At 32.9% G+C, this 64,259-nt stretch overlaps 5 protein-coding genes across 5 annotated transcripts; 3 read left to right on the top strand and 2 right to left on the bottom strand.

Moving 5' to 3' along the window:
- Window positions 1-17,532: 17,532 nt before the first annotated feature.
- Window positions 17,533-18,788, bottom strand: BDR25DRAFT_314715 (uncharacterized protein; the record flags this gene model as incomplete). The annotated part of the gene is made up of 5 exons (XM_033691475.1): window positions 17,533-17,846; window positions 17,906-17,973; window positions 18,029-18,351; window positions 18,450-18,548; window positions 18,594-18,788. 5 exons carry the CDS (start codon window positions 18,786-18,788, stop codon window positions 17,533-17,535), a joined length of 999 nt encoding a protein of 332 aa, XP_033547385.1.
- A 1,417-nt stretch (window positions 18,789-20,205) lies between these two features.
- On the bottom strand, window positions 20,206-21,120 carry BDR25DRAFT_226064 (UbiA prenyltransferase; the record flags this gene model as incomplete). The annotated part of the gene is made up of 1 exon (XM_033685192.1): window positions 20,206-21,120. The coding sequence occupies one exon, from the start codon at window positions 21,118-21,120 to the stop codon at window positions 20,206-20,208; it is 915 nt and encodes a 304-aa protein (XP_033547384.1).
- A 124-nt stretch (window positions 21,121-21,244) lies between these two features.
- Window positions 21,245-22,165, top strand: BDR25DRAFT_355644 (uncharacterized protein; the record flags this gene model as incomplete). The annotated part of the gene is made up of 8 exons (XM_033695492.1): window positions 21,245-21,345; window positions 21,381-21,460; window positions 21,490-21,580; window positions 21,604-21,689; window positions 21,718-21,785; window positions 21,830-21,903; window positions 21,971-22,025; window positions 22,133-22,165. The coding sequence occupies 8 exons, from the start codon at window positions 21,245-21,247 to the stop codon at window positions 22,163-22,165; spliced, it is 588 nt and encodes a 195-aa protein (XP_033547383.1).
- Window positions 22,166-22,820: 655 nt separating this feature from the next.
- Window positions 22,821-24,809, top strand: BDR25DRAFT_334522 (benzoate 4-monooxygenase cytochrome-like protein P450; the record flags this gene model as incomplete). The annotated part of the gene is made up of 5 exons (XM_033692940.1): window positions 22,821-23,110; window positions 23,158-23,308; window positions 23,361-23,809; window positions 23,859-24,485; window positions 24,546-24,809. Exons 1-5 carry the CDS (start codon window positions 22,961-22,963, stop codon window positions 24,807-24,809), a joined length of 1,641 nt encoding a protein of 546 aa, XP_033547382.1. The 5' UTR covers window positions 22,821-22,960.
- A 185-nt stretch (window positions 24,810-24,994) lies between these two features.
- Window positions 24,995-25,301, top strand: BDR25DRAFT_35525 (uncharacterized protein). The gene has a single exon (XM_033695428.1). The coding sequence runs from the start codon at window positions 25,033-25,035 to the stop codon at window positions 25,267-25,269; it is 237 nt and encodes a 78-aa protein (XP_033547381.1). The 5' UTR covers window positions 24,995-25,032; the 3' UTR covers window positions 25,270-25,301.
- The last annotated feature ends 38,958 nt before the right edge of the window (window positions 25,302-64,259 follow it).

Raw genomic sequence — 64,259 nt, 5'->3', positions numbered from 1 at the left:
GAGGTACTTTGTTTAGTTACCTATCCCTTAGGATAGCAGATTAATCCTTTGCATTGTACAGCAAGCTCTGCTACCGTACGAAGTAAAGAGGAGATAGTGCGAGACGCACACCAAAACTACCAAAGCTGCACGACCTAGCAGCTAGACAACAGCAGTACCCGCGCGATCTACTGCACAAGTGATTGACCTTACGCCCTGTAAGGCACTTTGTTTTGTTACCTATCCCTTAGGAAGAGTGACAACAAAGCACCTACGCCCTGCGAGGTACTTTGTTTAGTTACCTATCCCTTAGGATAGCAGATTAATCCTTTGCATCGCACAGCAAGCTCTGCTACCGTACGAAGTAAAGAGGAGATAGTGCAAGGCGCACACTAAAGCCATCAAAGCTGCACAACCTAGCAGCTAGACAACAGCAGTACCCGCGCGATCTACTGGAAAAGCGATCAACTATACTATCACAATAGAATCCTACTAGCAACTAACAACTCCGCGCGATAACAGGAAGAATAAGGAACAATTCCTATTATATAAACAACTTGCAAAGGACATAGGGATATTAGAGGCAACACTACAGAACAAGACTAGCCTAGAGTACTAGAATAACAAGATTAACATGTTAGAGGCTCTAACAAGCCTGTAGACTTAATTATACGCAGGTTACGCAATTGCTAATCTACGCACAACAACTTAGAAGAGCGCTACCCTTCTAAGTGCGTACATAGAGGATTTTAAAGGATAGACACTACAAGACTTCTTAGCACTTAGCTACGCGTTTAAAAGGGAGCTTATACAAGTGCTAGAGGACAAGGGAATTACACTACAGCTAGGCACTAAAGGTACCTAAGCCTAGAAGCTGTATAATATAGCACAAGGGAAGGCAATTGCACTAGAAAGGCTTTGTACGCAACCCCTATTGCTGTATAAGGCTCTGCACGGAAGCAGACTAAACACAATGCTGCTATTAACACTAAACGTACTAGCATCACCTGCTCCTACACCTCAGCCAGCACTACACCGATCACCGTACGAACAATACATGCCACCCTACCCAACGCCTGCTCCACACCCTCAATCGTACACACCACCGCCTGCAGTAGTGTATGCACCACTGATACCACCTGCACAATCCATACCACATCACAGCCTGTATAAACTTCCACCCTAGAGGGAAACTGCTAAAGAAAAACTTCTAGCAGACAAGATTATATAATTCTAAAAGGCATAGAAAAAGGACAACAACTACATAGGTTAACTGTACAACATCCTTACAGATAAAATAAGGATCTTTATTAATCTATATTAATAGCTAGATATCTAGGAAACTTAGTACGTAGACATCTTTCTAGATATCCTAAAAGGTTAGGTAAATATGTACTATATGCACAACATAGGCCCTAGACATAACTAGAAGCATTTGTATAACACCTTAAGCAGTCACTTTAACACTAATGTAAACTATAGCTAGTACTAGACAGACTAGACAATAATAACTTTTACATAATGCTAATAAAAGAACTCTAACAAGAGTTTACATAAAGTCCTTAAAATAATAATTAACAAGCTTACGCTTATATAAAGGGCACTAGGAACAGAATTCTAAGGGGATGTTCTACTGCACACTGCTGTTGTACAAGCCTGTTAAGGACAACTAGAACTAGAACATGCTATGTTTACTATTAAGCCCTTATGCAAAGCCTTATTTAGTGACCTACAGGCATCACTTTAAGTTACTATAGACTAAAGGGCAAACTAATACCTCTAAGAACCGCCTAATGCATACTACACAGACTACTAATACAACTCTGCATAACAAGAGTCTGCACAACAAGAAGAAAGCTTCCCTCTGCGTAAAAAAGGATAACATAGAAGATCTCTATTTAGGTTTAGGCCACAATCTAGAGATAACTGCACGTAGACAAAGAAGTGCTTTGTCTGCTATAAGGAAGAATGTTAGTTATTAAACTACCCTTATAATAACTGTACGCAAGCAAAGAACTAGTACGTTGCCTTGTACAAAGATTTCTATAATAAGACCCTATTATATAAAGCTATTACCTTATACATCTAAGACTTTAAAGGTTACCCTAAGGAAGAAAATAATTCACACAATGCAGAGAAAATAGAATAAGAGGGTAAGAATGCTAAGAAAGCTGTTAACTACCTTACCTCTGCTGCCTATCTACACTGTGCAACAGGAGAGGACATCTACAGCATTAAACCTAAGGAATATGCTAAGCAGTTTATCCTTAATAACTAATACTGTATAGTATACTAAGGCAAACTATAGGACACAAGCGCAGTAAAGATCTCTACTATTAGCAAGTCCTAACTTAAGGCGTATGTATAAGAGAACTTATGTATAGAAATTAATTAGACACTTAGCTAAACAGATATTAGCTTTAGAGGCTAGACACTAAAGGGATTAATTAGTACTGTACAAATCTAGAACCTAATTAGTCTAGTTACATACTACATCCTAGAGACTCTAACACTATTCCTGCTATTGCTAGCAGATGCTAACTAACTTAGGGCATACTTTAACAATGTTCTAAATGTTATTGTACACAAAGATAAAACTACTATACCTATTATACAAAAATAAGAACACCTTTTTTTTAATGTTAGTAAGGAAGAATCTATGTCTTTTTTTACTAAATTAGAACTCTGCTGCCTCTACTACTAATTTAGACACCCCCGCACAGAGAGACTCTAGAAGATGCTAACTAGCGCTAGCTATAACATTAATGCTGCAGTGCTAGAAGAGATTAAGAAGTTCTGCTACCTCTGCTAATTATATAACTAGGCCCTGTAAAGATTTAAGTTTATAATTAAAGATAACACCTACTTTAACTATAAAGTTGTTATTAATGTTGTATAAATTAATAATAAAGATGTCCTATATATTATTAATGCAAACACATTATTTTAGGCTGCTACATTCTTAAAATCTATGTCTGCACAAGATACCTAGGATGCACTATGCAAATGCTAGATTAACACCTATTAAGGACCTCTAGACTACATTATGCATAACCCTAGTATAAACTTTGCTTTAAAGGATTTTTAAGCTTGTGCAAAGATTATAGGAGCTACATGCAGGCAGATGCCTGTAGAAGCACATTAGGCAGTTAGAAAGGTTAAGCGCGCGCACACACCTCTCTAACAAGCGTTTAACATCCTAAAGACTAAGCTAGGTGACTGTACAGATAATAAGGCCATCCTGCAGATAGCAGTTAAGGCTCTAAACAACACAGCTGGCCCACACAGTCTAGTACCCACGCTGCTAGTCTTTAGGGCATACCTAAGAATTAACCTAGACTCTCTGCTATTGCTAGACATTATTACATAAGCAAGCGCTGTATAAAAAGCAATAAAGATACTTTAAAAAGACTATGTAAGAGTAAACATTAATTATGTAATTAACACTTATAATAGCCTTATAACACATAAAGTTCTTAACCTCTCCCTTAGCTTAGAGATTATAGCATAGAGAGAGAAGAAAGGCTAGACTAGCCTGTATAAGATTAAGAGCATTAAAAGGAGAGATGTTATTATTAAGAGAGAAAATAGCCTACTAAAGCTTTAATGTACGCAGGTTAAACTGTACTATAGAGAAAAAAAAAAAGACAACCTACCTGCAACAGATAACCTAGATAAACTAATCCCTATACAAAGGGATCTCCTAAAGAAGAGGAAGAGAGAACAGCTCTGCAAGAATGTTACAGAGGCAGAACTAGAGCCCACCACAGACTAAGCCCCTTAGGATAGCAATGCCGCACTAGTGCAAAGGGAAGATATAGATACTAGAAGAAGTAAAAGGCAAAGGAAACCTGCACAAAGTCTAGACTAGGTATTTCTAACCTAGAAGGAGAAAGATAATTAGGCCTTGTCTATTAAGCTCTGTACAGACAGTGTGATTACTACACCTAGAGAACTATTTAAGAAATTAGACTACATAGAGATAGACACTCTAATTACTAATAGCACTTTTAAGGTTATAGCGTATAACCTAATAAGGCACAAAGGTTAGATTTTTAACCTCTGCCTTGTATAAGAAGTAAAAGGCAAAACAACCTAACTATATAAGAAATTCTGCCTAGTGTTTACTAGCTACTTAGATAAAAAGAAGGGAGAAATCCTCACCTAGTTACTAACTATCTAGAGGATAAGCTAAAGACTACTCCTAGCTATAGGAGTAAGCCTAAGAGCTACGTACAGAATGCATTTTAAACTGCGTGATATTACATAAGCATACATCTAATTAACAGATAAGCTTATGCGCACGCTGTACATAAAGCTACTAAAGGAGATGCACTAGAGCTTTCTACTAAATACAATACTCTAGGTTGTACAACCCTTGTATAGAGCTGCTAAATTAGGACTGTATTAGTTTAAGACATACTATAACTACTATAAAAAAAAGCTGCGTATGCACATCTCTTTGTACAACCCCTACCTTTTAATTACTAATAAAGGAGAGCACACTTTTAGTATTACTAGCCTACAGACAGATAACACCTTAAGCATTATAACAAAGGATTTTGCGCAAAGAGAAGAGGAGAAACTGCAGAAGGCAAAGTTCTATGCAAAGGGTAAAACTATTCTAGCAGAGAAGCAGCCTATTAAGTTTAACAGCAGAAAAATTAAGCTTACGCACAACACAGTAGTCCTTACTTAGAAGGGACAAGTAAGCTACCTTTATATAATTAACCTAAAGAATAAGGATGCTGCACAACAATATGTTAAGCAATATGCAAGAAGGGTATACATTGCATTTATGTGTTAACTAGAGGCAGCATTTAACCTCTCTATTACTGCATAAACTACAGACCCTTTACATAATAACATTAACACACTTAACACATAAATCTAATAGCAGATAGATAACAGTAAGCGTAGTCTTACCTTCCTACTATTACAGCTTAATTGTGCAAAGCTGTTTATCTTTATAGATAGATTATTTACTAATAATAAGAACCTTAGCTTATAGCTAGGATTCTTAATTGTATTAAGTAATAAGGACTATATAGAGCAAAGCAACTGCTTTAAAATACTAGGCAACATTATACACTAGAATTCTACTAAGTGTAAAAGAGTAACTAGGAGTGTCTTTGCTAGCAAACTGTATAAAATAGTTAGAGGGTTTAATAATATAATTACACTTAGTATAACTCTACAGTAAATTATATAAACGCTTAAACTACTACTAATCCTAGTAGTAATCTGCACAGATTTAAGGTCTCTGTATAATTACCTTATTAAGCTAGGCACTACTAGCAAAAAGTAACTTATAATTAACATTATGTTACTCTATAAATTATACAAGAAGAGGGAAATTGCTAAGATAAGGTAAATTAATAGTAAAAACAACTTAGTAGATGCATGTATAAAGAAAACACTAAACTAGGCTCTTTAATTATTAGTCCTAACTAACTGCCTCTCTGTCTAGATAGAAGCATCTGTAGACTGGCTAGATCCTGTGCGCAAAGATGCCTTAGACTAACTAGACTAACAACGCCTTTGTATAAGGCCTATTTCCCTTTATTTTGTTTTTTTTGTATTGTACACACTTATCTTTCTTATTATAAGGATCTGTTACTGTCAGCACTGTACAAAAAGAGAAAAGAGCTAGGGGATTGTACAGTAAGGCTTAGAAAGCGAAAGATAAAGAAGAGAAGAGCTATTTACATAGCGCAACTAGCCTATCCTAACGCACAGCATTACTAAGGCAAGTCCTAACAAATAGGGTAGAGTAAAGGTAGAACGTAATTAGATAGACCTACATAGACAGAAGGGAGGTAACGCGTACAGAAGGCAACTCTTTAGACAAAAAGAAAAGTTGCCAGTGTCTGTACGCAGCAGCAGCGTCACAGTCTGGATACGAGCGATCGCGCACGAGCAGGACCACGTATCTCTGTCACATGATGCTTGTGCGCGAACCTCCGTGCGCGAACATCTAGATATCCCCCTTTTCCTCTATACAGAGGAAAGACAAGAGCAATAGAACTAGAAACATGTTGCCCTTACCTTACCTACCTTGTACGCTGTGCACACTGTACACCACTCTTACTCTTGCTACTTAAGTGCTCATACCATAAGCAGCTAGCTGTCAGAGCCCATTCAACAAATTAAAAGTTTACTAATACTTTAGTTTTACATTTATTATCTAATAGTAAAACTTACTTGTCTTTAATTAAATACTTAATTTTATAAATAAAAGTTAAAAAAACTTATTTTTTTTATATTAAAATAAAAAGCATTTACTAAAATAAAGGTAATAGTAAAAAAATAAATATTTTTTAGACTTATTCTAGACATCTTAATAAATAGGCAGATTAATGATTTAAGTGTCTTTAGACTAAAAGGAATAAAAGAGCAGTAAAATTTTAGTAGCCTTAGTAAACCCTTAATGCAGTTAATTATTAGGCTGTATAACTACTAAATATAGTCTTTTTTTATAGTGTGTTGTGTTATCTAATATCTAACTCTACTTTTTTATTATGTGTAGGCTAGTTTAATTATATAAGTAAAAGTAGTAAAAGTTTATAAGTAGTAAAATACTTACTAGGCTATATAAATTTTTTTTTTATTTAGTTAAAGTTTAAAACAACGTAACGTACTTTACAGGCAAGTTGCTTACACACCTAAGTTGCTTACTTTTGCGAAGACCCTACTAAACTACTTTTCCTACACTAATGCATTCCCTACAACACTACTTAGACGCGCTAAAAGAACATTAGATACAGCTTACGCTCTAAGCTATTAAACAAGACATAAAACTTTTAAAGAAATATACTACAGCTATGTGCAAAGTTTTATAAAAAACAACAAATAACTATAGCGCTAAATAACCTTTATAAGCTAATTCTACAGCTAAATTATAAAGGCTAGGCAATAAAAAGAAGCAGGTGATTATTAAGACTATACTTTAGCTATATGCGCAAGGAATTTCCTCTTAAATAGCATTTATAGCTTATATAGCTAATTCTTTGCGCGCTAAGCATAATCTAGGCTATATTTGCATAAACTAGCCTAGTATATTTCTAAAGCGCTATTTAGAGCTTAAAGTAACATTTAAGTGTAAGTATAACTATAAAAAAGCTTTTTATAAGAGTCCTAGAGTAATTTAGAGCAGGTATAGCCTTATAGAGAATATTAAAGCTAAGTATAGCATCTAGAATAATAACATGTATAACTTAAGTAAGATAAGGTTTATAATTAGCTAAATATCTTTTAACTATACTTATGCTTAAAACTTTACTTTAAGCTTTAAATAACACTTTACAAACATACTAGGCTAATTTATGCAAACATAGCCTATGTAACGATTCTACGAATCGTTCCATCTCGGGTCGCTCGGATCCTATCCGAAGGGTCCCTGTATCGGCCCCGACCATGACTTGACCTAGTCCCCTGCTGTTACCCCTATTCCCTTATGTATTTAGTCGCACCTCGCCCCTGTAGCTAGCTTAGTAGTTTTCTAATATCCTACGTACAAGGCCTATAGGTGTTATTAGTATTCCTAGGTCTCTAAGTCCCTACGCACTTCTATATGCCTCTAAGTAGATTTATACTGCATTTAGACCTATTGTCTTGCCTGCGCTGTTACATTATATTAGAAAACTTACTTTTACTAGTAACAGCCTTATTAATAATATTACATTAATTATTTATTTAACTATGTTTAAGTTTTAAAAAGCATTTAATTTAGTTTAAGTTGTAATTTCTTACACACTATTACATTAAATTATTTAGTTAGTATAAATAAAATTTTAAAAACCTTTTATTAACTAAAGCCTTTAAGTTTAGAACTTTTTATTTTTTATAATTAAAATTACCTTTAGAAAAGTTATAAAGAGTGCGCTAAAGTAAAAACTTAAAGACTACTAATAACTTATTAAAATTAGAAACAACTACTAATGCCTAACTTTTAACTACTATTAAATCTTATTATAAAGACTACAACTTATTTTAGCTACAGCTAAGGCAAGATGCTTACCTCTAAAACTAAATAACTACTTACTTTAATAGCTAAACTTTTTTTTATAGAATCTAAAGCTAAAGACTTACTAGATTTAAAGTTAAACTAGAGTAATATAGCCCTTAAAAACTAAGTTGCTTAATTAAAAGCATAAATTAAATAGCTAACTAGATTAAAAACTATTAGTTCTAATTAACCTCTACTAACTACTAAATTACTTATAATAATGCCTTAAATTACCTCTACTACTCTAATAGTAAGAGACTTTTTAGGCACCCCTAAGCTCTTTTAAAGCTACCTTACTAAATACACGCCTAAGATTAAGAACTTTATAAATAGTAAAAAACTTATGTTTAAATAATAGTAAGCCTTTATTATAAATAGACTTAACATTAATGCAGATTACTATTAGAGTAAGCGCGCACGCATAGCGCTAGTATAGGGACACACTGCTAGTATTGCAAAGAAATACCTAGAGCCTAGATACCTAGCTAAATTAAATTACTTTTAGTTTAAGAACATAAAAAAAATAATTAAGCTTTTATAAACTTACTTTATTACTAGTAATAAAAAGATAAAGGTGTAATAGGCTTTTTAAACTTTAAAAATAAGCAAAGAAAAAGTGTTTTCTACCTTTAAAGCTTACTTTATTAGTGCTACTATTAAAGAGTTTATATTAAAGGCAGAATAGTTTTTCTACTTATAAAAAAAATACTACTTAGCCTAAGAGTACTAAACTTAGGTTTTAAGCACACTTAGAAAAGCTTTTTTAAGACTATAGTAGCCTACCTAACAGCCTATAATATAGAAAAAAGGAATACTCTTACTATTTTAAAGTAAACTGTTAATCTTACCTAACAGTCTACTATTAGACCTAGTATAGATTAGTCTTAAAAGGTTTCTAGTAATACATCTAAGGTAGTATACTATTCTAGTGCACTCTAACCTGCACCTCTATTAGTACTCTAGTCTACCTTAGTTACCTATAGATAATCTAGCTAGACACCTGCCCTAGAAAGACAGATAACTTTTAGCAACTATTATAATTATAAAAAACTAAAATATTTTACTAGCAACTGCCCTATCTCTAGAGTATAAGAAATAAAGGTAGAGTAGTAAGATTCTAAAAAAGAATTTATAAACATAAATAATTTTAATTTAGATGCCTTCTAGATAAGAAATAGTAATACCTAAAAAAACTTTTTATTTTAGGCTTAAGTAAGTATAATTTATTAAACATTAATTTATTACACTTATTTAAAGAAAAACACTTTTAAGTCCCTACTGTTTTATATTTAAAAAGCATTAAAGTCTGTTTAAATTTTTTAGTTAATACTAGCACTTATAGTTTTTTATTTATTAACTTACTAACTACTAAGTTATTATCTTAATGCTTTTATATTCTTATTTAACACTTACTATTTAAAGTTATAGTTAAGAGCTTTTAAGATTAAATCTAAGTCCTTATCTACTAGTATATCTGCCTGCATATGCAAATTAATAAAAGAAGCATCTAAAACTGCCTCTTTATTATTATAAACCTTAGCTCCTAGGATTACATTATTAGTATTAAATAGTTATGTTGTTTTAATCTTTATCTAGATATAAAAAGGAATTAGATTATATAGTCTAGTAAATATCTACCTACTTATAAACTTTTACTACCCTTACTTATGCAATTAACTTAGCCTACACACAACAAAGAAGTAGAGCTAGATATTAAATAACATAACATACTATAAAAAAAACCTAATTTTAGTAGTTATACAGCCTAATAATCTACTGCATTAAGGGTTTACTAAGGCTACTAAAATTATATAGATCTCTTATTATCTACAGTTTAAAGACACTTAAATTATTCTTCTGCTTATTTATTAAAAAGTCTAGAACAGGCCTAAAGGAGGTCTATTTAGCTACTATTACCTTAATTTTAGTAAATGCTTTTTATTTTAACATAAAAAGAAAAAAAAAATAAGTTCTTTTTAACTTTTATTTATAAAATTAAGTAGTTAATTAAAGACAAGTAAGCTTTATAGTTAAACGCTAAATATAAAACTAAAGCATTAGTAAACCTCTAATTGCTATCTAAATACTATTAGTACTAAGATGTATTTAGCTACACTACAGCTTACTAGCTACTAGTACATTATCTATATAACTATAAGATTGTCCTTACAGAGCCTCTCCCTAACAGTTACAGTCTGTTGTACAAACAGAACCTTAAGGAGCTAGAGGCAATAAAGAAATATGTTATAAATAATCTAAAATATAGCTTTATTAAGCAGAGTTAGAGCCCTTTTACATCTTCTATTCTTTATATATAGAAACTAAATAGTAACTTATGTATCTATGTTAATTACTACAAACTTAACACTCTTACTTATAAAGATGTGTATCTACTACTGCGTATAAATAAACTTCTGTTAAGACTTACTAAGGTAGTAATCTTTACTAAGTTTAATATTTACATAGCCTTTAATAAGATTAGAATAGATCTAAGCTCTAAAGAGTGTACTACCTTTTAGACATAATATAGAACCTATAAGTGTAAAGTTTTACCTTTTAGATTATGCAATAGTCTAGCAACTTACTAGCGCTATATAAACAATATATTAATTAACTATCTAAATAATTTTTATATTGCCTATCTTAATAACATTCTTATTTACTTTAAAGACAAAGCAACTTATATTTTTTATATTAAAAAAGTCTTAAAAAGGCTCTAGTAAGCAGAATTATAAGTAAAGATTAGAAAAAGTAAATTTTATATTACTTAAATAAGGTATCTTAGCTATATACTTTTAAACAAAGGACTAGAGGTTAACTTAAAGAAAGTAGAGGTGCTACGCAACTAGTAGGCGCCTACTACTGTAACAGGTGTAAAATCCTTTCTAGGCTTTACTAAATTTTATTAGCAATTTATTTTAAAATTTTCTTATGTAGTAAAACTAATTATTATGCTTTAAAGCTTTACTACCCCTTTTATATAAACTTTAGAGTGTAATGTAGCTTTTAAAAAGCTAAAGTTTAAGCTATTAAGAATACCTACCCTTTACTATTTTAACTTTGTGTTGTAAACTAAAATTAAAACTAACGCTTTTAATAAAGTAGTAGTAAGAGTCCTTTCTTAGAAATAAGCAGATAGAAATTAGTGCCCTATATTATTCTATAGTAAGGTCCTATCTAGTTTAGAGCTTAACTAAAAGATACATAATAAGAAGCTATTTATAATTATTACTATATTTAAATAATAATAAGCTAAGCTTACATCTATAGCAATAAACACTCTAGTATATACTAATTATTATTTATTAAAGTACTTTATAATAATAAAAGTGCTAAATGCTTATTAGGTCTGTTAAGCTAAAAAGTTAGCTTAGTATTACTTCTAAATTAAGTACACCCCTAGTAAAAACAACACTAGGGCAGACATTTTTAGTTATTGTAAATAAGACATAAAAAATTTAAAAGCAGCTTAAACTAATAATAAGTTAAGAGTCTTACTAGGGCTGCACTAACTTTACTCTTAAATTAACTTTAAACTAGCCTAGTACTATATTACTTAAACAACAACTTAAGTAGCTACACTAAACATTATAGAAGAACTAAACTAGGTTATGTCTTTAAATTCTTTAAAATTAATTAACATATTACTCTAAAAAAATTAAGCTTTTTTTACATAAAAGCAAAAACTCTTACTCTGCTATTATTAAATAGGAAATAGACTACTCTTCTATGCTAACTACTTATGTGTGCTAGTAGACTTGTTGCTATGTACCTAACTTATTTAAGAAGTTTATAACTAAGTATCTTTAGCACATCTTAGTGCTACTAAGACTTATTAGTTACTAGCCTAAAAGTACTACTAGAAGGGTATAAAAGCTACTTATAAATAATATGTATAAAATTACCTTCTTTGTTATAAGGCTTATCTAAAATAGACCTAAACCCTAGGTTTTATCTACCCCCTACTAATTCCTACTTAACTAATGCAGCACCTGTGCATTAACTTTAAGAAGTTTTTTAAAGACAAGTCTAAATATAATTAGATTATAGTTATAATTAATTGCCTATTAAAATAAGCTATTTCTATCCCCTGCTATAAAATAATTAACGCCTAAAAAATAGCTGCTTTATTTATTTAATAAGTGTACTATTTTAGCTACATACTTAAAACTATTATTTCTAATTAAAGACCTTAGTTTATATCTAGTTTCTAGTCTAAATTTTATTAAATTTTAAGCATAAAAGTTAAGCTCTCTACTACTTATTATAAAAAAATAAATAGCTAAATAAAAATTATAAATAAGTATATTAATTAAAGACTAAAGCTTTTTATATTTTTTTACTAAGATAACTAGAGTTCCTTACTACTTCTAATTAATTAGGCTTAAATAACTTTACCTTATATAATAATTAAAATGTCTTTATATTAAGTTCTATATAGCTTTAAACTATGTTAAAGCTAGGACTAGAAACATTCTATAGAACCTATTACAGCTATAGATAAGCTAAATTATAAGAATGCCTTAGCATTAGCAACCTACATGCATGTAGCCTAGAAGTTAGCTAAGACCTATATAAAAAAAGCCTAAGATTAGATGCAAACTGTAGTTAACTACTACTACTAGCTAGTTAACTAGAAGGTTAGCAACATAGTCTACCTAGACACTAAGAACCTAGCTATTTAAAGACCTAGCTAAAAACTATCTAAATAATAAAAAGGCCCTTTTAAGGTACTTAAATAAGTTAGAAACTTATACTACCTAAAGCTACTTTTAAAGTTAAAGATATATAATATCTTTGCACTAAACATACTTTATAAAGATTCTTAAGATCTGCTTCTAGAACAAGAACCTCTAAAACCCCCTAAAATTACTATTAATAAAGTAGAGAAGTAGGAAGTAAAGGAAATACTTACTAGTAAGCTCTACTAGAAAACACTTAAGTACTAGGTAAAATAAGTAAGACACAACTCTAATCTAGTCTAGTATAAGGCTTTAAATTTTATAGGTTCCCTTTATAAATTAAAAGCTTTTTATAATAAGCATCTAAATTAGCTAAGACCTCTAAGGGCTTTATAAAAGTAGATTAAGGCTTTAAAAGCTAGTATAAAAGGTATAAATTACTTAGCAAATAATAAAGTATAAAAGTAAGGAGTTAGATTATATTTTTACATAATATTATTACAACTCTATAGACATGTTGCTTAGAAGGTCTAATAGTAAGCTATTAGACACCTCTAGACTCTTCTTTTTCTCCTTCTTTACCCTTCTTTCTCTTTTTCTTCTCCTCCTCCCTCCCCTCTAGACCCTCTTTAAACCCTCTTTACTTTGTCCTTAACTGCCTAAGAGCGCTGCAATGTCTGCCTAAAGGTTAGACACTAGAGCCTTTAGAGCTAAAACTTAACAAAGCAGCTTAGTGTTTTAGTAGAATAAAGCTACTTAGACACTAGCTGTAAGAAGACTAGCTTTCTAACTCTTTATAACTTATGCTACCTACACTAAGTTCTAAGCAAACTTTAAAATAGCTTTAAAAGCCCCCTTTTTATTCTTTTTACTCTCTACATTTTAGGCTGCTGCCTATAGCTTAAGATAGCCTTAAAGGACTAGAAATTCCTCCTTATAATATAAAAGAACCTACGCGCGTGTTAGTAAACTATACCCTAGCTATATTAAACTATATTTATATAAAGTTGCATTTTTTATTATGTAAAGTGTAATACTTGCATTTTTTTAATTTAAAGGACTAAAAAGAGAACTTAACTTAAAGGCTATAGGCTAGAGCGTAAGCAGCCTAAAGGCAGATAACTTAAAAGGCCTCTAAAGAGGCTCTAAAAGGGGGGCAGAGCAGCATAGTAAATTTTTTAATACTATAATTAGTTAGTAGACTAAGCTATAAAATGTTAGGTGCATAATAATACTTATAAAGTAGAAATTTAAATAATAGCTAAAAAAGAAACTAACAACATTAACTAGACTATATAAGTAAGGTAAGTAAACACTTATTGCTATAAATAATAAATTTGCTATATTAACAATAACTACACTGCTAGTTACTACTAAACAAAAACATTATAATAAAAGCATTATATTAGTAACGTACCTAACGGGTTGGCCGGCCACACAGGTTGGCCGGCCACTTTTGCCAAGCCCCTACTAAACTCTACCTATCTACATAATGCCTTAACAACAACACTAGATTAAATCTTCTAAAGAATGTTAAATATAGCTTGCTCTTTAGGCTCTTAAATAAGACTTAAAACTCTCCTTGCAACGCGCTGCAGCTATCTATAATGTCTCTCACACAACACTAAGCAATTAACGCGCTAGACAGCCTTTACAAGCAGAATGCTGGCCTAAATTAAGGAATCTAACTAAGCTTAAAGAGGAGGTGGTTGTTAAGTACATACTTAAGCTTATTACGCGCGGATTTCCCCCTAGGCTCGCAGCTGTAGCTAATATAGCTAATTCCTTGCCCGCAGAGCGCAATCTAGGCTAGGTTAGCTTAAACTAGACTAGTATGTAGGTTAAGCACTGCCCTAAGTTTATAATAAAGTTTAATTGCAAGTATAATTATAAGAGAGCGCTCTGTAAGGATCTAGAGGTTATCTAGGGCTAGTTTTGCCTAGTAGCTAACATAAAAGCTAAGTACAGTATCTAGGATAAAGACAGGTATAACTTTAATAAGTTAGGCTTTATAATAGGCTAGATATTAACTAGAGCAGTTATTACAGCTTTAGAGAGATAAGGACAGCTAAAGGCAATACAGTAAGGTAATAGGAAGTGGACAATAGTTATCTAGGGCATTAACGCAATAAGGTGGGCTATAAGATTACAGAGCTTTAAGCAGCAAATAAGGCTGCTACGCAATGTAGATTACATAAAAGGAAGCAGATTTAGGCAGAAAAGACCTTAATAGTTAAGGATAGGGCTTATCTAACTGCTCTAAAGGAGTTTAGAGCGCGTAGTAATAGGAAGAAGCTAAAGACATAGGTGCGCGCTAAAGGAGGTAAGCTAAGTTAAAGGCGATGTAGGCAGTGTAATTAGACTAGGCATAACTTGCGTACGTGTAAGTAAGTAGCAGAAGTAGACTCTAAATAATATCTTGTGTTGTATTACTCTATACAGGGCTAAAGTGGGCTGTTTTGCGAGAGAATGGGGTGGTTTTGGTGGGGGCTTGGCAAAAGTGGCCGGCCAACCCGTGTGGCCGGCCAACCTGTTAGGTACGTTAGTTGTTTTACTTTTTTAAAAAAAGCATATAGGCGCTAAGCTAAAAACCTTATACATAACTAAATTACTTATATTATAAAAATAAAGTTCCTGCTATGCTTTAAAGCAGCTTATAATGCTATAATTACTTTTAGTAATATTTAAAAAAAGTTCTAAAGCACTAAATTAGTTCCTTTTAACCTATAATAGGTTATAATAGGCCTTAATGTAAAGTTGCGCACTTTATTACTACTACTACTTATATATAATAGGCTCTAGCAGTTGTAAACTCTAAGTAATACTCTAAAACTTAAGTTATAATTAATGTTTATAAAGATAAGAATTTAAAAGCATATAAATAGTTTACTAACTTCTATAGTTAAAGTGTTTAAGAATGTTTTAAAAAGGGCAGTAATAATTACGCATAAGCTAGTGTTAGTATAATAGAAAATTACTAAGCTTTAAGCAGCTAATAAAGCTGCTATGTAATGTAAATTACATAAAAGAAAGTAAATTAAAGTAAAAAAGACCTTAATAATTTAGAAAAGCCTACACTTAATAGCTTTAAAGAAGTTTAAAGCACACAGTAACAGGAAGAAAGTAAAGAAGCAGGTGCAAGCTAAAGTAGGTAAGCTATTCTAAAGGCGCTATAGATAGTGTAATTAGACTAGGCATAACACGCAAACATGTAAGCAAGAAGCAGAAGTAGTATCTAAATAATATTCTAGGCTGTACTGTACTATATAGTGCTAGAGCGGGTTGTTATAGGCTATAATAGAGTTTGTTAGGGTAGAGTCTTAGCAAAAGTAAGCAACTTAGGTGTGTAAGCAACTCGCCTATGAAGTACGTTAAGAGATAAAAAGTTTCTAAAATCTTATTTATAATAACTAAATAATTTAATATAAAAGTGTATAAAAACTATAACTTAAACTAAATTAAATACTTTTTAAAGTTAAGCATAGTTAAATAAATAATTAATATAATATTATTAATAAAGCTGTTACTAGTAAAAGTAAGTTTTTTAATATAATGTAATAGCGCAGGTAAGGCAATAGGTCTAAATGCAGTAGGAATCTACTTAGGGGCATATAGAAGTGCGTAGGGACTCTAAACCTAGGAATGCCATTGTTAGATATGCGCACCTACTGTCAAGACAGGAGGAACGCTTGACGAAAGCTGCTACATAGTACGAGCAATAAGCTCGAACAGTATGTTGCAGCATTTTGCAGCATGTTGCAGCATGTTGCAGCATTTTACAGCATGTTGCAGCAAATTGCAGAATGTTGCAGCATTTTGCAGCATTTTGCAGCATTTTGCAGCAATTTGCAGCAAATTGCAGCATGTTGCAAGCTGGTCGCGCATAGGGCAAGTGCGCGAGGGACTCGGATCGGCAAAACAAAAAGCCGAGCAACACGAGTAGAGCAGAAAAAGGATCGATAAATAAAACACGATCAATACAATCAATCAATCATCCCATACATCATATCCAAACCCATCATTCATCTCAGGAAGCCCAGAAACAGTGCTTCAATCTGACAGCCATTAACACCTATAGGCCTTGTATAAAAGGGTATTAGAAAACTACTAAGCTAGCTACAGGGGCAAGGTGCGACTAAATACATAAGGGAATAGGGGTAACTGCAGGGGACTGGGTCAAGTCATGGTCGGGGCCGATACGGGGACCCTTTGGATAGGATCCGAGCGACCCGAGACGGAACGATTCGTAGAATCGTTACAATAGTCAGCCTAGAGCTCTATCGAGCTCCTGAGACCTTACAATACACTTGTGCAGTCCACTTTGTTTGGATCTCAGTACCTTGTTGATTCGCTCACCATATGACCCCTTCTCAGCTTATGCAAGACCCCAGACCCTCCGTCACCGCTAGCAGGTCACCGGCAACGGACAGACTAAAGTGAGATATCATAACAAGAAGCATTATACATAGCTGCTAAATATGATGGCAAGCACTGTCTGTACTGCCGTACGGAGCTGGGGAAGCGAGGTAGAGTAGGTCGGCTCTATTTCATCTATACTAGGATGGAGAGAGAAGAAGGTGAAGTGTTTTCGCGAGAGAAAAGCTTGCTCAGCGCCAAGGCGCTAGCACGCTCGCTTTGCTCTTAGCGAGATCATGTGACTAGCAGCGGAGCTTGACATGCAGCAGCGTAACACTAAAGTAAAAGCAGTGTCTTAATTATCTAAAAAAGCTTATAGTAGTTGTTGTGCTAGAGTTGCTCTACTAGGTGTAGAGGAGCTATATAGAATTCATCCTTACCGAAGTCAACTAACCCCCTCCGTATCAGTTCAACTCTTCGTAGTCCTGTTACTGACACGGCACTACCTCACTTGAACGTATCGCGGCTTGTCTCTGCATCCTTAGCAATCACATACAGTCTTTCCTCATCGGGTTCTCGTGGTCCCCTTTCGTTTCGTATGGTTGTCATCTTTATTATATTGTTGTTGACCGAAGCCTGGTTCTGCGACCGTTTCCACTTTCGAGAACTTGAGCTTGCGTAGCCGCTGCTTTGTCCAACCATCTCATCATCCTCACCGGGAAACAGCCATTTGTAAAGTGGGCGATAGGTTGGGAATGACGCTGCAAAGATGCCCACACATAGCTCGAATGTTGAGGTGATGCCCGATGGTATGCTATCCCCTTTCCCATGACATTAGCATACATACCTCATGAGACACATGATGGTACCGAGGCCTTACATGTAGGATCTGGGGTGGATGCGACCTTGAGTACGAATAGAAGGCGAATGAGACACACGACGCAAGCGCTGTTTGAATATCAGCAAATATATTAACGAAATTCAGCTAGAACACTTGACTTACGAACCACCCATGATGAAAGACAAGCTGACGAGCCATTTCTTAGTTTTCCTGATCCTCAAACCCCACACCACTGGTAGAGGCATGATGAGAATGACAACATCTGTAGTGATGTTGACACATGCCATAGCTAAGGCAAATCTTCCAAAGTCGACGCAACCGCTAGAGGCCGCAGAATTCCACATCTTATGAATTGGAATGCATTGCAACACGCACACCAACAACGAGACGATGGTCATGAGGGCAAGGAACACTCCAAAATAAATGAGGGTAAGTTTGAACCACCGCTGCGGGAAGATTCGACCGTATAGATATAGAAGGGATACCTTGATGGTAAAAATATTTGTAAAGTAGAGTATCTCAGCAATCAAAAGTAACTCGAAAACTTAGTATATGGAACCTTATAGGAGCTGGGCAGTGTTACCGTTGCAAAAGCCTTGCCATCGGTAAGAAGGACAACGTGTCGCCCGGCACCATACTTTGTCGTCCACGCGAAACATATGGGTGTGCCAATGTACAAGAACTAATTAGAGTCAACAGGGCGCAAGTGAGAGTCTTTGGAACGCACCAAGCTCGCAAACATCCACCAATCATCGGGTCCCAAAGGGATGCCCGGGAGCTTCCTTGCAGTCACTCTCATGGCGACAAAAACTAAAGACAAGACGCCACATACAACACTACTGACGGTCATTGCTGTTCTTCGATCGTCGTCGAGGTGTTGTAGCATGCTCTGAACCTCTGATGGAGTGGGTGGTCTTGACATAATGGAGGACGGAGCTGAATGATAGATGTATGATGCTATTGGTTAGAAGTAAGCAACGAAAATGAAATCATGAGGCAGATCCCCCTTTCGTTTTTCTAGTTGTGTAGGTCGAGAGTTCTGATGGATTTGGAGTCATAAGTATGCCGCCGCAAGAGACAAATTAAAACCTCTGGCCTCCTGTAACATCGGTTCCCAAGGTTCACGTGAAAACTCCCCATATTTATCCTGCTGGATGCATTTGTACAACCGGAAGATGTTGGCAGACAATCTGAAGGACTGAACGGAGAAAGACACCTGGTATTGCAAGAGCAAGGTGTGTATTCTGGGGATGATCTCGAATCCTGCTTGTATTGAACCTTGTTCTTAAGAATACCATTGGTCTCCTCGCCATACCAGACTGACAGGTACAGAACAGGAGACGGGGAACAGCATGAATTGAATCATGGCGTGACATCCTATACGTAGACCCCTTGAACTGAGGAATCCTTATTGGAAGCTGAGTGCATACTGCTCTGCTATGATTGAGCAACATCCACGGACTTTTGAGATTCAATCTCCAAATACACGTCAACTCGGACATGTCCGGCAACTGTGCTGAAACACGAAGCAATCCATGGGCGTGCAACTTATCCCTGAGCGATCGAGGGAATAGCGACGCGTCCTTCGTCTCAACGCGGAGACGTGGGAACACGGTAACCCTTTTAACGTCTGAGCCGAATAAGTCGAAATTATTGGACGGCTAATTCCCTCGGAGTGATTCATGCACCGGTGTGGCACTTAATTATGAAGGCCTAACGACTGTCGCCGTGCTGGACGCCGCCGAGGTGCGGGACGGGGGCAGATAGGATAGCGGACCATCCCGTCGGGCAATCTGCCATACATGCAAGAGTAGACAAGGGTCACCAACACTCCTCGGTTCTCTTGTTCATGGTTTCAAATATAGTATTTCCTCTCTGCGAAGGCCGATTTAGCAATATCTCGTAATATTACAATGAGTTAGCATGACTGACTAGTTGAGAATGGACTTTTGTTAGCAAAGCGCACAGAAGGACCGTAGTAAGCACTTGTGAGGACAGAACTCCGTACCACTGCGCCAATGTAGCTAAAAGGTGCGAATAATCAACCAACAGTTGATCTGCGTACAGAATAGTATATATACCTGTCGCGCGTAAGGACCGTAGTACAAGCCGCTTCCGGCCTTACGGTGCATTATCCTTTGTAATGACTAGCTGCTTTACATTCCTTTGCAAGGACTAGCGGCCTTCCAGCACTACCAGTCGAGGCGAGGAGGCTATTGGGTAAAATTATCGAAGTCGGAGAAGACCGCGAAAACGACCGCGAAAACGCTTGCATTGAAAAGGGAAACTTGTAATGATATGAACTCGACGCGTCATTCCTCTCGTTTCACTCCACTTTGTCAAATTTTGCGTACGGTATAGAGTAAAGGAAGCAGATACAAAACCATCATCCATAGGCACCATAATTTCCATGTGAGCGCATCCGCTGCCCTGCTTCTTGAAAATATTACCCTTGTAGCAATCAGGCCACCTAGAAGGCAAGAAGGTAGAAATCCTAATACGCTCAGTCCCCAGTAGCACGGACAAAACAACGACCAAAATAGCATTGGCATAGCAATTGACCAGCGCGCAACTTTCTCTCCGTACACCAGCTGCAGGGTTCTTCGGTCTCGTGCTCTGTCACCCTCTGCGTCAGGTAAATCTTGCAGTTGAACCGTTGATGTGATAATGACAGCCAATATAGTGACCCACATGTACAGGCAATCTTCGAGAGGGCTTAGCGGACCTGCAGCGACCTGCGCAGCTCCGATACTAAAGCTCGACAAGCCACAAGCGTTGAGGACGTTTCGTACTAGCCAGCTTTCATTCGCACCACCGAGGTCGTTGTACATATACGAAAGGACCATCAAGGCCACGGACGCTTCAGAGCCCCCAATTACCCGCCCGACGAGATACGTCACGGGCAGTATCCACAGAAGCAAGTTCCTAGCTTCATCTGGAGTGAGTCTCTTACTAGGTAGCGGCCGCCATGGTTTGTTGATGGAGTCTTCGATGATGGAATTGGAAAGTCGTTGGTTTGCAATAACCTCACCGAGAAGATTCAGCCATATCCAGAAAACGATTCGAGGAAGATGCCAAGGTATATTCGTGAACAGTGAAGACAGGCTGATGGTATTGGTACCCCTGAGGAAGGCGGCAGAATATCCAAAGGCCGTCTGTGGGAAAACAACGGTCTTGAGATCACTTCGAGTGAATAGCCAGAGAGTGCGGAGATGATAAATGAGGGACCTTTTCCGATGCTCAAAGATGCGCATCTGCCCGGGTAGGGCAGAATTTTGCGCTGGTTTGAGGGAGATGAACGAAGTGCGAGGATGTTCCATTGATTCTGATGGTAGAATGAATAGGGGCTAAGAAGATGGAGGAGTGGAGAAGGGGACAATGGATTTGAGGGGAAAGGGCCTTGGTCACTGCCTAAAGAGACTTGGGAAGCTGGATAACAGTGCTAGTAACTCTATAGCCGGGCTAAGAGGCGGTGAAATGTTCGGTGAATTAGTCATATATGGAAGTGAACCAGCATCCAACACATGGCTGCACACCGCTTTCTGATTATGCTTCCCCAGAAGATAGCTTCAGGATGCGAAACTTTGATTCCCTGTTATTAGGTAAATCCTAGGCAGTGCCAGCCATCTCGGCGATAAAGAAGTCCGTCGGAGTCCTGCATGGTACCCTGGTTAATGTATTCTCTTCCACTTCACGGAAGGACTGGGTTCTAAAGTTGATGGAGACACGCTGTGCAGTCTGGTTAGCTGTGCCCTATACCCCCCAGAAAGAGTTGAGGGAAGGGTGGCAAGAGCCTCGATGATGTTGGAGCGGAGGATCGAAAGTGTTGGATGATGAAACCTGTGGTTGAGAGAAAGAAGAGATTGTGAGGATTGTGAAGATATTCCTCTCCGGTATCGTTCCCTATCAGCAGAAAGAGGTCTCATGCTCCATGCTAACATCTGGCCCTAACGGGTGATGTAGCTCCACATTAACTCTGAGTTGACTCCTGTCGCTTACTTTGCGAACGGGCCTGAAAGAGGCAACAGATTTCATAAGTAGATCGAAGAAAAGCAGATGCGGGGAGGCTAAGCTCTAGTGGTACAAGGTGTGCAACCTGGTAAGGGAATTGAGTATTTTATTGCGGTGCGCGCTGTCATGTCCATGGCACTTTCAAGCGGTCCCTATCTTTACAGATGACTAGTATATCTGTTAGGGGGGTTGTAGAGATATTATACTGTAGATTTTCCGATTTTCTATAGTTTCTAGAGTAGCTAACTCGCTTAGGTGGCCAACTCACTTGTGAAACACATTACTTAGAATTAGGTTTAAATATAGTAAAGAAGAATAGATTCTCTTTAGTATTAATTTTCTAAACGTTGTAGTTTTAAGACATTATGTATTATTGCTGTATAATTGTTTTAGCAGAGTTTGTTAGTCTACTTACGTACAGAGTCTACTTGCTTATTAAATATATTAATATATGTTTACTTAACCTTTTCTCTCTAGTTTGTGTATTGTTTTTATACAAGAAGAGTTATAAGTATTGAATTTATTAGAAGATTTAGTATTAGTTATAGTGCTCTAAAGAGTGTAAATTCGTTTTTAAAAAAAGATGTTATTAGCAATACTTATTAGCAAAGTGTATATTTTTGCTAATCTGCGTTAGAGTGTTTAATTAAACTACAGGCTATCCCTGTAAATATCTAGACCTTCTAAGGTTGGAAACCCGAGGCCATTGTAATGGTATGATGACATGGCGCATAAATTAACGCTGGTGGCAGAGGCCGTCGACTCCGCAATAACGCAGTTCGATTTTCCTGTGCCACATACCAACTTTTCCGCTCGATTCCCTTTGGTTCCCAACTATCGGTATTGCGTTATCAGTTCGTAACACCTCTCCACCCAGCTGCATGCATCTTCATATTAGGATGCACTTTGCCCCTTTGTGAAATCTTCACTCGGCTGGAATGTCGTGTCTGACTCTCGCCGTTCCTCCTCGTTGCAACAGTACGGCGCTCGAAGTTCCAATCTGCGGCAGGATTTTGCTATAGTTCCCCAGCTCCACCTGCTACTTAGCATAACAACCTGTAACTTCTTTTTAACACTTTCAAGATGGGAAATGAACATCTGCTCAGCGTTTTCACTGCACTCTTAATCAGCATTATCCTTGGTTACTACTATAGTACTGACGATAATTTCCTCAACGCAAGACCGGAGGCTAGGAGTTTCATACTCGCGGTTGGCGTCCCAATACTTACGCATGTGAGTAGTGGAAGGTACCAGTTAATTAATGCGCTAAGAAAGCAAAGTCACTTGTTGTAGCAGCGTATCGATCTATTTGGCATCCTCTTGCTAAATATCCTGGACCGTGGTGGGCGACCTTGACGGATTGGTACTCTGTATACCATATTATAAAGGGGGATAGGCACATTGACTTCTACCGATTACACGAAAGATATGGTGAGATAGTCTGTTGTGGTTACCTAGGAGTGCTGTGCTAACCTCGGGCTAGGAAAGATCGTGAGGTTTGGACCAGATAGAATTTCTATCCGATCTGCAGCAGCCTTAAAGGACATATATAGTGTTAGCTCCAACGTGAAGCGATCAAAGGTGTATGCTTCGACTGCACACTTCTTCGGCGGGACTCCTTCATCGAACACTACACCTGATATGAAGGAACATGCATTTCGCCGCAGAGTCAATGTTCGAGCTTTGAATCCGACAAATATTAAGGCAATGGAGGAGCAAATCTTAAAGAATATACGGTACTTCTGCGACCATCTGATGGATGCAAACAAAGAAGAGTGGAGCTCCCCGCGCAACATGAGCGAGCTCGTTGGTTACCTAGTTTCAGACATTATGGGAGATATAACTTTTAGTAAAAGCTGGGAGGTTCAGCAAAAGCCCGACAATCGAGATATTCTCACTTCTCTGCCTCAAGCCGTCGCCGGGATCCATCTAGTAAGCCTTTATGATTCACAACCTTGCTGGGCTGTGCTTACTGGCTAAGGTCGGTTACATGCCCGGAATTGTTACATTCAAGCTTGATAAGATCTTCTTCCGCACACTAGTTGCCGGTATTAACCGCTTTACGGGCTTAAGCGCGTCTATATTCCAGTGGCGTTTCGCGCAAAAAGGATGTAACGACTTCTTCTCAGCCTTACTCCAGGCTAAAGACGAAAAGACGGGGAAAGGGTTCTCAACTAACCAGCTCGTTTCTGAAGCAGGACTTCTCACCATCGCCGGGTCGGATACCACAGTTACTGCTACCACCGGAGTCTTTTTCTATCTTGTTAATTATTCGACGTCTCTCTCGCGTTTAGAGAAGGAGATCCGTAGTTCCTTTTCCGGCGTCGAAGAAATCCGTATTGGCCCACAGCTAGCCTCGTGTCACTACCTACTGGCCTGCATTGAAGAGTCTCTTCGCATGAGCCCACCCGTTGGGTCTACTTTAATGCGCGAAGTCTTGCCTGGTGGACTTACCGTCGATGGCGATTGGTTCCCCCCTGGAACAGACCTAGCCGTCCCACATTACGCCCTCCATCATGACGAGAGTTACTTCCCCAAATCTTTCCTCTTCAAGCCAGAACGCTGGCTCTCTGGTAGCCCCCGGGACCGAAAATCTAGCACCATCGATGTAGGACTAAATCTTAACGCAGAGGACGATGGTCATCCCATTACTTTGGACCACCCACAGTCTACGGCTGCTAGTGCATTTACTGCGTTTGGAACTGGTCGAACGTCTTGCATTGGGAAGTACCTTGCATATCAAGAGATATCCCTCGTCGTTGCACGAACTGTCTGGCTCTTTGATATGAGGCTTCAGCCTGGATCGACCCTGGGACAAGGGAGTAAGAGCATGGGTCCTGGACGGGAGAGGAAGAAGGAATTTCAAACGTGGGACAAATTCGTGAGTATCCATAACGGTCCGATGGTTCAGTTCAAGCGTCGAGAGCTTTAAGAGCGCTTTGATTTCGTGTATAATCGAGGAAGTCTATAAAATAGTAACCTGTAGCGGAGATATTTGTTTAAAGTTTTGTTATGCAAGGCATGTATATTATTCTGCACGTGAATCAACCGTTGGTTGATTATTCGTACCTAAAGGCTCTATAGTACTGCTAGCTGCACATCTGCTCTACTCCGCCTTGCAGAACCCAGAGAGTCAGGCGCAGTATGCCGGATACATGGTCAAGTTCGTCTGCTACCTGCTACGCATTGTAGCTAACGAGCAGGCAAGGATGATGAGGCAAAACGACAGTAGTAGTAGTGAGGGTAGCGACGCACAGACCGACGAAGGTGAGGACGGTAGTGCCAGCGGCGACGACAGCGACATTACCACTCGACACTACCAACATCACCCTATCCACCGCCGCAGGACGAAGGTAGACACGATGAAGGACGCACGCGAGCTCTTCTGCTGAAAGGGCCGGCAAAAGGAGCTAGCGTTGGCGATCAGCTGTTTAGCAGCGGGTTTGTCCACTTTCTAGTCGTGCTCAGCATTGATGCCCCGGCCCGGCGACTGCGCGGACTAGAATATATAAGGATTATTAAAGTAATAACTTAAAAGGTGTGATTAACATTTAGTTTATTTGTTACATAAGCTAAGTAGCATTCTAGCTTTTTAATAAGCTAAATACTATCTATATATCTTACACTATATATACCTCTACTTCTGTTTAATAGAACTGTTTAACTAGCGCCTTATACTGCTGTTTAAGGGTAAACTATAATTAAGCCTATCTCCTCTTACTCCCTTCTACTGCTGCGCTTGTGACTAGACCGCGCACCTAGGAACTCTGCGCCTCTTAACCTACAACACCCCTCTAGGCCCGTGTACTTGTATTACTGTAAGTAAGGATTATAACATTAATTACTACCTTTCTTAATAAAGTATAAATTCCTTATAACTTTTTTCTAGTAATTTATCTATAGCTAGCGCAGTTCTATTAGAAAGCATAAGGCTTTTTATAGATGTAGAACTAGAACTTATAAAATAAAGTAGAAATCTGCAGACTAAGCTAGTAAGCTTCTACTATAAAATAAATAAAAAACAAAGTACTATAGCTAAGAAGTTACTATAACTAGCTCTTTTAAAACTTTTTAAAAGGGACCTAAAAGACTTAAAAGCATTATTTACCTATTATTAACTATACATAGACTATAACTAGGGACCCTTTAAAACTAACGGTAAAATAGTCTCCTAGATAGGTTTCTATCTTAATAGGCTACCTGCTATTTAGTTCTAACTACACACAGATAAATAAAACAGCTATAAAAGACTAAAAATAAGCCTATGTAAAGAAACTAAAGAAATTTTTAAAAGCATTTATAAGTTTAAGAAAGCTCTTACCTTAATTTATAGCTTAGTAGATAAGGCAGCTATAGCAGCTAACAAGATAAATAACTTTAAGCAAGGAAAAAAAAATAGTTTAGCTGTACACAGCACGCTTTAGAGAATAACAGACAATCTGTAAATAGACTAATTAGAAGTCCTTATGTAGAATGTTCTACTAAGGCTTATACAACTAAATTAAGGATAAGTTTACGCATATAAAAAAACTAGAGAAACTTAAGAAATTTATTAAAACTATAACCCTCTTTAACAACTAACTGTGAAGATAGGATAGTAGGTAGCACGAATAGCACTAAGAGCAAGCTTTTAGAGAAAGATAGGAGTGTATTGTAAGAGAGACAAATCGCTGCTAAGCCTTGCCTGTTAGGATTTATGCTTATATACAAAGCACAGGTCATGTGACCTCTAAACAGGTTAGAGGAGGCTATACTAGCCTGTTCTAGGACATCCGGCCTTACACTAACACTAAGAGCGTGACTACAAAAAGAAGAGGGGTAATATAAGGTAGCAACCTACTTTATAATATAAAAAGAAAGACAATTTACTCTACGTAAAAGAACGAATAAATCTTAGTAAAATAGAATCTACAAAATAAAAGCCTACCTAAAGGACTCTAGGTAAGAAAAGGCAAAATTAACCTTCATTAACAAAAGAATAGAAAGAGTAGTTAAAGAAGAAAGCCTGCTTAAGTTATAAAGAAGTAGGCTATTTCTATGTAAATTACCTAGACTCTAAACTAGCAAAGAATAAAAATTTTAAACTAGTAATAAAAGCTATTAACATTATAAAAGAACTAACTGCAGATAACATACACAATAGATTAGCAAAGAGACTCTGCTAGAGATGTAGAGATAACTACAATTTAGCCCTTTACATCTACAACTACTAGAACGTGGAAGTGCACAAAGGTAATAACATTATAAGGGCGCTAGAAGAAGCTGTAGCTTATAAGAGACATTATAGATTGTTCTAAATCCTAGGCTATGTACAAAATGTACAACATAGAGCAGAAAGGTTCTCTATGTTCCAACTAATAGCAGGACTTTCTGCGTACAGGTTAGTCTAGAGGTTTATAGAAAGATAATGCTAAAAGTGTAGTAACATTTATAAACATAACATCTGCCTACTTTTTTTACAACAAGGTACTAATAAGCAACAACACAGAAACATATAACATTATAGTAAAAATTGCTACAGTCTAATACTAAATTATGTTTAAGGATTAGAGGTGGAACTTTTTCTAAAATATTTTTATAAAAGAAAAAGAACCTAACTAGATAAAAACAAAGTTACTAGTCTCTAAACTATTACTAAACAGGATAGAGACGCTCTCTCTAACATTAGCAGTAACTAGAAAAGAGCTAGAACAATAACAAATTAACTATTACTACATCCTGTGCAGAAGCCACGTACATAAGAATAATAAGTGCTAGTATAAGGCGCACGCTATCTAAATAATTAAAACAAAAGAGTACTTCTACTAGACCTAGGTCTAGCTAGTTCTAATCTACACTAACATAAGAAACTGCTTGTTTCTATAGTTTCTATGCTTAAATAGATATTGCATTAAGCATTAGCCTACTAAGCACTACGCTTGTCACGGTATCCTCCCCGGATCCTAGACATAACTGTATCAGACACGTACTAGAGTATTATTAGTGCACGTCTAACACAAACACAACACAACACAGACATAAACTTAAGCATAAACTGCCTTAACACTAACTAAACCTAAAATAGGCTTAATTTATACCTAAAGCGCTTAGACTTCTAAGCTAAGTATTTAATTACTAATTTTTTTTAAACCTTCTTGTTTCTTACATAACATCTTATACCTACTATAATACCTTACATAGTAATTAAACTAGACTTCTGTAAAGCTTTATAACCTTACTTGTGCATAATTATAACATTATATTAACGTACTTCACAGGCGAGTTGCTCACACACCTAAGTTGCTTACTTTTGCCAAGACCCTACTAAACTACTCTTCCTACACTAATGCATTCCCCACAACACTACTTAGACGCGCTAAAAGAATGTTAGATACAGCTTGCGCTCTAGGCTTTTAAACAAGACATAAAACTCTTAAAGAAATGTGCTGTAGCTATGTGCAAAGTCTTATAAAAGACAATAAATAACTACAGCGCTAGATAACCTTTATAAGCTAATTCTACAGCTAAATTATAAAGGCTAGGCAATAAAAAGAAGCAGGTGATTATTAAGACTATACTTAAGCTATATGCGCGAGAAATTTCCCCTTAGAGGGCATTTATAGCTAATATAGCTAATTCTTTGCGCGCTAAGCGTAATCTAGGCTATGTTTACATAAACTAGCGTAGTACGTTTGTGAAGCGTTATTTAGAGCTTAAAGTAACGTTTAAGCATAAGTACAACTATAAGAGAGCCTACTACAAGAGTTCTAGAGTAATTTAGAGCAGGTTTAGCCTTATAGAGAATATTAAAGCTAAGTATAGCATCTAGGATAATAACACGTACAACTTTAGCAAGACAGGGTTTATAATTAGCTAAATATCTTTTAACTATACTTGCGCTTAAAACTTTACTTTAAGCTCTAAATAACACTTTATAAACGTACTAGGCTAGTTTATGTAAACATAGCCTAGATTATGCTTAGCGCGTAAAGAATTAGCTATATTAGCTATAAATGCTATCTAAGGGGAAATTCCTTGCGCATATAGCTTAAGTATAGTCTTAACAATTACCTGCTTCTTTTTATTACCTAGCCTCTATAATTTAGCTGTAGAATTAGCTTATAAAAGTTGTCTAGCGCTGTAGTTATTTATTGTCTTTTATAAGACTTTGTATATAGCTACAGCATATTTTTTTAAAAGTTTTATGTCTTGTTTAAAAGCCTAGAGCGTAAGCTGTATCTAACATTCTTTTAGCGCGTCTAAGTAGTGTTGTGGGGAATGCATTAGTATAGAAAAGGTGGTTTAGTAGGGTCTTGGCAAAAGTAAGCAACTTAGGTGTGTGAGCAACTCGCCTGTAAAGTACGTTATATTAAAACTTTAGCTAAGAATAGCCTCTAAATTTAATTTAATAAGCTTAGTACTTGCATAACTTTAAGCTATTAAAGTAAGCTAAAAAGCCTTCTAAAAAGCGCTTACTTTATAGAAAAGCTGCTAACGTACTTTATAGGCAAGTTGCTTACACACCTAAGTTACTTACTTTTGCTAAGACCCTACTATACTACTCTTCCTACACTAATGCATTCCTAACAACACTACTTAAATGTGTTAAAGGAATGTTAGATGTAGCTTACGCTCTAAGCTTTTAAACAAGATATAACACTTTTTAACTAACACGCTGCAGCTATCTACAGAGTCTCTTAAAAGACAATAAGTAACTAACACGCTAGACAACTTTTCTAAGCTAATTATATAGCTAACTTATAAAAGCTAGATAATAATAAAAAGTAGGTAATTATTTAGCACATACTTAAGCTAGATGCGTGAGGATTTCCCCCCTAGCTAGTAGCTGTAGCTAATATAGCTAATTCTTTACACACTAAGCATAATATAGGCTATATTAGCATAAACTAGCCTAATATATTTATTAAGTGTTATCTAGAGCTTAAAGTAAAGTTTAAGTGTAAGTATAACTATAAAAAAGCTTTCTGTAAGAATCCTATAGTAATTTAAAGCTAGTTTAACCTTATAAAGAATATTAAAGCTAAGTATAGCATCTAAAATAACAACACGTACAACTTTAATAAGACAAGGTTTATAATAGGCTAGATATCTACTAAAGCAGTTGTTACAGGTTTAGAGAGACAAGGACAGCTAAAAGTAGTCTAGCTAGGTAACTAGGAGTAGATAACAGCTATCTAGGGCATTAATGCTAAAAGGTAGGCTATTCTACTTTTTATTATCTTCTAGGGTAGCAACTACTTTTTAAACTAGTATAAGAAGGAAAATCTACTTTAGGATTAAGTTATTGTAATCTTTAAGCGCAGCTAGACTACTAATTAGCTTAGTCTAGACTAGTTAAAGCACTTTAACGTGCATATAAAGAAGTGTACTGTTAGCAGCTACTGTCTGCTAGTTATTAACAGCTATAAGAGCTATAACTTACTTTATTTCTAGTAATACTATAAAGATAATAAGATTATTACTATTTACATGCTTTTTTACTTATTAAACCTTTTATAGCTACTTAATGTAGGTTGTTTTGCTCCTTTAAAGAAAGTGTATAAGCGCTAAGCTAAAAACCTTATGCGCAACTAAATTACTTATATTATAAAGATAAAGTTTCTACTATGCTTTAAAGCAGCTTATAATGCTATAATTACTTTTAGTAATATCTAAAAAGGGTTTTAAAGCGCTAGATTAGTTCTTTTTAACCTATAATAAGTTATAATAGGCCTTAATGTAAAGTTGCGCACTTTATTACTACTACTACTTGTATATAACAAGCTCTAGCAGTTGTAAACCCTAAGCAATACTCTAGAACTTAGGTTATAATTAATGCTTATAAAGACAAAGATTTAGAAGCATATAAATAGTTTACTAACTTTTATAGTTAAGGTGTTTAAAAAGGTTTTAAAAGGGGCAGCAATAATTGCGCATAAGCTAGTGTTAGTGTAATAGAAAATTACTAAGCTTTAAGCAGCTAATAAAGCTGCTATGTAACATAAATTACATAAAAGAAAGCAGATTAAGGCAGAAGAGACTTTAATAATTTAGAAAGGCCTGCGCTTAACAGCTCTAAAAGAGTTTAGGGCGCGTAGTAATAGGAAGAAGGTAAAGAAGCAGGTGTAAGCTAAAGTAGGTAAGCTATCCTAAAGGCGCTGCAGATAGTGCAATTAGACTAGGCATAACGCGCAAATGTGTAAGCAAGAAGCAGAAGTAGTATCTAAATAATATTCTAGGCTGTACTGTACTATATAGTGCTAGAGCGGGTTGTTATGGGCTATAATAGAGTTTGTTAGGGTGGGGTCTTGGCAAAAGTGAGCGACTCGGGTGTGTGAGCGACTCGCCCATGAAGTACGTTATGTTATAAGCTTAAAAGCTTTTTAAAAAGACTTTAAAAAATAGCTTTATGTTATTAAGCAGTCTATTTCTACCTTAACTTTTGTTATAGTAGTAGGAACTAAGAACTTACTAGCCTTAAAGCTTACCTAGAAGTCTAGAGATAGCTTAACTCCCTTCTGTCTAACGCTGCCTATAACCTGTAACTCTTCTAACCTAGTAATAAAATCTAACTAACTCCTTAATCCTCTGCTGTTTAATAGAAAATAAAAAGACCTACCTTTCTTCTTATATAAGCTTTAATATAAACTTAAAAAAAAACATAGACTAATTCCCTTTTAAACACTTCTAGTTACTATATGCCTACTTTTAACTTAACTATAATATAACAGCCTTAATTAACTTACTAATAGATAAGGATATTATTAACCTAGATTAATTTATAGCGTTTCTAAAAGTAACTTATAAAGACTTAAATAAAAAGTTAACAGCCTTAAGTTGCTTAAACACTTTATAATAAAAAAGAAAAAGCTTTACTTTATACTTTACTAAGGTCTACTAACTTACATCTAATATAGGCTTAAATAAGATAGGTCTAATTATAGCTTTATATAACTCCCTCTTAACTAAACTGTAACGCGCTATAGTAGAAGAACCCCTTCTAAACAACCTTAACGCGTATGTAAACCTAATTACTGCCTATAATAATAATATAAGGTTCCTTTCTATATAAGCCTTAATACGCCCCTAAACTAGCGCAGTTATAAATAAGAACTTTAATATAATAAAAATTAATTTAAATTATGCTTTAGTTAGTTCTAAAAAGCGTAAAAATTATAAAAAGAAAAGTTAATGCTTTAAGTGTAGTAAACATAGTTATATTTTTTAAAACTACTTTATTCCCTTTCTTTAAGTCTACATAAGTAGCGCTGCTAGCACTTATTAAAGATTCTTACTATCTTAATTTTATTTTTATAAAAGCTCTAACTTGTATTTAAGCTTTAATCCCTCTTGCTACTCTTAACATAGCTGCAGCTATAGCAGTAGAAGCCTGCAAAAAGGCTTGTCCTAGGGCTAAGTTGCCTCTTAGGACTAATTTAACACTAGATCTTTGCTAACCTATAGGCTAAGTCCCTTACTAATAACTAGAAGTACTAAGTTAATAATTTTATATATTTATAATAAAAAACTATATTAGCTTTAATATAAACTCTTATTAACTTAGAAGTAAATAGTATAGGTTACATTAATAAAGAACTAGCGCGTAAACTAAATCTTTAATTAATACTACTTACTTAAATAATTTACCTAACTAGATTTAATAAAAAATAACTTAAAAAAGGTTTTATCTCTTGTACTATACCTATTATAATTACCTACTAACACTATAAGAAGTAGATTAAGCTCTATATAATAAATATAAAATGTTATAACCTAATTCTAAGACAACTATAGCTATATTAGCATAAAGTTGCTTTTAATTACTAAAAGTAAGTTTTAAACTTTAACTCTTTCTAATGCTAAAACATATGCTTACGCTTACACTTAAATAACACCTAAGTAGCACTTAATATAGAAGGTCTCTAGACCTACTTTTTAATAACTTAAAGAAGAACTACCTAAGCTAGGCTAATAAGCTAGGCCTTTTACTAAGATAGGCTATATAAAATAATTTAATAACTGCTTAAACTTAAAAAAAAGAAAGCCTTTAAGAAATCTTTACCTACTTAATTTAGACATAAACTAGAACTTAAACAGCAGATAGACATCTGCTATATAAAACCTGCTCTATTTATAACTCTAGCTTAACAACTAGATTATAAAATCTACACAGTTATAATTTCTAATATAGACTAAGCTCTAGCTTTCTAAAAACGCACTAACCTAAGAATAATAGTCTCTTAAGACTACTATAACTTATTATATGTTTTTTTTAAGACAAGTCTAATAAGCTTCTAATATAATGTTTATATAATTACTAAATAACTCTTAAGCCTAGCAAACAACCTAGTTATAGGCTACTATATAAAATGTTACTAAATAAATTAAAAGTGCTCTAAAAATACCTTAATAAAAACTTAGAGAAAGGGTTTATTTAAGCTAGCTCTTTACTAGTAGTGTTACCTATACTATTTATAAAGAAACCTAGAGGTAGGCTTTAATTTTATGTTAACTACTAAAAACTAAACACTATTACTATTAAAAACTAATACTTAATTCTTTTTTTATAAGAAACTCTAAGCTAACTAAGTAAAGTAAAGTATTTTATAAAGTTAGATATTATTACTGCCTTTAATAAGCTAAAGATAGTAAAGAGTAATAAGTAGCTAATAGCGTTTTAGACCTAATATAGACTATTTAAGTACCTAGTAATGCCCTTTAGCTTAGCTAACGCGCCTAGTACTTTTTAACATTTTGTAAACAACTTGCTCTAACCCTACCTAGACATGTTTTGCACTACATATATTAATAATATTCTAATTTACAGTAATAGCCTTTTAGAGCACAAACAGTATGTACGCCTAGTGCTAAAGGCTATAGAAAAAGCAGGTCTGCAACTTAACATAAATAAATGTAAGTTCTACTAATTAAAGGTTACATATTTAAGATATGTAATCTCTATAGATAGCATCTAAATAGACCCTATTAAGGTTTAGACTATGCTAGATTAGTAATACTTAAAGGACATAAAGGATATTTAAGCCTTTATAAAATTTACTAACTTCTACTAATAATTTATTAACAACTTTTTACAGCTAGTTGTAATGGCGCAGGCAAGACAATGGGTCCGAATGCGGTATGAATCCACTTAGAGGCATATGGGAGTGCGTGGGGACTCAGAGACCTGGGAATACTAATGACACCTATAGGCCTTGTACGCAGGATATCAGAAAACTACTAAGCTAGCTACAGGGGCAAGGTGCGACTAAATACATAAGGGAATAGGGGTAACTGCAGGGGACTAGGTTAAGTCATGGTTAGGGCTGATACGGGGACCCTTTAGATAGGATCTAAGCAACCTAATATAGAACAATTTGTAGAATTGTTACACTACTCCCCCCTTTATAAGCTAATAGTCCCTATCTATAGTGTTTAGAAAGTATTTAGAACTACTTTAAAACTAATTTAGATAGGATATAACAAGTACTACTATCTTAACTAAAATTTCCTATTACTAAGAAATAAACTAAAAACCTAATACTAATATAATGCTTTTATTATAATGTTTTTATTTAGTAGTAACTAGCAGTGTAGTTGTTATTAATATAGTAAATTTATTATTTATAGTAATAAGTGTTTACTTACTTTACTTATATAGTTTAGTTAATTTTATTAGTTTCTTTTTTAGCTATTATCTAAATCTTTACTTTATAAGTATTATTATGCACCTAACATCTTATAGCTTAGTCTGCTAACTAATTATAGCATTAAAAAAAATTACTATGCTGCTCTGCCCCCCTTCTAGAGCCTCTTTAGAGGTGTTTTAAGTTATCTGCTTTTAGGCTGCCTACGCCCTTACTTATAGCCTTTAAGTTAAGTTTTCTTATTAGTCCTTTAAATTAAAGAAATATAAATATTACACTTTATATAATAAAAAATGTAACTTTATATAAATATAGTTTAATACTGCTAGGGTATAGTTTACTAACGCGCACGTAGGTTCTCTTCTATTGCAAGGAGGAATTCTTAGTCCTTTAGGGCTATCTTAAGCTATAGGCGGCAGCCTAAAACATAAGGAGTAAGAAGGACAAAAAAGAGGCCTTTAAAGCTATTTTAGAGTTTGCTTAGAACCTAGTGTAGGTAGTATAAGTTATAAAGAGTTAGAAAGCTAGGCTTCTTATAGCTAGTGTTTAGGTAGCTTTGTTCTACTAGAATACTAAGCTGCTCTAATAAGTTTTAGCTTTAAAAGCTTTAGTGTCTAACCTTTAGGCAAACATTATAGCGCTTTTAGGCAGCTAAAGATAAGGCAGAGAGGGTTTAAGAGAAGTCTAAAGGGAAGAGAGAAAGAGAGGGAAAAGAGAAAGAAAAGTAGAGGAGAAGGAAGAGAAGAGTCTAGAAGTATCTAACAGCTTACTGTTAGACCTCTTAAGCAACATGTCTATAGAGTTGTAACACTATTATGTATAACTATAAATTAACTTTTTACTTTTATACTTTATTATCTACTAAGTAATCTATGCCTTTTATACTAGCTTTAAAAGCCTTAATCTACTTATATAAGGCTTTTAAAGGTTCTAGCTAATTTAGATGCTTATTATAAAAGGCTTTTAATTTATAGGGGGAACCTATAAAATTTAAAGCCTTATACTAGACTAGATTAAAGTTATGTTCTACTTATCTTACTTAGTACTTAAGTGTTTTCTAGTAAAGCTTGCTAGCAAGTATTTTCTCTACTTTCTACTCTTCTACCTTATTAATAGTAATGCTAGGGGGTTTTAAAAGTTCTTGTTTTAGAAAAGGATCCTAGAGGTCTTTATAAAGCACTTTTAGTGCAAAGACGTTATATATCTTTAACTTTAAAAGTAGTTTTAGGTAGTATAAGTTACTAACTTACTTAAGTACTTTAAAAGAACTTTTTTATTAATTAAATAGTTTTTAGCTAGGTCTCTAGACAGCTAGGTTCTTTATGCTTAGGTAGACTATGTTGCTAACCTTCTAGTTAACTAGCTAGCAGTGGCGGTTAACTACAGTTCACATCTAATCCTAGGCCTTTTTTATATAGGTCTTTGCTAGCTTCTAGGCTGCGTGCATGCAAGTTGCTAATGCTAGGGCATCCTTCTAATTTAACTTGTCTATAGCTGTAATAGGTTCTGTAGAATGTTTCTAGTCCTAGCTTTAACATAGTTTAGAGCTATATAGGACTTAAAATAAAGACATTCTAATTATTATATAAAGCAAGGTTATCTAAGCCTAATTAATTAGAGGCAGTAAGAAACTCTAGTTATTTTAGTAAAAAAATATAAAAAGCCTTAGTCTTTAATTAATATACTTATTTATAATCTCTATTTAGCTATCTATTTCTTTATAATAAGTAGTAAAGAGCTTAACTTTTACACCTAAAATTTAACAGAATTTAGACTAGAAACTAGATACAAACTAAGGTTCTTAATTAGAAATAATAGTTTTAGGTGTATAGCTAAAATAGTACACCTATTAAATAAATAAAGTAGCTATTCCCTAGGCGTTAATTATTTTATAGTAAGGGATAAAAATAGCTTATTTTAATAAGTAATTAATTATAACTATAATTTAATTATATCTAGACTTATTTTTAGAGAACTTCTTAAAGTTAATGCACAGGTGCTGCATTAGTTAAGCAGGAATTAGCAGGGGGTAGATAAAGCCTAAAGTTTAGGTCTATTTTAGATAAGCCTTATAATAAAGAAGGCAATTCTATATATATTATTTGTAAGTAGCCTCTATACTCTTCTAGTAGTACTTTTAGGCTAGTAACTAATAAGTCTTAGTAGCACTTAGGTGTGCTAAAAATACTTAGTTATAGACTTCTTAGATAAGTTAGGTACATAGTAATAAGTCTACTAGCACACATAAGTAGTTAGCATAGAGAAGTAGTCTATTTCTTATCTAATAATAGCAAGGTAGGAGTTCTTACTTTTGTGTAAAAAAAGCTTAATTTTTTTAGAGTAATATATTAATTAATTTTAAAAAATTTAAAAACATAACCTAGTTTAGTCTTTTTATAACATTTAGTGTAGCTACTTAAGTTGTTGTTTAAGTAATATAGTACTAGGCTAGTTTAAAGTTAATTTAGGGGTGTAGTTAGTGTAGTTCTAGTAAAACTCTTAACTTATTATTAGTTTAAGCTACTCTTAAATTTTCTATGTTTTATTTGCAATAACTAAGAATATCTGCCCTAGTGTTGTTCTTACTAGGGGTGTACTTAATTTAGAAGTAATACTAAGCTAACTTTTTAGCTTAATAGACTTAATAAGCGTTAGCACCTTTGTTATTATAAAGTACTTTAATAAATAATAATTAGTATATACTAGAGTGCTTATTGCTATAGATGTAAGCTTAGCCCTTTATTATTTAAACATAGTAATAATTGCAAATAGCTTTTTATTATGTAACTTCTAGTTTAGCTCTAAACTAGATAGGACCTTGCTATAGAATAATACAAAGCACTAATTTCTATTTACTTATTCCTAAAAAAGAACTTCTACTACTACTCTATTAAAAGCATTAGTTTTAATTTTAGTTTATAATATAAAGTTAAAATAGTAAAGCGTAGGTATACTTAGTAGCGTAGACTTTAGCTTTTTAAAAGCTATATTACACTCTAAAGTTTATATAAAAGGGGTAGTAAAGCTTTAAAGTGTAATAATTAGTTTTACTACATAAAAAAATTCTAGAATAAATTACTAATAAAATTTAGTAAAGCCTAGAAAGGATTTCACACCTATTACAGTAGTAGGCGCCTGCTAGTTATGTAGCACCTCTACTTTTTAGGGGTTAACCTCTAGTCCTTTATTTAAAAGTATATAGCTAAGATACTTTATTTAAGTAACATAAAATTTACTTTTTTTAATCTCTACTTATAATCTTGCTTACTAGAGCCTTTCTAAGACCTTCTTAACATAAAGGATATAAGTTGCCTTATCTTTAAAGTAAATAAAAATGTTATTAAGATAAGTAATGCAAAAATTATTTAAATAGTTAATTAATACATTATTTATATAGCGCTAGTAAGTTGCTAGGCTATTGCACAATTTAAAAAGCAGAACTTTACACTTATATGTTTTATATTATATCTAAAAAGTAGTACACTTCTTAGAGCTTAGATCTATTCTAATCTTATTAAAAGCTATGTAAATATTAAACTTAGTAAAGATTACTACCTTAGTAAGTCTTAATAAGAGTTTGTCTATGTATAGTATTAGATACACATTCTTGCAGGTAAAAGCATTAAGTTTATAGTAATTAACGCAGATACATAAGTTGCTATTTAGTTTCTATACATAAAGAATAAAAGATGTAAAAAAGCTCTAACTCTGCTTAATAAAGCTATATTTTAAATTATTTATAACATATTTTTTTATTACCTCTAGCTTCTTAAGGTTTTGTTTGTACAACAGACTGTAACTATTAGGGAGAGGCTCTGTAAGAACAATCTTGTAGTTATATAAACAATGTACTAGTAGCTAGTAAGCTGCTATGTAGCTAAATACATCTTAGTACTAATAGTATTTAAAAAGTAATTAAAGGTTTACTAATGCTTTAGTTTTATATTTAGTGTTTAACTATAAGGCTTACTTGTCTTTAATTAACTACTTAATTTTATAAATAAAAGTTAAAAAGAACTTATTTTTTTTTATGTTAAAATAAAAAGCATTTACTAAAATTAGAGTAATAGTAGCTAAACAAACCTTCTTTAGACCTGTTCTAAACTTTTTAATAAATAGGTAGAAGAATAATTTAAGTGTCTTTAAACTATAGATAATAGAAGATCTGTATAATTTTAGTAGCCTTAGCAAACCCTTAATGCAGTAGATTATTAGGCTGTATAACTGCTAAAATTAGTCCTTTTTCTATAGTGTGTTGCGTTATTTAATATCTAGCTCTACTTTTTTGTTGCGCGCAGGCTAGGTTAATTGCATAAGTAAGGGCAGCAAAGGTTTATAAGTAGGTAGATATTTACTAAGCTATATAATCTAATTTCTTTTTATATCTAGATAAAGTTTAAAACAACATAACTATTTAATGCTAATAATGTAATTCTAGAAGCTAAGGTTTATAATAATAAAAAAGTAGTTTTAGATGCTTCTCCTATTAATTTGCATGTGTAGGCAGATATACTAGTAGACAGAGACTTAGATCTAATCTTAAAAGCCCTTAACTATAACTTTAAATAGTAAGTGTTAGATAAGAACATAAAAGCATTAAAATAATAACTTAGTAGTTAGTAAGTTAATAAATAAAAAACTATAAGCACTAGTATTAACTAAAAAATTTAAACAGACTCTAATGCTTTTTAAATATAAAATAGTAAAGACTTAGAAGTGTTTTTCTTTAAATAAGTATAATAAATTAATTGTTAAATAGGCTCTAACAGCTAGCTGCTTATAGTATAAGCACTTAAGTAGCAAGAGTAAGAGTGGTGTACAGTGTGCACAGCGTACAAGGTAGGTAAGGTAAGGGCAACATGTTTTTAGTTCTATTACTCTTGTCTTTCCTCTGTACAGAGAAAAAGGGGGATATCTAAATGTTTGCGCATAGAGGTTCGCGCACAAGCATTATGTAACATAGATACGTGATCCTGCTTATGCGCGATCACTTGTATCTAGGCTGCAACGCTGCTGCTGCGTACAGACACTAGCAACTTTTCTTTTTATCTAAAAAGTTACCTTCTGTACACATTACCTTTCTTTTGTCTATGTAGGTCTATCTAATTACATTCTGCCTTTACTTTACTCTATTTGTTAGGACTTGCCTTAGTAATGCTATACATTAAGATAGGCTAGTTACACTATGTAGATAGCTTTATAAATAGTGTAAAATATTTTAGGCTATTATTATCTAGCCTTTATACGCTTACCTTATAAGTAATTTAGTAGTATATAAACTATTTTATGTAGGGTTTTGTGCTAGAATAGTGTAGGATCTTTATGTAGGCAGGTGTGTAAGGAGGTGTATATAATAAGGTCTTCTCTTTTTTTTTACTTTCTCTTCTTTATCCTTTACTCTCTAAGCCCTACTGTACTATTCTCTAGCTCTTTTCTCTTTTTATACAGTGCTAATAGTAATAGATACTCCCGCCTACACACACACACACACACACACACACACACACAGAGAGAGAGAGAGAGAGAGAGATGTCTCTTTAGCCTTTCTTCTCTACCTCTAGCGCTGTTAGTGCGGGCGTCTTTAACGTCCTTGTGCAGTCTAGCAGCCTAGGGTGCATTTATGTTACCCTCTTAACTAGTTCTGCTGCTAATTAGCAGTTTATTTAGTGTTTTAGCATAAATGTATAAATTTTTTAGCTCTTCTACTTCCTTCTTATATAAAATGTTAATTATAGACAGGCTAAAAAGCAGCATGTAGCAGCTTTACTATTTTATAATATTAATGTTGTCTTGCCTGCTAGCACTAATCTGCAGCTGTAGGCAGTAAAGGTTGTGCGTTGTAAGAAGTACTTTTGTGCAGTTCTAGTCTAGAGTTGCAGTTAGGTCTTAGCAACTCTATGTGCTTGTTATTATAGCAGCACTACTAGTGCCTTTCTTTTTATTAAGTGTTGTGTGTTAGCTAACTTCTAGGCTAATGCCTACGCCTTATGCGTATAGCAGAGCTGTGGTCTGCATTGTGACTACTATACATAAGGGGTAGTAGCTTTTTCTTCTTCTATATACTAGACAAATAGACTGTCTTTCTTACATATCCTTCTCTTCTAATCTTGTAATAAGAAAAATAAGTGCGTATAATAAAAAAAATAAAAAAGATAAGCCTTATATAAAAGCGTTGTTAGTCTAGTTAGTCTAGGGCATCTTTACGCACAAGATCTAGCTGGTCCACAGATGCTTCTATATGCATCCACTAGGTTGTCTTTACTATTAATCTACCTTATCTTAGCAATTTCCCTCTTCTTGTACAATTTGCAGAGTAACATAATGTTAATTATAAGTTGCTTTTTACTAGTAGTGCCTAGCTTAACAAGGCAATTATATAGAGACCTTAAATCTGTGCAGATTACTACTAGGATTAGTAGCAGTTTAAGCGTTTGTATAATTTACTGTAGAGTTGTACTAAGTGCAATTGCATTATTAAACCCTCTAACTATTCTGTACAGTTTGCTAGTAAGGACACTTCTAGTTACTCTTTTACACTTAGTAGAATTCTAGTGTACAATGTTGCCTAGTATTTTAAAGCAGTCACTTTGCTCTGTATAGTCCTTATTGCCTAATACAATTAAGAATCCTAGCTATAAGTGTTATCTATCTGCTATTAGATTTATGCGTTAAGTGCGTTAATGTTATTATGCAAAGAGTCTGTAGTTTGTGCAGTAATAGAGAGGTTAAATGCTGCCTCTAGTTAACACACAGATGCAATGTATGCCCCTTTTACATGTTGCTTAACATATTATTGTGCAGCATTTTTATCCTCTAGGTTAATTATATAAAGGTAGCTTACTTATCTCTTCTAAGTAAGGACTACTATGTTGTGCGTAAGTTTAATCCTTCTGCTGTTAAACTTAATAGGTTGCTTCTCTACTAGAATAGTCTTACTCTTTACATAGAACTTTGCCTTCTGCAGTTCTTTCTCTTCTCTTTGCGCAAAATCCTTTATTATAATGCTTAAAGTGTTATACAAATGCTTCTAGTTATTTCTAGGGCCTATATTGTGCATATAGTGCATATTTGCCTAACCTTCTAGAATATCTAGAAAGATGTCTGCGTACTAAGTTTCCTAGATATCTAGCTATTAACATAGATTAATAAAGATCTTTATTTTGTTTATAAAAATGTTATATAGTTAACTTATATAGTTATTATTTTTTTTTTATGCTTTTTAGAATTATATAATTTTATTTGCTAGAAGTTTTTCTTTAGTAGTTTTTTTCTAAGGTGGAAGTTTATACAGGCTATGATGTAGTATAGATTGTGCAGGTGGTATTAGTGGTGCATACACTACTGCAGGCGGTGGTGTGTACGATTAAGGGTGTGGAGCAGGCGTTAGGTAGGGTGGCATGTATTGTTTATACAGTAATTAGTGTAGTGCTAGCTAAGGTGTAGGAGCAGGTGATGCTAGTATGTTTAGTGTTAATAGCAGCATTGTGTTTAGTCTGCTTCTGTGCAGAGCCTTATATAGTAATAGAAGTTATGTATAAAGCCCTTCTAGTATAATTGCCTTCCCTTATGCTATATTATACAGCTTCTAGGCTTAAGTACCTTTAGTGCCTAGCTATAGTGTAATTCCCTTGTCCTCTAGCACTTATATAAGCTCTCTTTTAAACGCGCAGCTAAGTGCTAAAAAGTCTTATAGTGTTTATTCTTTAAAATTCTTTATGTATGCACTTAGAAAAGTAGCGCCCTTCTAAGTTGTTATGTGTAGATTAGTAATTACATAACTTATGTATAATTAAGTTTATAAGCTTATTAGAGCCTTTAACATGTTAATCTTATTATTTTAGTACTCTAGGCTAGTCTTGTTCTGTAGTGTTGCCTCTAATATCTCTGTGTCCTTTATAAGTTGTTTATATAATAGAAATTATTCCTTATTCTTTCTGTTATTACGCAGAGTTATTAGTTGCTAATAGGATTTTATTATAATAGTATAGTTAATTACTTTTCTAGTAGATTACGCAGGTACTGCTGTTGTCTAGCTGCTAGGTTGTGCAGCTTTAATAGCTTTAGTGTGCGCCTTGCACTATCTCCTCTTTACTTTGTACAGTAGCAGAGCTTGCTGTACAATGCAAAGAATTAATCTGCTATCCTAAGAGATAGGTAACTAAACAAAGTACTTTATAAAGTGTAGGTGCTTTGTTATTACTCTTTCTAAGAGATAGGTAACAAAACAAAGTGCCTTACAAGGCGTAGGGTTAATTGCTTGTGCAGTAGATTGCGCGGGTACTGCTGTTGTTTAGCTGCTAGGTTGTGCAGCTTTAATGGCTTTAGTGTGCGCCTTGCACTATCTCCTCCTTACTTTGTACGGTAGCAGAGCTTGCTGTATAATGCAAAGAATTAATATGCTATTGTCTAGCTGCTAGGTTGTGCAGCTTTAGTAGCTTTAGTGTGCGTCTTACACTATCTCCTCCTTACTCTATACAGTAGCAGAGCTTGCTGTACAATGCAAAGGATTAATCTGCTATCCTAAAGGATAGGTAACTAAACAAAGTACCTTGTAGAGCGTAGGTGCTCTATTGTTACTCTTCTTAGAGGATAGGTAACAAAATAAAGTACCTTACAGAGCGTAAGTACTTTATTATTACTCTTGCTAATTTGCAGTTAATTAAATTAACTACTAATTAGTGTTAAATAGGCTCTAACAGCTAGCTGCTTATAGTATAAGCACTTAAGTAGCAAGAGTAAGAGTGGTGTACAGTGTGCACAGTGTATAAAGTAGGTAAGGTAAGGGCAACATGTTTCTAGTTCTATTACTCTTGTCTTTCCTTTGTACAGAGGAAAAGGGGGATATCTAGATGTTCGCGCACAGAGGTTCGCGCACGAGCATCATGTGACATAGATACGTGATCCTGCTCGTGCGCGATCGCTCGTATCCAGGCCGCGACGCTGCTGCTGCGTACAGACATTAATGTTTAATAAATTATACTTACTTAAGCCTAAAATAAAAAGTTTCTTTAGGTGTTACTGTTTCCTATCTAAGAAGCATTTAGATTAAAATTATTTATGTTTATAAATGCTTTTTTAGAATCTTACTACTCTACCTCTATTTCTTGTACTCTAGGGATAGAGTAGTTGCTAGTAAAATGTTCTAGTTTTTTATAATTATAATAGTTGCTAGAAGTTGTCTGTCTTTCTAGGGCAGGTGTCTAGCTAGATTGTCTATAGGTAATTAAAGTAAACTAGAGTACTAACATAAGTGTAGGTTAGAGTACACTAGAATAGTATACTGCCTTAGATGTATTACTAGAAACCTTCTAAGATTAATCTGTAATAGGTCTAATATTAGATTATTAGGTGTAGTTAATATTTTACTTTAAAATAGTAGGCGTGTTTTTTCTTTCTATGTTATAGGCTGTTAAGTAGGCTACTATAGTCTTAAAGAAGCTCTTTTAAGTGTGCTTAAAACTTAAGTTTAGTACTTTTAGGCTAGGTAGTATCTTTTTTTATAAGTAAAAAAACTATTCTACTTTTAATATAAACTCTTTAATAGCAGCACTAATAAAGTAAGCTTTAAAAGTAAGAAACACTTCTTTTTTACTTATTCTTAGAGTTTAAAACGCCTGTTACACCTTTATCTCTTTATTACTAGTAATAAAGTAAGTTTATAAAAGCTTAATTATTTCTTTTATGTTTTTAAACTAAAAGTAATCTAATTTAGCTAGGTATCTAGGCTCTAGGTATTTCTTCGCGATACTAGCAGTGTGTCTCTATACTAGCGCTATGCGTGCGCGCTTACTTTAATAGTAATCTACATTAATGTTAAGTCTATTTATAATAAAGGCTTACTATTATTTAAACATAAGTTCTTTGCTATCTATAAGGTTCTTAATCTTAAGTGTGCGTTTAGTAAAGTAGCTTTAAAAGAGCTTAAAGGTGCCTAAAAAGTCTCTTACTATTAAAGTAGCAGAGGTAATTTAAGGCATTATTATAAGTAATTTAGTAGTTAGTAGAAGTTAATTAAGACTAATAGTTTTTAATCTAGTTAGCTATTTAATTTATACTTTTAATTAAGCAACTTAGTTTTTAAAAGCTATGTTACTCTAGTTTAACTTTAAATCTAGTAGGTCTTTAGCTTTAGGTTCTATAAAAAAAGGTTTAGCTATTAAAGTAAGTAGTTATTTAGTTCTAAAGGTAGGCATCTTGCCTTAGCTATAGCTAGAATAGGTTGCAGTCTTTACAATAGAATCTAATAGTAGTTAAGAGTTAGGCATTAGTAGTTGTCTCTAATTCTAATAAGTTATTAGTAGTCTTTAAGTTTTTACTTTAGTGCACTCTTTACAACTTTTCTAAAGGCAATCCTAATTATAGGGGATAAAAAGTTCTAAACTTAAAGGCTTTAGTTAATAAAAAGTCTCTAGGATCCTATTTATACTAACTAAATAATTTAATATAATAGTGTGTAAGAAATTATAACCTAAACTAAATTAAACACTTCTTAGAACTTAAACATAGTTAAATAAATAATTAATATAATATTATTAATAAAGCTGTTACTAGTAAAAGCAAGTTTTTTAATATAATGTAATAGCGTAGGCAAGATAATAGGTCTAAATGCAGTATAAATCTACTTAGAGGCATATAGAAGTGCGTAGGGACTTAGAGACCTAGGAATACTAATAACACCTATAGGCCTTGTATGTAGGATATTAGAAAACTACTAAGCTAGCTACAGAGGCAAGGTGCAACTAAATACATAAGGGAATAGAGGTAACTACAGGGGACTAGGTTAAGTCATGGTCGGGGCCGATACAGGGACCCTTCGGATAGGATCCGAGCGACCCGATATGGAACGATTCGTAGAATCGTTACACTAGTAAGCTCTATAATTACACTTACTAAGAAAGAGATTTAATTTAACTTTAACTTAAATTACTAATAGTTCTTTAACTAGCTAAAAAAAGCTTTTACTAAAGCTCTAATACTCTACTACTTTAACTCTAAACTACTAATACTTATAGAAGCTAATGCCTTAGACTATATAGTAGTAACAGTTCTCTTCTAGACTAAGCTAGACAGGACTATTAGGCCTATTACATACTTTTTAAAAAGAATAAACCTTGTAGAAGGCAATTATAAGATCTATAATAAAGAATTACTTGCTATAGTACACTACTTTAAATAATAGCAACTTAAACTAGAAAGTGCAGCGCATCTAATACAGGTTTTATCTAACTATAAGAACTTATAGTACTTTGCAACTATAAAACAACTTAGCTACTAATAAGCTTGTTAGTTTAAATACTTATTCTATTTTAATTTTAAGATTACTTATTATTTTAGTTAAGATAAAGAAAAACTAGATGCTTTTATAAAGTAATCTTAAAACATCTTTGCTTAAAAAGAAGTGTAAAAGGCTTAACACTAAACTCTGCTTTAACTTAAACTATTTTTAGACCTTAACCTAAATAAAATAAATTAGATAATTAATTAGATTATTGCTAATAAGTATCTAAATAATAAATTTATCTAAGAAACCTTAAACTTACTCTAAAATAGCGCTAGTTAGTTAAAAAAGGTAACACTAGCTAGCTATAAAAACTAAAATAGTAAGCTATATTACTATAACTAACTTCTAATTCTTAATTCTAACAAACTAAAAATTAAACTACTCTAAATTATACACAACTTACCTGTTAAAGGACACCTAGGCAGAGAAAAGACTCTTAGCCTACTACAGAGAGAGTACTACTAGCCCCGCATGTTCTATACTATACGCTAATATGTATTATGTTGCTATACTTACTGTAAAGTAAAGGCCTTTTAAGAAAGGTATAATAGCCTACTTAAACTGCTTCTAATCTCTAAATAAGCTTAGAAAGACATATTAATTAATTTTATTATAAACCTACCTTTATCTAAAGAGTATATAAATATTATAGTAGTTGTTAATTACTTAACTAAGTATTAACACTTAATACTATGTTCTTCTATAACTGCCTCTAATATAGCCTAGTTATTCTACTAATATGTATAGGTTTACTATAGCCTGCCTAACATAATTATATTAGACAGAGGTACACAGTTTGTCTTAGCCTTTTAGGATAAACTCTATAAACAGCTTCAAATTATCTCTTATTTATCTACAGCTTTTTACCTAGAGACTAATAGCTAGACTAAGAATGTAAACACTATAATAAAATAAGTTTTATAAGTGTACACAAACTACTAGTAAGACAACTAGGTAAAATAGTTAGCTATAGTATAGTTTAAAGTTAATAACATAACATCTAAATTAACATAAATATCCCTATTCTTAGCAAACTATAGATACTACTTTTAAATAGAATTTAAACTACTTTTAAATACCCTCTAACTAACTTATTAATCTGTATAAGTAATAGATGTAAATAGACTTATTAATAAAATCTAAAACATATCTAAATATGTTTATAAAGAGCTTATATAGGCGTAAGCTTTTTAATAAGAGTATATAAACTAATTTTAAACCCTTGTCCCTATGTATGCAGCTAGCAAGAAGGTCTAGCTAGACGCTAGAAATATCTAAACAAACTAATAATTAAAAAAACTTAATTAGAAGAACTTTAGCCTTTTTATAGTAGCTTCTATAGTCTTATTGCACACTTACTAATTAATCCTACCTAACAGCATAAAGATACACCCTGTGTTCTATGTATTATTGCTGCGCTAAGCAGCCCCTAAATCTAACTATCTACCTAGATAGCTAAACCTGCTACCTAAACTTATTATTATAAACAACAAACTAGAATATATTATAGAAGATGTTAAATAAATCTAGTTTAACAAAAAAAACATATTTATAAATACTTTATAAAATAGACTAGATACAACAAACTGTTATAAGAACCTGTAAAAGCCCTGTAAAAGAACTCTACAGTAACTTAATTTTACACCTAATACCTATCTAAACTAAACCTGTACCCTAATAAAGACAACCTAATGCTAGAACTACTAATGTAAAGGATTCTCTTTCTAATAAGAGGGGGGGTACTGTCACAGTATCCTCTCTAGATCCTAGACATAACTGTATTAGACGTGTACTAGAGTATTATTAGTGCACATCTAACATAAATATAACATAACATAGATATAAACTTAAGCATAAACTGCTTTAACACTAACTAAACTTAAAACAGGCTTAATTTATACCTAAAGCGCTTAGACTTTTAAGCTAAGTATTTAATTGCTAATTTCCTTCTAAACCTTTCTGTTCCTCACACAATGTCTTGTACAGTCGCCTACCAAAAGTCATTAGCCACTTTAGCGAGAGGTCTAGGCCACCCTACAATAGTTAGATTTCAATTAAATGTAACTTAATTAAATTACCACCTTTTTTAATAGTTACAAAAGCAAATAAAACCTCTTGCAAAGAGCTATCTAAATTATCTGTTAATATAATATAGCAATTCCACCTCTACAGCGTGAGCGCTAGCAAAATCTCATGTTATCTCAGCATTCCTAAGTTAACAGTTACATACAACATCCGCCAGCTGCGCAAGCAGCCCCTGCCTACCTATACAAAAGCTCTGCGTACAGGCTAACCTCTAAGGCTTAATAAACGCGCTAAGAGGCATTTAATTTGCTAGGCAGCAAATAATCCCTTTGCTACGCTCTAAACTATTGCGACACTGTTAAAGACCTACTGCTGCATTTATACTAGTACTGTAAGGAGATACCTTGCAAAACATAAGTACTACGCCTTCTGCCTGCGTTGCAAGCCTTAGTTGTTAGCTATACACAAAAAAAAGCAACTCTAATTTGCTTAAACCTATTAATATAACAAGGTAAAAGATGTGGCTTATGTAGCCTTTTATAATAAAGCAACATTTAAAGTTAGATTAGACACTACACCTCTATATGTACATTAGCGGCATAGAAAAGCATATAAGAGTTAGTACCTAAAGCCTACCTTTAAGTCTAGAAGGACTACAGTCTCTGTATTTAGTGTAATCTCTTTTAATTTTAAATTAAAGCTGTTTATTAATAAGAAAGGCAAGCGCAACAATGCTAGCAAATACTGCTAGATTCTACATAATGTTAGTATCCCATTTTATCAGCAGCTTACAGAGGAACGCGGTATTAGCATATAGATGCAGGATGGAGCACCTATTCACACTGCAAAGGCTACCTAAAAGTATATAGACAACTATAGCATAATACAGATAGATTAGCCTCTACAAAGTCCTAATTTAAACTTAATTAAGAACCTCTAGCAGATTATAAAGCTCCGCATCTTAAAGTAATAAGAATATATTACCACTTGCAAGCAGATAGTAGATATTCTTAAAGAGGAGTAGGCAAAAATTACACTAGCTAATTATAGAAAGTGTATTCTTAGTTAGTTAAAGCGCATAAAAGAAGTTGTCTAAAACAAAGGCAGATTAACTTACTATTAACTAAGCACAGCACTAAAAGACAGGCCTGTATATAAGCTTTGTATAGAAATAAAAATCTTTAAATTTAGTTAACAATTAACTAAGTAACCTCCTTCCCTAATAGGTTGACTATACCCCTGCAGAGCTCGGATTGCTAGGTGGCTAATGACTTTTGGTAGGCGACTGTACCTACTATGATACCTTACATAGTAATTAAACTAGACTTCCGTGAAGCTCTATAACCTTACTCGTGCACAATTGTGACAACGCTAGATAGTAGCTTAAGCTCTAGCTTCTAAATTAACTAAAAACTAATGTTCTTACAGAGTAAGCTACTAAATGCAAAATGCTAAACTGCTAACATTGCTAACTAGGACTACTCTATAAAAAGTTCTCTTAGACAGAATGTAATAAAAAAGACAACTGTATGTACTATTAGTTCTAATAGCGCGCCTATTAGTAAAACAAACAAATCCTATATCACTACTAGATACAGGATTACTAATACTAGGTAGAAGAATGTATAATTAAAGGACATTAGGTGCACCTAGAACATGCTGCCCTCTATAAATTTAAAGAACTTATAGAGATTATATAAACTACTAGTAATGCTGTTTAGCCTAACAAATGCTCTAGCTATATTCTAAAGAACTATTAATAAGGCACTAAACAAATACCTTAATATATTTATACTAGTATACCTAGACAATGTCCTTATCTACACTAAAAATGTAATAAGGTAGGCGCCCCGCCTGCTAAGCCGATACTATACAACTTTCCCTACTGTACTAAAAGGTACGCACGAGAATACTTAAGCTAAGTATTCTCGCATAGTATAATATATATATAGGTAATGCTAGGGTAAGCACTAGCACTAGCGGTTGTCTCTAGCCTAGCCTAAACCTCTATAAGCGAGAGAATGCCACGTGGTTGACCGTGCCGACCTCGTTACAAAAAACACCTACAAAGACTACATTAGTAAAGTAAAATTAGTATTAGATAGGTTATAAAAACATAGACTACACTTATAACTTAGCAAATGTAAATTTAATGTCTAAAAAATAAAGTACTTAGGATTTATTATTAATAAAGAAGAAATTAAGATTAACTTAAAAAAAATGTAAGAAGTTATAGAATAGCTAGAACCTACTAATATAAAATGTATATTAGAATTCCTAGGATTCTTAAAATATGTTTGCTAAATAATAAAGAAATACTCTAAGATAGCATTACCTCTTATAGATGCTATAATAAAAAAAAGGCTTAAAAGAAGTTTAACTAAGCGCTAGAAATAAATACTACTTTTCTTAAAATTAAAAAAGCTATTAGTAAAAAAACTAGTTATTAAAATGTATAATCCTATATTTAAAACTAAAGTACATACAGACGCATTAACTAAAGCAAAAGAAGTAGTACTATACTAAAAATAAGAAAACAGATAATAGCACCTTATAGCCTATTACTTTAGCAAGTCTTCACTAGCTAAGCGAGGATATAAAATTCAAAACAAAGAACTTAAAGTAATTATAAACACTTTTAAAACATAAAAAGTTTAATTAGTAGAAATAAAAAAACACTTTAAACTATACATAGTGTCCGAATAGTGATATTCGGGCGCCTGGTTGATAGTCACGTGGCTCGGATGCGCCCGGATCCCTGTGCACGGAGATCTGTGCGCAGAGTTTGGGACTATATCAACCCCTTTCCTTCGTACAATAGAAACAACAAGAAGCAATTAACACTAGTTACCTAACACCCCTGTGCAATGTTTACACTGTGCAAACCTCTCTGTCTTGTACGCATTTGCTAACACTAAGTGCTAGCTAGCAGAGAGTCTATTTAACACTAATTAGTGGTTTAAATACTGTAAGAAAGAAAGCTCTTCTTGTACCTTTTTATTTAGAAGTTTATGTATAAGAAGAATTCTTTTCCTTACTACTTTAACTATAAATTAGCAAGAGTAAAGATAGAGTCTAATTTACATGTAAGTAGCTATAAATCTTTGTTTAGTTACTTAAGCAAGAGCAAGAAACCTGTCTGTACAATACTATTTAGAGGTATTATACAAATAGTAGTGCTTGTTTAACGCTAGGAGGTCTATTTTATCTTTTTGCACAAGGCTGTTTAGAGGCAGCGTACGACAAGAAGTAAGACAGCGCGCAACAACGCATAACTAACTACTATAAAGCAACAAGCAACGCTAGCTCTATCTATAACTAGCTAGCATAACGTATTAATGTATAACTAATACATACCTCTTATAGGCATTTTAGCAAAGACCCTAGTAGAGTAGATAAACATTAAAGATTAAGTAGATAAGATTAAACTGTTAGATAACACACCTAAAAATAAGCTTAATTTATACACAGCTAACTTAATTATAGAACTCTGCGCGTTAAGCGCAACAGATGTATGTACACTTAAGAACTTTTAAGACAACTTTATAAAGTAGAAGCTTATACACTTTAAAGATCTTAGCTAACTGTTCCTATAAAAACTAATTACTACTTTACAGAACAAGGGCATTAGCTTTAAAAAGGACATAATAGAGGCTACTACACTGTATAGACTTATAAAAGAAAAACACATGTTTACTATCTTACTAAAGCATTATATAAAACTATTACTACTATTGCTAGTCTTAACGCAACAGAGGATGTCTCTGTATAAATTACTTATAGACCTAATACTTTCTTTGTAATTAGTATAACTACTTTGTAATAGCTTACTATATAAGAGCACAACTAGGCAGCTATATATTCCTGTAGCCACAGCTCTGCATGAGATTCCCTAAAGCTTGTACCTACTGCATATAATTTAATTACTATATAATCTATACTAACTTCTACCTATATAAGATATTATAGTAGAGAACCTTGCGCCTAAGAAGGTTGTATAATTTTAGAAGGCATAGAGAAAGGAGAATAACTACATAAAGTAACTATATAATATCCTAGCTAACAAGGCTATAGTATTTATTAAGCTCTGCTAATGCCTTGCTATTTTTAAGGTATTATACACAAGCATCTTTTCTAATATCCTTAAAGGGCGCGCACACATGTTCTACTTTTACAATATTAGTCTAGAATAATTATAGAAGTTACTATATAAGCAGCTTAGTAATTACTTTAATACTAATGTAAACTATAACTAGTATTAGACAGATTAGATAATAATAAGCTTTACATAAAGTAAGTAAAAGAACTTTATAAAAACTCTACATAAAGCTTTTAAAGCTATAATTAATAAACTTACTTTTGCATAAAAAGCTTTTAGTCTATAATTTTAAGATAAGATACTGCTTTACACTGCTATTATATAAGCATGCTAAGGGCAACTTAAACTTAAATAAGCAATGTTCTTAATTAAGCCTATGTGTAAGGCACTGTACAGTGACCTCTGTTTAGCACTTTAGGTTATAATTAATTAACAGAATAATGCATTTATAAATAAATCCTAAAACATGTACTACACTAATAAGTAATATAGCTTACTATGTACGCATAGCTATTAACAACGTAGAAGAAGCCTAAGGGGATATAAAGGATTATTTAGACTACAGTCCTTTGCATAATTAAAGTAATGCTTTGTCTATTATAAGAAAGAATGTTAGTTAATAAATTATTCTTACATAGATTAATTCTATGTAAAACACTAATATATCTCTTTATATAAAAGATTCTATAACAAGACACTAATATATAAAAAGGTAAATGTGTACATTTAAGAGTTTAAAGGTAAACTAGAGTAAAAGAAAAAGAAGTTGCACAATAATAATAACTTAGATAAAGAGAAAGGTAAGGAGATTATTAACTACCTTACTAATGCTGCATTTCTCCACCGCGCAACTGCAGAGGACATCTACAGCCTAGAACCTAAAGGATACGCAGAACAGTTTATCCTTAAAGATTAATACTATACAGTATACTAAGGTAAACTATAGAATACTAGCGCAGTAAGAATCTCTACTGTAGGGAAGTTATAACTTAAAGCATACCTATAAAAATTCCCTTGTACAAAAGTAGACTAGACACTAAAGAAAAAGAGTATTAGCTTTAGAGAATAAGAATTAATAAAATTAATTAGTACTGTATAAATTACTAACCTAGTTAGTAATGTAACATATTACATTCTAGACACTCTAACACTGTTCCTACTGTCTCTAGCAGACGCAGACTAAATGGGTGCGTACTTTAACAACGTGCAGAATGTGATTGTATAAATCAATAAGAATACTGTTCTAGTTATATAAAAATAGGGTTATCTATTCTTTAATATATAAAAGAAGAAATTAATGTCTTTTTTTACTAAACATAAACTTTAATAACTGCATAGAAGATTTAGCTATTCTTATACAGAATACCTTTACACAATGCTTAAAAACGCTAGACATAACATTAATCCCTCTATACTTAAAAAGATTAAGAAGTTCTGCTACATGTGTTAGCTGCATAACTTAGCATTATAAAGATTTAAGTTTATAATTAAGAATAATTTATACTTTAATTATAAAATAGTAATTAATGTTGTATAAATTAGTAACTAAGATGTACTACATGTAATTAACGCAGATACATTATTCTAAGCAGCAACTTTCTTAAAATTAATGTCTGCATAAGATACCTAGAACGCGCTTTGTAAGTGTTAGATTAACACATATTAGGGCCTACCTAATTATATTGTACATAACTCTAGTATAAACTTTGCATCTAAAGATTTCTAGAATTGCGCAAAGATTATAGAAGCAACGTGTTAACAAATGCTAGTAGAAGCCTATTAGGCTATAGGGAAGATTAAGCGCGCGCACGCACTACTACAACGTGCATATAACATCCTCTGTGCAGAATTAGATAATTGTACAAACAATAAGTTAGTGTTACAGATAGCTGTTAAAGCTTTAAATAATACAGTAGAACTAAACAGTCTTATACCTACATTGCTTATATTTAGAACATACCTAAGAATTAATATAGATTTTGCACTATCCTCTAATATTATTACATAAGCTAACGCTGTACAAAAGGTGATAAGAATGCTTTAAAGCAAGAGAGCAAAAGTTAATATTAATTATGTAATTAATACCTAAAACAGCTTAACCTTATATAAAGTACTAAATCTCCTACTTAGTTCTAAAGTAAAGATGTAGTAAAAGAAGAAAAGATAGACAGAACTGCATGTAGTAAAGGAAATTAAGGCCTTAGACGTTATTATTAAGATAAAGAACAGTCTAGTAAGACTCTACTGCACACAAGTTATGCTCTATTATTATATAAAGGATAAGAATAAACCTGCACAAGAATTGCTAGATCTAGACAAACCAGCCCTAGTACAAAGGGATCCTCCACAGGCATAAAAGAGAGGTCGCCTACGCAAGCAACTAACCCTAGTTAATAGACTGCATAAAACAGCCCCTTAAGCAGCATTAGATTTATTATATAAACTAAAACTAGAACTATAGCTAGCTAAAAAAGGCTAAGGGAGACTATGTAAGAATCTACAGGCCACAACATTTCTAACTTAAAAGGAAAAGGAAGACTACGCGCTAGCAATTAAGCTCTGTGCAGACAGTGTAATTACAACACCTAGGAGACTATTTAAAGAATTAGACTATATAGAAATAAAAAGTCTAATTATAAGTAGTATGTTTAAGGTACTCTTATATAATTTATTAATTTATAAAGGACAGATTTTTAACCTTTAACTTATATATAAAGTTAAAGGGAAATTAATAAAACTATATAAAAAGTTACAACTTATGTTTATAAAACATTTAAATAAAGAGAAGAAAAAGATCCTTACATAGTCTTCTATAATTTAGAAAATAAGTTAGAGGTTAATTCTAGCTATTAGCTTATTACTAATAGCTTTGTACAACATGCACTGTAAACTACGTGATATTACTTAGGCATATGTATAATTAATAGACAAGCTTGTTTGCACTCTCTTTGCACAACTACTAAGAGAACTCTATAAAAGCTTCCCTCTACACATAATATTTAGAGTTGTACAACTACTATACAGCGTAGCAGAGTTAGGCTTGTATTAGTTTAAGACATACTATAACTATTACAAAGATAGACTTTTTATAAAAACCTTATTATATAATCTATGCTTATTAATTACATATAAAGGCCTAACAGTGTTTAGTATTACAGGACTGCAGACAGATAATACCCTTAGTATTATTATAGCTAATTTTGCATAAAGAGAGAAAAAAGAATTACTTAAAGCTAACTTTTAAGTAAAGCCTAAAACTATACTATTGCATAATTAGGCTATTAAATTTAATAAAGAAAAGATTTACTTTATATAAAATAATATTATTCTTATATAGAAAGGTTAAGCTAGGAATCTACACATAATAGAGTCTAAGGTAGAGGATGCTGCGCAGAAGTACGTTAAACAGCGCGCGCGAGGTGCCTATATCGCATTAGTATGTTAACCTAAGGCAGCATTTAACCTGTCTACTGCCGCTTAAGTTGTGTCGCTGTTGTACAACAATATTAAGGCATTAAACGTACAAATCTAATAGTAAATTAATAACTAGAATAAAGGATTATTGTACGTACTACTTAATCTTTTCTATATAAAGTTGTTTATTTTTACTAATAGATTATTTATAAATAATAAAGACTTAAGTTTATAGCTTAGCTTTTTTATTATTCTTAAAACTAAGAAGTAAACTAGGAACTTATACAACTTTAAAATTATAGGTAATATTGTACACTAGAACTCTTCTAAGTGTAAACGCGTTACCTGCTCTATCCTAGCTAGTAAGCTGTACAGAATGGTGGGAGGATTTAACTGCGTAATTGCACTAAGTACAACTATTAACTAGATTACACGTATGCTTAGAATACCTCCTGTACCTATTGTACTATGCACAGATTTAAGATCTCTATATAAATGTCTTATAAAGCTTAGAACAACAAATAAAAAGAGACTTATAATTAATATTATATTAATTTAAGAATTATATAAGAAGAGGGAGATTACAGAGATTAAGTAGATTAATAGAAGAGACAACCCTGCAGATGCCTATATAAAGAAGGCGCTAAACTCTGCTCTTAAAGAACTAATTTTATACAACTAACTAACTATTAAAGTTAAAGCGTTAGTTAACAGACTTAAGCTTATATAAGATAGGCAAAAAAAGCCCTACAGTAACCTGTCTACTATATGTGTAAATAAGGCAAGTCCTGTATAAAGGAAAAAAAAAAGTTGCTAATGTCTAAATAGTAATATTTAGGCGCCTAGTTAATAGTCACGTGGCTTAGATGCGCCTAGATCCCTGTGCACAGAGATCCGTGCGCAGAGTTTAGGACTATATTAACCCCTTTCCTTTGTACAATAGAAATAACAAGAAGTAATTAACACCAGTTACCTAACACCCCCGTGCGATGTTTACACCGTGCAAACCTCTCTGTCTTGTACGCATTTGCTGACACCAAGTGCTAGCTAGCAGAGAGTCCATTCAACACATAGACTATATAAACCTTACTATCTTCCTAACTACTAAGGACTTACTACTAAAGCATGTATAATAAGCTTTAGAACTTAGCTAATATAACTTTGAAATTAAACATATAGCAGAAGTAAATAACTACTAAGCTACTCTAAGTAGATAAGTAGACTATATAGACTTTAATAATAAAGAAACTAAAGAATTTATAATCTCTTAGTAAACAAATAAAGGCCTAGTTTATAACAGCCTAACATAAAAAAACTTATAGCAACCCTAACATTAGTTTAATTAGAATAAAAGAATTTAATCTAAGAATACTATAAATCTCTAATGTTTAGACACCTAGGAATTAGAACTCTAAGTAAAAAGCTAAAAATAATGTATTACTAGGCACTCTCTAAACTTAAATAACTATGCATAAAGGTCTTAGCTAAATACAACATTTGTAATAAGAATAACTTAAGGTAGTACAAGCTGTATAGTAAACTATAAGCTATTACAACACTATTATAGCTATAGATAATAGTAATAATTAACGTTATTATAAAATTACTACTATTTAAAGAACTAGGCTTAAAATAACTATATTGTTTGTACGTAGCAACAGCGCTACAGTCTAGATAGTTATCGCGCGAGAGAAGGATTATGTAGCTATGTCACATGATGCTTGTGCGCGAACCTCTGTGCGCAAACATCTAGATATTCCCCTTTTCCTCTGTACAGAGAAAAGACAGAGCAATATAGAACTAGAAACATGTTGCCCCCACTCTACCTACTTTATACGCTGTGCACACTGTACACTACTCTTACTTTTACTAATTAAGTGCTTTTACTATAAGCAGCTAGCTAAAAGAGCCTATTTAACACTAATTAGTAGTTAATTTAATTAACTATAAATTAGTAAAAGTAATAATAAAGTACTTACACTTTATAAAGTACTTTGTTTTATTACTTATTTTTAGAGATATTAGATTAATTTTTTACATTATATAGTAAGCTCTGCTACGATATAAAGTAAGAAGAAGATAGTATAAGACGCATACTAAAATAAATAATAAAGCTGCATAAACTAGCAGCTAGATAATAATAGTAGTACCTGTGTAATTTACTAGAAAAGTAATTAACTATACTACTATAATAAAATTTTACTAGTAACTAATAACTTTATATAATAATAAAAAAAAATATTTTTATTATATAACGTACTTCACAGGCGAGTTGCTCACACACCTAAGTCGCATACTTTTGCTAAGACCCTACCCTAATAAACTCTATTATAGCCTATAACAACCTACTCTAGCACTATATAGTACAGTACAGCCTAGAATATTATTTAGATACTACTTCTACTTCTTACTTATATATTTGCGTGTTATGCCTAGTCTAATTACACTATCTGTAGCGCCTTTAAAATAGCTTACCTACTTTAGCTTACACTTACTTCTTTACCTTCTTTCTATTACTGTGCACTTTAAACTTTTTTAAAGCTATTAAGTGTAAGCTTTTTTAAATTATTAAGGTTTTTTTTACTTTAATTTACTTTTTTATATAATTTATGTTATGTAGTAGCCTTATTAGGTGCTTAAAGCTTAGTAATTTCTTATTATACTAACACTAGCTTATATATAATTATTACTGCCTTTTTTAAGACCTTTTTAAACACTTTAACTATAAAAGTTAGTAAACTATTTATATAATTTTTATTTTTTATTTTTATAAGTATTAATTATAACCTGAGTTCTAAAGTATTACTTAAGGTTTATAACTACTAAAGCTTATTATATATAAGTAGTAGAGGTAATAAAGTGCATAACTTTATATTAAGGCCTATTATAACTTATTATAAGTTAAAAGAAACTAATCTAGTGCTTTAAAACTTTTTTTAGATATTACTAAAAGTAATTATAGCATTATAAGCTACTTTAAAGCATAGTAGAAACTTTATTTTTATAATATAAGTAATTTAGTTATATATAAGGTTTTTAGCTTAGCACTTATATGCCTTTTTTAAAAGAGTAAAACAACCTACATTAAGTAGCTATAAAAAGTGTAATAAGTAAAAAAGTATATAAATAGTAATAATCTTATTATCTTTATAGTATTACTAAAAATAAAGTAAGTTATAGCTTTCATAGCTATTAATAACTAGTAAATAGTAGCTACTAATAGTACACTTTTTTATATGCATATTAAAGTGCTTTAACTAGTCTAGTCTAAGCTAATTAGTAGTCTAGCTATACTTAAAGATTATAATAACTTAATTTTAAAGTAAATTTTTTTATACTAGTTTAAAAGGTAGTTGCTACTCTAAAAAATAATAAAAAGTAAAATAGCCTACTTTTTAGCATTAATGCCCTAGATAGCTATTGTCTACTTCTAGTTACTTAGCTTAACTACTTTTAGCTATTCTTATTTCTTTAAACTTATAATAACTGCTCTAGTAGATATCTAGCCTACTATAAAACCTATTTTATTAAAGTTGTCTGTACGCAGCAGCAGCGTCACGATCTGGATACAAGCGATCGCGCACGAGCAGGATCACGTATCTATGTCACATGATGCTTGTGCGCGAACCTCTGTGCATAAACATCTAGATATCCCCCTTTTCCTCTGTACAAAGAAAAGAAAAGAGTAATAAAACTAGAAACATGTTGCTCTTACTTTACCTACCTTGTACGCTATGCACACTGTACACCACTCTTACTCTTACTACTTAAGTGCTTATACTATAAGTAGCTAGCTGTTAGAGCCTATTTAATACTAATTAGTAGTTAATTTAATTAACTATAAATTAGCAAAAGTAACAATAAAGTACTTACACCTTATAAAGTACTTTATTTTGTTACCTATCTCTTAGAAAGAGTAATAACAAAGCACCTACGCCCTGTAAGGTACTTTGTTTAGTTACCTATCCCTTAGGATAGTAGATTAATCCTTTACATTATACAGCAAGCTCTGCTACTGTACAAAGTAAGGAGGAGATAGTGTAAGACGCACACTAAAGCCACTAAAGCTGCACAACCTAGCAGCTAGACAACAGCAGTACCTGTGTGATCTACTGCACAAGCAATTAACTCTACGCTTTATAAGGCACTTTGTTTTATTACTTATCTCTTAGAAAGAGTAATAATAAAGCACTTACACTTTATAAAGTACTTTGTTTAATTACTTATCTCTTAAGATAGTAGATTAATCCTTTGCATTATACAGCAAGCTCTGCTACTGTATAAAGTAAGAAAGAGATAGTGTAAGGCGCACACTAAAGCTATTAAAGCTGCACAACCTAGCAGCTAGACAACAGCAGTACCTGTGCAATCTACTAGAAAAGTAATTAACTATACTATTATAATAAAATCCTACTAGTAACTAACAACTCTGTGTAATAATAAGAAGAATAAGAAATAATTTTTATAATATAAACAACTTATAAAGGACACAGGGATATTAGAGGCAACACTACAGAATAAGACTAGCCTAGAGTACTAGAATAATAAGATTAACATATTAAAAGCTCTAATAAGCCTATAGACTTAATTATACATAAGTTATATAATTACTAATCTACACATAATAACTTAGAAAGGTGCTACCTTTCTAAGTGCATACATAGAGAATTTTAAAAAATAGACACTATAAGACTTTTTAGCACTTAGCTACATGTTTAAAAGAGAGCTTATATAAGTGCTTAAGGACAAAAGAATTATACTATAGCTAAGCACTAAAGGTACCTAAGCCTAAAAGCTATATAATATAGCATAAAAGAAAGCAATTACACTAAAAAGGCTTTATATATAACCTCTATTACTATATAAGGCTCTACACAGAAGTAGACTAAACACAATGCTGCTATTAACACTAAATATACTAGCATTACCTGCTTTTACATCTTAGCTAGCACTACACTAATTACTATACAAACAATACATGCTACTCTACCTAACGCCTGCTCCACACCCTTAATTGTACACACCACTGCCTGCAGTAGTGTATGCACTACTAATACCACCTGCACAATCTATACTACATTACAACCTGTACAAACTTCCACCTTAGAGGGAAACTACTAAAGAAAAACTTTTAGCAGACAAAATTATATAATTTTAAAAAGCATAAAAAAAAGATAATAACTACATAAGTTAACTATATAATATCTTTATAAATAAAATAAGAATCTTTATTAATCTATGTTAATAGCTAGATATCTAGGAAACTTAGTATATAAACATCTTTCTAGATATCCTAGAAAGTTAGGTAAATATGCACTATATATATAATATAGGCCTTAGAAATAACTAGAAGCATTTATATAACACTTTAAGCATTATAATAAAAGATTTTGCGCAAAGAGAAAAGAAGAAACTATAGAAAGCAAAGTTTTATATAAAGAGTAAAACTATCTTAGCAGAGAAGCAGCCTATTAAGTTTAATAGTAGAAAGATTAAACTTACGCATAACATAGTAGTTCTTACTTAGAAAAGATAAGTAAGCTACCTTTATATAATTAACCTAAAGAATAAAGATGCTGCACAACAATATGTTAAGCAACATGTAAGAGAGGCATACATAGCATTTATATGTTAACTAGAGGCAGCATTTAACCTCTTTATTACTACATAAACTATAAACTCTTTGCATAATAACATTAACACACTTAACGCATAAATCTAATAGCAGATAGATAATAGTAAACATAGTCTTACCTTCTTACTATTATAGCTTAATTATGTAAAGCTGTTTATCTTTATAGATAGATTATTTACTAATAATAAAAACCTTAGCTTACAGCTAGGATTCTTAATTATATTAAGTAATAAAGACTGTACAGAGTAAAGCAACTACTTTAAAATACTAGGCAACATTATACACTAAAATTCTACTAAGTGTAAAAGAGTAACTAGAAGTGTTCTTACTAGTAAACTATATAGAATAGTTAGAGGGTTTAATAATGTAATTACCTTTAGTACAACTTTATAGTAAATTATATAAATGCTTAAACTACTACTAATCCTAGTAGTAATCTACATAAATTTAAGGTTTCTATATAATTACCTTATTAAGCTAGGCACTACTAGTAAAAAGTAACTTATAATTAACATTATGTTACTCTATAAATTATATAAGAAAAGGGAAATTACTAAAATAAAGTAAATTAATAGTAAAAACAACTTAGTAGATGCATATATAAAGAAAACACTAAACTAAGCTTTTTAATTATTAGTCCTAACTAACTACCTCTCTGTTTAGATAGAAGCATCTGTAGACTAGCTAGATCCTGTGTGTAAAGATGCTCTAGACTAACTAGACTAATAACACTTTTATATAAAGCCTATCTTTTTTATTTTTTTTATTATACACACTTATTTTTTTTTATTACAAGATTAAAAGAGAAGGATATGTAAAAAAGATAGTCTATTTGTCTAGTATATAGAAGAAAAAAAAGCCACTACCCCTTACATATAGTAGTTACAATGCAGACCACAGCTCTGCTATACGCATAAGGCGCAGGCATTAGCCTAGAAGTTAGCTAACATATAACACTTAATAAAAAAAAAGGCACTAGTAGTGCTACTATAATAACAAGCACATAAAGTTACTAGGACCTAACTGTAACTCTAGACTAAGACTGCATAGAAGTACCTCTTATAACACATAACCTTTACTGCCTACAGCTGCAGATTAGTGCTAGCAGGTAAAACAATATTAATATTATAAAATAGTAAAGCTACTACATGCTACTTTTTAGCCTATCTATAATTAGCATTTTATATAAGAAAAAAGCAGAAGAGCTAAAAGATCTATACATTTATACTAAAACACTAAATAAACTGCTAATTAGCAGCAGAACTAGTTAAAAGAGTAACGCAGATGCGCCCTAGGCCGCTAGACTACACAAGGACGTTAAAGACGCCCGCACTAACAGCGCTAAAGGTAGAGGAGGAAGGCTAGAGAGACATCTCTCTCTCTCTCTCTGTGTGTGTGTGTGTGCAGGCGGGAGTATCTGTCACTGTTAGCACTGTATAAAAAGAGAAAAGAGCTAGGGAATAGTACAGTAAGGCTTAAAAAGTAAAAGATAAAAAAGAGAAAGTAAAAAAAAAGAAAAGACCTTATTATATACACCTCTCTACACACCTGCCTACATAAAGATCCCACACTATTCTAGCACAAAACTCTACACAAAACAGTTTATACACTGCTAAATTACTTATAAAGTAAGCGCATAAAGGCTAGATAATAATAGCCTAAAATGCTTTACACTATTTATAGAGCTATTTACATAGCGCAACTAGCCTATCTTAATATACAGCATTACTAAGGCAAGTCCTAATAAATAGGGTAGAGTAAAGGCAAAACATAATTAGATAGACCTACACAGATAAAAAAAAAAAGTAACACGTATAAAAGGTAACTTTTTAGATAAAAAGAAAAGTTGCTAGTGTCTATACGCAGCAGCAGTGTTATAATCTAGATACAAGCAATTACCTACAAGCAGGATCACGTATCTATGTTACATAATGCTTGTGCGTAAACCTCTGTGCATAAACATCTAGATATCCCCCTTTTCCTCTATATAGAGGAAAGATAAGAGTAATAAAACTAAAAACATATTACTCTTGCCTTACCTACCTTATACGCTGTGCACACTGTACACCACTCTTACTCTTGCTACTTAAGTGCTCATACTATAAGCAGCTAGCTGTTAGAGCCTATTTAACAAAAGTTGTATATATTATTATTCTAAATGCTATACTTAGCTTTAATATTCTTTATAAGGTTAAACTAGCTTTGAATTACTATAAAATTTTATAAAAAGCTTTTTTATAGTTATAGTTATACTTAAACTTTACTTTAAGCTTTAAGTAACACTTAATAAACATATTAAGCTAGTTTATACTAATATAGCTTATATTATACTTAGCGTGTAAAGAATTAGCTATATTAGCTATAGCTACTAGCTAGAGGGGAAATCCTTACACATTTAGCTTAAGTATGTGCTAAATAATTACTTACTTTTTATTATTATCTAGCTTTTATTAGTTAGCTATATAATTAGCTTAGAAAAGTTGTCTAGCGTGTTAGTTACTTATTATCTTTTAAAAGACTTTATAGATAGCTGCAGTGTGTTACTTAAAAAGTGTTATATTTTATTTAAAAGCCTAAAGTGTAAACTGCATCTAACATTCTTTTAACACATTTAAGTAGTGTTGTTAGGAATGTATTAGTATAAGAAAGGTAGTGTAGTAGAGTCTTAGTAAAAGTAAGCAACTTAGGTGTGTAAGCAACTTGCCTATAAAGTACGTTAAATAACTTATAAAGGATATAAAGATATTAGAGGTAACACTATAAAATAAGACTAGCTTAGAGTACTAGAATAATAAGATTAACATGTTAAAAGCTTTAATAAGCTTATAAATTTAATTATATATAAGTTATATAATTACTAATCTACATATAATAACTTAAAAAAGTGCTACTTTTCTAAGTTTATATATAAAAAATTTTAAAAAATAAATACTATACTTTACAGGCAAGTTGCTTACACACCTAAGTTGCTTACTTTTGCTAAGACTCTACTAAACTACTCTTTCTACACTAATGCATCTTAATAACACTACTTGTAACGATTCTCATGAATCGTTCCATCTCGGGTCGCCCGGAACCTATCCGAAGGGTCTCCGTATCGGCTCCGACCCTGGCTCGACCCTGACTCGACTCTGCCCGGCCCCCTGCTGTTACCCCTATTCCCTCATGTATTTAGTCGCACCTCGCCCCTGTAGCTAGCTCGGTAGTTTTCTGATATCCTACGTACAAGGCCTATAGGTGTCATTGGTATTCCCAGGTCTCTGAGTCCCCACGCACTCCCATATGCCTCTGAGTGGATTCATACC

Source organism: Lindgomyces ingoldianus, assembly GCF_010093535.1.
Source record: "Lindgomyces ingoldianus strain ATCC 200398 unplaced genomic scaffold BDR25scaffold_17, whole genome shotgun sequence".
NCBI lineage: Eukaryota > Fungi > Ascomycota > Dothideomycetes > Pleosporales > Lindgomycetaceae > Lindgomyces > Lindgomyces ingoldianus.
This window is presented reverse-complemented; position numbering and strand designations above follow the sequence as displayed.

Bases quoted from the DNA above. Each gene is read 5' to 3' on its own strand.
- BDR25DRAFT_35525 (XM_033695428.1), top strand. From the start codon at position 25,033: ATGGTCAAGTTCGTCTGCTACCTGCTACGCATTGTAGCTAACGAGCAG.